Below are 62,570 nucleotides of genomic sequence, written 5' to 3' on the forward strand. Positions count from 1 at the left end.
GTGAGTCATCCGACAAATAAACAGCTGGATGAATTACAGGTTCCAGTTTGTTGTTGAGGTTTTGTCATCCATAGAGCAAGATCCTTACGACTTTATTTACATTTTTCATAACACAAATTAAATTCGTATTGTGGGGAAAAGCAGAAATCCCAGAGACTAATGTCTCAAAACCTGAACACAAACCAAAATGATGTGTGTGGAGCGACACGTACCACCAGTGCAAAGTGATGATTAGTCCTTTGGGTGAACCGACCCATTAAACGGTTCTGTAGAACTCTGTAGACTTTAGCAACCATTCTACGTGCCTGTGGAGACTGTCATTTGTCTATTGGGATTGTTGGCACATTATTGATACTGCCTGCTCAGACAATAATAACTATTGATGTCTGGAATGGGACTGTTGATGAACTCAGATCTCCTCAGACAGATGGGCGTGAAGCTGGATGAAAGTGCGTGTGCGTGACAGTGTGTTTTATTGACAGGTATGGGAACACAGTGGGCCGGTATGGGCCGCAGCCTCATGCAGCTGCCAGACTTCAGAGAGTCCATCCTGCGGTCAGACGCAGCCCTGAAGGAGACCGGCCTGGTTGTGTCTCGCCTACTCATGGACGCAGACGAAGCCACTTTTGAGGACACTGTTCTCGCCTTTGTCGGCCTCGCCGCCATACAGGTAGAGCACGGACACCGTGATTGATGTAGGAACCCTGGCTAATTGGTGTCTTTTTGACATGGACTGTAGGGTAGGACTCTTCACTCAAAGTGCTGATGTGACTATTTGACCTAAAGTTACAGATTTGGAATCTAAAAAGATCCACATGTACCTATGAGCTTACTGATATCCTGTTAAATCTCAGAGATGATTTATCTCAAGGGCTTTATCCTGATATAATATAATCAGAACGGCCGTTCAAACCATGTTTGAACCTGTTTTAAGGGCTGCCTCAACCACAGGAAAGGGTTTGCCACCTGTTATATTCTTATTTATATTATTTTTCCTTTGCTCCCTCTTATTAGCTAAAACTTAATTTCCTTACTGTGATCTTTAAAAGTGCTGTGTGTAACATGTATACATCCTTATCACATTCATTTTGATGCATTGTCATGTAAGCTGGAGCAGGAAAGCCTCATTGAGATTAAAAATCTCGCTTTCAAGAGGGTCCTGGCCCACATAGGCAACACTAACTTTGAGTTACACACAACCAACATTATGCAAACAGTGTGATTATATAATCATGAATAACATGTGTGTTGTGTGGCTCATTCCAGATAGCTGAGATCGACCTGCTCACTAAGCTGGGCCTGCAGCCCGACGGCATCGTGGGCCACTCGGTGGGAGAGCTGGCCTGTGGCTATGCTGACGGCTCCCTCAGCCACACCGAGGCCGTCCTGGCTGCTTACTGGAGAGGCCGCTGCATCAAGGAGGCCAACCTTCCTCCAGGAGGCATGGCTGCCATCGGTAAGAGATTCTTTACCGTATTTCAACAGCTGCTATCATGAAATCATGAATGAAAACCTCTTGAGTCCAAGTATGTCAACTGTCTGTCTGAAATGAAGTTCAGTTTTATTGGCCTGGAAGGAAGGGTTTCACAATTTTGACTTTTATGTTGACCTGTTCAAGCTTTCAGACAGCAGAAAGCTGTCTTCCATGTCTAGGATAAACTCGCCAATACCAGATGCAGCATTGTAGACTGTATCAGAGGAATTTCTCATACTGGTATCTGTATCAGAACAACTCCCGTTATATCGGCCTGGCTGACGTTGTCAGTCAAGCTATTATTTTTCTGTTGATAGGATTCATTATTTGGGGTTTTCATAAAATAAGTAAGATAATGTATCTGTGTGAAGCATATACAGCAGCTCATTTTTGTCTTCACTTGCCTCATTTATTGTAAACTGCTATGATACATGTCTTCTTGCTCCACAAAACACAATTGTTGCATAACTCTTCCCTTGGTGCTTGCTGTGTTTGTTCCAGGGTTGACCTGGGAGGAGTGTATGGCTCAGTGTCCCAAGGGAGTGGTCCCAGCCTGCCACAACTCTGAGGACACCGTCACCATCTCCGGTCCTCAGGTCAAACATTCTATCAGACTTTGTCTTTTATAGCCCCGTTAGCACACAGAGAAGCTGCGTTTCACACAGTCTGACCACTCCGAATGTTAAGCTTTTATTTCCATTCACTCACATGGTGTAGATTCTGTACTTCTGCTTGTTTTTCAGGATTTGTGTCTGTGTCCTAGAAATTGTAAAGTTAGGGAAACTTTGTAATGTACTTGATGCTTTCATGAGCAGACATTAATGTTCCCAGTTCTTTAACTGAACACTGCAGCTTTGGAAACAGTATTGTTGAAATGTGTGCACATAGCAAACCTAAAAGAGCTTCCCTGTCAGATTGAATGTCTAACTGTTTCTGAGGGAAGAAGAATGTAGTCGATGGTCAACAGCTAGTGAACTATCTTAGCAGTAACAGCACAAAAGATTGCAGGATGCTTCAGCAATGTAAAAAAGTGTCCGGTTGTACCAGCACAATAGCAACTCTATTATCTAATGTAAGCATGTAGTTTTCCCTGGTGCAGGGTGTTGTGTTTTGACGTGTGTGCGTTTGTTTCATCAGGAAGCAGTCAGTACATTTGTGTCCGAGCTGAAAGAGCAGGGAGTGTTTGCAAAGGAGGTACGCAGCGCTGGTGTGGCTTTCCACTCCCACTACATGGCCTCCATCGCTCCAACCCTGCTGGCTGCCCTGAAGAAGGTACCAAGCTCTGCTGTGTTTCTACAGCATATAGCAGTGCAGCTCCTGCTGTTACAGTGATGCCTACTGGGGAAACTGGGAAACACATTCTCACTCCCATCTGGTGTAGTTATATATGAAATGCACTATTTTTGTTATTTTTATTGGCTTATTTATTGAAAATTAATGAATCACTTCTTGACATATTTTTCAAAAGGTTCTTACTCTATTTTAGCTGCTTTATATCTTAAACCTTTATCTTTCTTGACTGTCAGATTCTCATCATTATCATAAAGTATTTGAATATTCATGGGATGATGTGTGTAGGTGATCAAGGAGCCACGTCCGCGTTCTCCCCGCTGGGTGAGCACCAGCATCCCTCAGTCTCAGTGGGACTCTCCTCTGGCTCAGTACAGCTCGGCCGACTACCACGTCAACAACCTGGTGAGCCCCGTGCTGTTCCACGAGGGCCTCAGTCTGGTGCCTGAAAACGCCGTGGTGGTGGAGATAGCTCCTCATGCTCTGCTGCAGGTACGCACTGCAAGTTGTTGATGCACCACGAAGCACATAAACACTTCCTGGCTACTGAACTGTACTTTGACAGCTTCGTCGATCTGTCCGATGTGAACTACGGACGTCAAATGACACAACAGAAAAGTTTGATATATTTATTTAGAATCATAGTATTATATTTAGATAAGTCATCAGTTAACATCTCTCCTCCCACAGTCTGCAGGTGACTAACAGGTTAGGACAGCTCTGCAGCTCTCCTGAGTATCAGCAGAGATGGGAGTCATTCCTGAAGTTAAGAAAGTTGATAGAATACGTTTATTCCTAGGCCTAAAAGTAGGACCCGCCTCAGTGAACCTCAATGACGGCTATTAAAGCTGAGCCTGCATCTTATGAACTTAACATCTTCCACACATGTTGTCTGCACAGGCCATCCTGAAGCGTAGCTTGAAGCACACGTGTTCCATCCTGCCCTTGATGAAGAGAGGCCACACCAACAACCTTGAGTTCTTCCTCTCAAACATTGGCAAAGTCTACATGAACGGGTCAGTAAATGCCTCACTCTCTGTGCGTTTGGTGACTATTGTTTTTTTGCTCCTGGAAGCACTTTCAGAGAGATAAGAATTCTGTTTTTAATGCTCCTCTTTAGCGTCAGTGTGGATGGTAACGGCCTCGGCCCAGTGGTGAAGTACCCCGTGCCGGTCGGTACCCCTCTGATCTCCCCCTTGGTGCAGTGGGACCATGCCCAGACCTGGGATGTCCCCAAGGTAGAGGATTTTTCCTCTGGCTCAGGAGGATCCAATTCAGCCACTGTCTATAATATCGGTGAGAAAAGCACATCGAGATAAAATGCCGTTTTGCATCTGCCCCCTTGTGTCATATTAAGACAACGTGAGACACGCTTTCTTTTTTCATTTGTCCAACAGACATAAACCCAGAGTCTACAGACTACTACCTGATTGGACACTGTATTGATGGGCGTGTCCTGTACCCGGCGACGGGTTACCTGGTGCTGGCCTGGCGTACCTTGGTGAGAAGTCTGGGGGTCGTTATGGACAGCACCCCTGTAATCTTTGAGGACGTCACCATCCACAGGGCCACCATCCTGCCAAAGAGCGGTGAGAGCCGAGCAGCAGGGCTGTGAGCGGGGGGGTGGTGGAGGGAATGGGGGGGGTTGAGTCTGTGATGGCCTCTCTGACTCTCTCTCTCTCTCTCTCTCTCTCCTCAGGCTCGGTCCAGTTGAAGGTGCACCTCATGCCTGCCACCAACAGGTTTGAGGTTTCAGAGAATGGAAACCTGGCTGTCAGTGGTATGTATAGTTTTTATACAGACAGAGATCCACACCTTGTTATTGTAATGTTTCATAACAATTATTAGAATGTCATAGTATTTTATTTTAGATTTACTTCTGGGATGTGTCATGTCATCAACATCCTGTAGTACCTTTCCAACAGGGAGAAGTATTGGACAGAACCTAGTGATACAAAACATATCATGATACACACGGTATGTTGGCAAGGCTATTTATTGCGATTTTCTTTCTTTTTAAAAGAAATCTAATTTTAGGAAAACTGTCGTAGTATAAACACACCACCATATGCATTACTTCTGAGTTACATCCAGTCTGAGCCTCTGTCTGTCACAAAGCTTTGCATATAAACTATTGATACAGTGAAAAATACAGTGTATCTAAATGAATACAGTATCACAAAACATAATATCGTGATACTCATGTGCATCGTTATTTTCATACATCTTACTTTACCAGCACTAGAGTCTTTGTGGTGATTTGTCCTGGTCTTGCTCATATGTGGGATATGATATGAAACATACGATGATTCCAATATTATCCAGGTTTCTGATAAATCAGACTTTCTGTCTTTTCTGTACTGAAGTGCAGGTATTATAAGTATCTTCGATTGAGGATGTCCTGACCACGTTTTATGATCCAGCCTTTATTTTATTCTAATTGTATTTTGGATTATTTGTTTCAATACTATACACAATGCATTCTTTGGGTCTACATTAGAATTGGTGAAGCACTTAGTATTTGTTTGCCGGTCACAGGTATGAGTTTTATCCTGGCGTGGATCACATTATGACGTTTCCATGGAACATAAGTAACCGGCTTTTATGCAGCACCATAAGCGTCAGCCAGCAGTTCCAATGAATGATATGATAATGTGCGTCAGAGTGTCCCACTAACTCTAGACTCCGTCTGCGTCAGGTGTAGTAGCTGCAGTGAGTGCTTGTTATTTACATTCCCACAATGGAAAAGTGTAAGGCAGCTAGTTAGACCAGGGCCCCACTTTTCATCAAGAAGGTCATCGAGTCTTCCCACCAATCTCTGCCTTCTGCTCTTGTTCCACATGTGATTTTCAGGCAAGGTGAGCATTCTGGAGGACGCAGCCCTCGATTCATTCCATAGTCAGATAAGTCAGCAAGCTGCCAACAACGACGATGACCCCAAAATGAAGCTTACAGCACATGATATCTACAAAGAGCTGCGACTGCGCGGCTATGACTATGGAAAGACCTTTCAAGGCATCTTGGAGTCCAACAATGCAGGTGTGTGTGTGTGTGTGTGTGTGTGTGTGTTACTTTGTACTGTTACCTTATTGTTTTGTTTTTTTAAATAATAGATTTTATTATAGTACAAAAGACAATAGTGTAACACTGCAATGTTCTCATGTATTTCACCACATCGCTCTGGTATTCTGCAGTGTTTTTGCTGATTGGCAGCTGTCATGTGATTGGCTGTTTCCAGGAGACAGCGGCAAACTGCAGTGGACAGGAAACTGGGTGACCTTTCTGGACACCATGCTGCAGATGATTGTGGTCGGGCTGTCAGGGCGTAGTCTGCGCCTGCCTACCAGGATCCGCTCAGTGTGTGTTGATCCAGCCGTCCATCTGGAGAAGGTCTGCCAGCACACTGATGGAAAGCAAGGTGTGTGTTATCATTCTAGTCCAAACTGATTCTCTGCACATTCATCTCCATATATATATATATATATATATATATATATATATATATATATTCACCATCACACTAATGTTAAAACAGTGACGGTTACTGCATCTAGTGGTGACGATGCATCCAATACTCCTCCATTCACCTGTTCCTTATCAAATGTGTTGGAGAACTTTGGTAACTTTTCTCTCTCATTCCCGTAGCTATGGATATCCGCATAAACCGCTGCCTCGACAACATTGTTGCCGGTGGAGTCCAGATCTGCGGTCTTCACGCCACTGTGGCCCCCCGTCGACAGCAGCAGCAGAGCCCCCCCACCCTGGAGGAGTTTGTGTTTGTTCCTTATGTGGACACAGAGTGCCTGACAGCCAATGGGAAACTTGCAGAGCAGCTGAGGCTCTGTAAAGGTACAGCAGACTCACTTTTCATCCCTTTAGTTGACAGATTTCATTTTTTAAATCATTTTTGAAGTTATTTAAAATAGGTATTTAATGCACACCTTTTCACGGTTTAATTAAAACAAAGAGTGTGTGTATATTTTTGAGATTCCATCTGCCTCCACATGTCCTTCTAAGTCTTTGTCCAACTCAACAGGTTTGACCCATAGACTGCAGAAAAAGTTGGCCCCTCACGGTGTCAAGCTCTCCATCCCCGGACTACAGGGGGAGTCAGACGGCCCACTTCCCAGCCCCGAGCCCCCAGAGCCCGGCCTGGTGCGGCTGCTGGCCCTGCTCTGCGGCCTGGAGCTGAACGGGAACCTCCGATCCGAGCTGGAACAGACTGTGGAGAAGGAGAGGGCGTGTCTGCTGCAAGACGGCCTGCTGCAGGGCCTGCTAGACAGCCCAGCCCTCAGACACTGCCTGGACACCACCATAGAAAACAGCACGCCTGGCAAGATCAAAGTCCTGGAGGCAAGACTGAAACTAGATAAAGACACAACAGAAGAAATTGGGCAAATGTAATCCAAATGCAATATTAAGTCTCAGAATATATACAGTCTTCAACCTCCTTCACCTCTTTCGCCCATTACCAGGCTCTCTCCAATGATGGCCAGCTCTTCTCTCGCATGGTAGCGCTCCTCAACATCCAGCCCATGCTGCGTGTGGACTACACCGCCACGGCGACCAACCTGGACCTTCTAACCCCCCACCAGGCCACACTGGAGGAGCTGGCGGTCTCATCAGCTCTGTGGGACCCCGTGACAGGCCCGGCTCCTGGAGGCATGGTAGGCGAGGCAGACCTTGTGGTGTGTAACCACGCCTGGGGCCCTCTTAGGACGGACCCTGCACTCCTGGTGGCCAATCTGGCTTCTGGAGCCAAACAAGGGGGCTTTGTTCTCCTCCACACGCTGCTGAAGGGAGAGACTCTAGGGGAAACGGTTGCCTTCCTCTCTAGCACCACTCAGAGCAGCAGCAAGCGAGGACTGCTCACACAGGTCAGTGGAGACAGCGTCCAAATCACCTCATGATAACTGTTTTACCCTTCTAAACACACGTAATCCTTGTGCATCTTATAGAAAGTCAGTTTGATGGAAGCATCATTATTTGAGTGCAAGGATATGATCTCCCTCTTCTCCCCAGGCTGAGTGGGAGAAGGTGTTCTCTGAGGCCTCCCTCAGCTTGGTGGCTGTCAGGAAGTCCTTTTATGGCTCGGCCCTTTTTCTGTGCCGCTGCCGGTCTCCAAGCAAACAGCCCGTTTTCCTACCTGTGGATGGAACCGACTACAAGTGGGTGGAAACACTCAAGGTGGGTTCCATGTCCTTCTTTGTTTCTCTGGCTTTTGTCCAACAGTGACCTGAATATAATTTTCCAAGTCAGAATGACTAACGGGGAGTAGAAAACAGTTGTATTGTAACAAATTGTGTATTGTGGTTTCAGTCATCATTTACAAATGGGACATTAGTCCTAACTGTGTGTTCCTGTGTGGTTCTGTGCTGCAGGCGACGATGGCAGAGTCAGACTGTCCAGTGTGGTTGACTGCCTCTAAACACCACTGTGGCATTGTGGGAATGGTCAATTGTCTACGTCAGGAGCCAGGTGGCAACCGAATACAGTAGGACACATTCTCTACCATAAAACACGCAGCCACAACTGGGCCACAATATATCTTTTAATATCTAGTAACTGAAATGTGAAGTCGTTTTTTTATTTACTGATTTTAAATGTTCTTTAACTTAAACTTTGCTTCATAATGAGCAGTTTAGTCAGTTAGTGGTGCCGCTCTCACATAGTGGATCATGCAAAAGTAAAAACGTGTCCGTACTTTGGTATTATAACATCACATCATTCATACCACCATTCACTGTGTGAGCCTCTTGTACGTCGCTGTTGTCTCACTTATTTATCCATGTATTGGGTCAATGTAATGGTTTTTGTACTGTCTCCTCTTTATGTTACCAGCTGTGCATTCGTGTCCAATCTAAACAAGTGTTCATCAGTGCCGAGCCTCCAGTCGGCCCACGAGTCCATGCAGTCAGTGCTGGATGGGGATCTGGTCATGAACGTGTTCAGAGATGGACACTGGGGCGTCTTCAGGCACCAGCTCATCACTCGAGGTACCAAAACATCAAACGGTCCCTTATTCTGATTCTAGTTAGTAGTTCTATCTGCTAGTTAGACTACAGACGTGTTGTAGAACAGTGGTGGCAAAAAAGACATGAACAAAGTTAGAACTAATAAGTCAACTTTGGAGCGGAAGCAGCATGTTTCACCCGTCAAACGTCAACAGTTTGGTGAACCAAGCTCTATTTTAGAAGTGTCAGTGGAGCGATAGCAGAATTCATTCCTATACATTAACATTGATTTCAGGGTTTTTTCTCAACATAACTGTTGCAGCAGTACTGGTCAGCTCTGGCTGCACATGTCCCACTGTGTGGCCTAATGCAGCGCAGCATACACAGTGAAAGTGTCAGGCCATGGACAATCTAAATGCTGAGATTAATGCAGTGTTTTTGATTGTGGACAACAATAAATGGATGTACTCTGTATTTCACCTGTTCAAAGTTGCAATCTTTGACATCATGTTAAATTAACATGATTGTGTAATATTAATTAATTCAAAAACACAACTGGTTTCCCCTGAGATGTGTTGGTATCCATGTCACTAAAACCATAGTTATTTGATTTGACTGAAGATATTTATCCCGAGGAGTTGAATTATAACTTCCCCTCAGAATGGTTGATGTGCTCATGGCTTATGGTTCCATTGAAGCATTTATCCGTGTCTTGTGCTCGTCAGATCTAAATGAAGAATTGACGGAGCAGGCCTACGTCAATGTGTTGACTCGAGGTGACCTCTCGTCTCTGCGCTGGATCGCCTCCCCGCTCCGCCACTTTGTGACCAGCAACCCCAACGTGCAACTGTGCCGCGTCTACTACAGCTCTCTCAACTTCAGAGATATAATGCTGGCCACCGGCAAACTGCCACCAGATGCTATTCCAGGTAGATTGTGTAGAAGACCCACAGCAAGAAATGTAGCACTTCAATCTCCGTTCTTATAACAAAAGTAACCCTCAACATCTTGTTGCACTAAACTACACAGAATGTGAAATAACAGCGGCCAAATTGCGACCCTGTTCCCCTTCCCTTACTTCTCCTGCTTATCACACACCATTTAGGTGACCTAGCTCTGCAGCAGTGCATGTTGGGTATGGAGTTTTCTGGTCGTGACCCCACGGGTCAGCGTGTGATGGGGCTGCTGCCTGCCAGAGGCTTGGCAACAAGTGTGGATGCTGACAAACGCTTCCTCTGGGATGTTCCCTCCAGCTGGTCAGTGTCACAATATGCTGTGTGTACTTTTACATCTATCTCTGTGAGGACAGTTTTTGAGTTTTAGACCTTCAGAGTGAGGACATTTCTGAAAAATGAGGACATTTAAGCTGGTCCTCACTGCTTCAAAGGCCTGTTTGAGGGTTCAGATTTTGTATTAAGGATCAGGTTAGAGTGAGGTTTAGTCAGGTATTTAGTTATGATGGTTAGGGCAAGGGTTAGGGAAAGCATCATGTCAATGAGTGTCCTCACAAAGATAGAAGAAGAGGGGGGGGTGTGTGTGTATGCTTTTACAGCTATTTTTATGAGGACTAATTAACTAAGTTTCTGCATGGCTGCTCTCACAACAGCATGAAGGATTGTTACTTCATACCATATAACGCAATAATCCTCCTGATGCGTGTGTGTGTGTGTGTGTGTGTGTGTGTGTGTGTGTGTAGGACACTGGAGCAGGCGGCCTCGGTGCCGGTGGTCTATGCCACGGCCTACTACTCTCTAGTGGAGCGCGGCAGGCTCCGCCCCAGAGAGACTGTTCTCATCCACTCAGGGTCAGGGGGTGTTGGCCAGGCTGCCATCGCCATAGCACTCAGCAAGAACTGTAAAGTCTTCACCACCGTCGGTTAGTTTTGACACTCACATTACACACTGTCATCGGGATTTCTTAGTAAAAATCCCTAAACGTTATTATTTTTTTAATCAAATATTAAATGATGTTCTTCTCTTGCAGTAATTATGACATGTCAAGTATCTAATAATTGTGAGACTTGGTGTATTATGAGTCATAGATATAACTAAGAGATAGAATGTGATAAAAGCTCCTTTAACCCTAACCTTTGTGGTGTATCACCAGGCTCGGTGGAGAAGCGGGCCTACCTGCAGGAGAGGTTCCCTCAGCTCTCAGCAGAGTCCTTCGCTAACTCCAGAGACTCCTCTTTTGAACAGCACATCCTGCTCCACACAAAGGGCAAAGGTCAGACAGCTCTCTCTGTAGCAACCAGTTGTGGTCGACAAACCATGCTTCACACTGTTTCAACATATTCTCTCTGTAGGATTTCTACAATAAGAGCCAGCTCTTAAAAAAACAACAGCTCCCATGTGTCTTTGTTTGTCGAACAAGCTATCACTCAATTACACTGTGTGTGTGTGTGTGTGTGTTTCAGGTGTGGATGTGGTGCTGAACTCTCTGGCTGAGGAGAAGCTACAGGCTAGTATTCGCTGCCTGGCCAGACATGGAAGATTCCTGGAGATTGGCAAATTCGACCTGTCCAACAACTCCCCACTGGGTCAGTAGCAGGCCTCACACACTCAGCCTTATTCTTAGTAACAGTGCAAGTGTCAGTTACTCCTTTCATTTCTGAAATAGACTTACAAATATATAAAAGGAAGTTATGACATATATATTACTCTATACATCAGGAGAAATAGCCCACTTGTTTCCCTTGATAATAGTGAGTCGAAGAGGAAAAAGCAGGAACAGCAGAACGGTTTCTGGGTGAAATATTGCTGCTATTTAAATTTCTGATCAAGTAAAAAAATGAATCAATTCATTAATTGATACACTTTAATATGAGTCTCTCTCCCCCTTTTCCGTCGATGTACAGCTGTACTAATAAAGGCAAGAAGCCCCTCCCTAATAAAAACATTTGAATCATCAACGCAGTCAAATCTGAATGGAAAGATTTGGTGAGGATATATTATCTTCAATGTCCATCTTGATGAGCGTCTATGAATCCACATAGTAAACAATTAGTCTATGATTTCTCTCAGGGTATAAGAAGGGTTGTTACTAATACTATAAAACGAAAAATCTTTTCCAATAAAAGACTTGTGTGTGCTAACAAAAGCTGAAGCTGTGCACACATTTATGTCCAAACACACTCACCGAGCGAGTGCGCCTGTGTCACTGTTCTGACAAACTAGAATAAACACCTCAGCATGTGGTCTGGCCGATCGGATCCCAATGCGAGATCTCAGAGCGTAGACGAGTAATGCGTCCTGGTATGATCGGATGACGAGTGTTACCATGGCAGCAGATTGTTCCGGCTGTGCTTCATCTGCAGCATCATGTTGTCATCATCTCCGCAGGCATGGCTCTGTTCCTGAAGAACGTGGCCTTCCACGGCATCCTGCTGGATGCTCTCTTTGAAGAGGGCAACCGGGAGTGGGAGGAAGTGTCCAAGCTGCTGAAGGAAGGCATTCTGGGAGGTGTAGTCCAGCCTCTAAAGACCACAGTGTTTGAAAGGGACCAAGTGGAGGAAGCATTCAGATACATGGCTCAGGGCAAACACATTGGCAAGGTCCTCCTGCAGGTCAGTATCTCATCTGACCTTCAGCTTGTGATGTTAGTGTGAGGATAACTGAAGTCCCTGTTAATAAATGAATAAAACACAAGGGATAATCCTAGATGTTCTCCGTTTCTGATTAAGTTCACATACTTGTTATGTGACTATGACTACAGCATGTACCTCTCTTCACACAGGTCTGTCATGAGGAGAGCGGTTCAGCAGTCCAAACTGCTCCCACTTTGTCTTTTCCAGCGATCTGCCGCACCTTCTGCCCCCCCTCCCACTCCTACATCATCACCGGTGGACTGGGGGGCTTCGGTCTGGAGCTTGCTCAGTGGCTGACAGAGAGAGGAGCCCGCAAACTGGTGCTGACCTCCAGATCCGGCATCAGGAACGGTAAGGCAACGTGACCTGAAAGTGCAGAAGGAGCTCAAGTATTTAAAGTAGTGCTGGGCAAGTTCACGCGTTAACGCATTCATTAATTAATGCCGACAATTATTTTATCGTATGTTAACGGTCTTTTTTTTCATTATTAAGCAGACATTTTTAACACAAGAACCGAGTGGTGAACAGCTGTTTTTGTGGCGTCTCTTCCTGTTTCCTTCACCTGCATTCCCCTGGGTCCTAAGTCCCTCCATGTACAGCTTCTTATCACCCTCTATATACCAACGTACATTTATAACAAATACCACACATATTACGGTAATCAGCGTTGCATATGCATCTGACCAAAATGCCAAAAAAGAAATGACTCATTTAAATAATTTTTTTTGAGTTTTTAAAGTGATTTTGTTTGTAATATGTATAATAAGCATATCGTTTAGTTATCGCTACTGAGAATTTAACAAACGTAAGAAAAAGAAGAAAAAAACGACGTAGATAGGTTCGTAGTTTTCAAGGTGTATATTTCAAATTGCATCTCTTACACACATGAAGATAAAGTTGTGAACACCGGCTGAATATCTTTTATCAGAATATCTGTATCTTATCTGTATTTTAACTGCTACTGTGTAAAGAGAATACTGCTGTTAAAAAGCACCTTATTTGTTTACAGTGTTTGCAAACCAAATGTTATTGCCCTTTTGTTCATATAGCAGTACTTTTAAAATAAAACTACACTACTTTTGAATTCATTATTAAATTTTGCGCATAACAATGCGATTAATCGCGATTCAAAATTGTAGTCGTTGCCCAGCACTAATTTAAAGCACAAACAACACTGGTATTGTCTGGAAACATAGCCTAGTAAAAAAGGAGAGGAGCAACCATTTCACAGTGTGATATAAAGCCAGGCTACATCATAGTTTGTAATGCTTCATACATTTCTGTTACAAAATTATTCTAATACAGTATTTAAAAGGATGCAAATGTTTAGGTGTTATTCCTACACTCCGCCTCTAGTGTCACGGTGGTTAACTGGCTTTCACAGCTGATAACGGTGTTCTTGTTCTCTAGTGCTGGTCCACACTGGGTGTGTTGATCCTGGTGTGAGTGTGTTATTAATATTCCACCTACTCATCATGTTGCGTTATCTGGAAAGGCTCGGGATAAGATGCACAGAATGACCAATGTTACTATGTTCTACTGATACTATGAGTTTTCATGACATCAGAAAATGAAAGGAAATCGCCACGTTAACGTGGTGGAGGGGTTTGAGTGGCTCAGTGATCCTGGGAGCTATGTTGTCCGGGGCAGTAGCCCCTGGTAGGGTCTCCCAAGGCAAACAGGTCTCAGGGGAGAGCCCAGACTAAGAGCGGTTCAAAAGAACCCTGATGATAAACAGCCCACGGTCTTCAGCCACCAAGCCCAGACCAGGGAAACCGGGGCACCCTCCCGGAGTCAGACCCAGGAGGGGAGCTCGCCGGCGAGCGTCTGGTGGCCGGGCCTTCGGGGCTCAGCCCGAAGAAACAACATGGAGCAGCCACCCTGTGGACCCACCAACCGCAGGGATAAGCATCGGGGTCAGGTGCAATGCAGACCGGGCGGCGGGTCAGGCCAGAGGCCTGGGCGAGCCAATCGCCGGCAGCATAGACTAGCTCTAGGGACGTGAAACGTCACCTCGCTAGCGGGGAAAGAGCCAGAGCTGGTGCAGGAGGTGGAGTGATACCAGCTAGATATAGTTGGACTCACCTCCACACACAGTACTGGCTCTGGAACCAAGCTCCTGGAGAAGGGTTGGACTTTTCCGGAGTTGCCCAAGGTGAGAGGCGCCGGGCAGGAGTGGGGATACTCACGAGCCCCCGGCTGAGCGCCGCTGTGTTGGAGTTCTCCCCGGAGAACGAGAGCGCCTACGGGTTGCGGGGAGCAAGGCTCTGACTGTGGTTTGTGCTTATGCACCAAACAGCAGTTCGGAGTATCCGGCCTTCTTGGAGTCGGTGGGAGGGGTCCTGGAAAGGGCGCCGCCTGCTGACTCCATAGTTCTCCTGGGGGACTTCAACGCTCACGTGGGCAATGACGGAGAAACCTGGCGGGGGGTGATTGGGAGGAACGGCTTGCCCGATTAGAACCTGAGTGGTGTCTCGCTATTGGACTTCTGTGCTAGCCATGGTTTGGCCATAACGAATACCATGTTCGAACATAAGGTGGCTCATAAGTGTACCTGGTACCAGAACACCTTAGGCCGGAGATCAATGATCGACTTTGTAATTGTATCATCTGATCTGCGGCCGTATGTCTTGGACACTCGGGTGAAGAGAGGAGCAGAGCTGTCAACTGATCACCACCTGGTGGTGAGTTGAATCAGATGGCAGGGGAACCGGTTGGAAAGACCCGGCAAGCCCAAACGTATAGTGAGGGTGAACTGGGAACGTCTGGCGGAGGACCCTGTCCGGGAGGTCTTTCACTCCCACCTCCGGAAGAACTTCTCACACATCCCGAGGGAGGTTGGGGACATGGAATCCGACTGGACGATGTTCAAAGCCTCTATTGTGGACGCGGCCGCTAGCAGCTGTGGCCAGAAGGTCATCGGTGCCTGTCCTGGCGGAAACCCGAGAACCCGGTGGTGGACACCGGAGGTGAGGGAAGCCATCAAGCTGAAGGAGACCTTCAGGGCCTGGCTGGCCCAGGGGTCTCCTGAAGCAGCTGAGAGGTACCGGCAGGCCAGAAGGGCTGCAGCTGCGGTGGTCGCGGATGCTAAAACACAGGCATGGTAGGAGTTCGGGGAGGCCATGGAGAAGGACTTTCGGTTGGCCCGGACGGGGGACATCGCCGGGCGGTGGAAAGAGCACTTTGAGGAACTCCTAAACCAGACCAACATGTCCTCTGCAGAGGAGGCAGTGCCTGAAGACCTTGGGGGGGGAGCTCACCCATATCCCTGGCAGAGGTCGCTAAGGTAGTCAAAAAGCTCCTTGGTGGCAAGGCGCCGGGGGTGGATGAGATCCGCCCTGAGATGCTGAAGGCGCTGGACACTGTTGGGCTGTCTTGGCTGACACGCCTCTTCAGTGTTGCATGGGGGTCGGGATCAGTGCCCATGGACTAGCACACCGGGGTGGTGGGTCCCATTTTCAAAAAGGGGGACCGGAGAGTGTGCTCGAATTATCGGGGTATCGCACTACTCAGCCTCCCGGGGAAAGCTTATGCCAGGGTGCTGGAAAGGAGGCTCCGACCGTTTGACGAACCTCGGATTCAAGAGGAGCAGTGCGGATTCCGTCCCGGCCGTGGAACAGTAGACCAGCTCTTTACCCTCGCAAGACTACTGTAGGGGTTCTGGGAGTTTGCCCAACCAGTCTACATGTGTTTTGTGAACTTGGAGAAGGCTTTCGACCGGGTCCCTCGGGGGTTCTTGTGGGGGGTGCTGCAGGAGTATGGGGTGCCGGACCCGTTACAACAGGCGATCCGGTCTCTGTACGACTGCAGTAGGAGCTGTGTCCGCATTCTCGGCAATAATTCAAACACGTTCCCGGTTGGTGTTGGCCTCCGCCAGGGCTGCCCTTTGTCACTGGTCCTATTCGTGACTTTCATGGACAGGATTTCTAGGCACAGATGGGGGGGTGGAGAACGTCAGGTTCGGGGGTCTCGGGATCACCTCGCAGAGTGTGAAGCGGCGGGGATGAGAGTTAGCACCTTCAAATCTGAGGCCATGGTGCTCTGCCGGAAACTGGTGGATTGCTCCCTCCAGGTGGGGACGGAGTGCCTACCTCAAGTGAAGGAGTTTAAGTATCTCGGGGTCTTGTTCACGAGTGAGAGTAAGATGAAGCGGGAGATCGACAGGCGGATCGGTGCGGCTGCAGCAGTAAAGCAGGCGCTGCACCGGACCGTCTTGGTGAAGAGAGAGCTGAGCCGGAAGGCCAAGCTCTCAATTTACTGGTCGGTCTACGTTCCTACCCTGGCCTATGGTCAAAATTGTCGTGACAAGGACAAGGTCGCGGGTACAAGCGGCCAAAATGAGTTTCCTCCGTAGGGTGGCCGGGCTCAGCCTTAGAGATAGGGTAAGGAGCTCTGACATCAGGAGGGAACTTGGAGTCGAGCCGCTACTCCTTCGCGTCGAAAGGAGTCAGCTGAGGTGGTTCGGGCATCTAATTAGGATGCCTCCTGGACGCCTCCCACTGGAGGTTTTCCGGGCACGTCCAACTAGGAGGAGACCCCGGGGAAGACCCAGAACACGCTGGAGGGATTATATCTCCCAGCTGGCCTGGGAACGCCTCGGGATCCCCCAGTATGAGCTGGAAAATGTTGCGGGCGAGATGGAAGTCTGGGTCAGCCTGCTTGGCCTGCTGCCACTGCGACCCGACCCCGGATAAGTGGAGGAAAATGGAGGTTGGATGGAGAATGTAAAATAAGTTTCACTACACCTACCAGATAACTTCCTGTAGGAATAGTATAGAGGACCTTAAAATGATACTAAGTGAACTAGTTCTGTTACCAGCAGTGCTTCTGCTTTAAGGCATCCCTGTTGAATAATATAACACTTAGAGACCTACAAGAATCACATTTCTAGTTGTATGGGAGAGGTTAAGTAAGCCACCTCTTGACAGCGTAGGAGTTGGTCCTTATTTCTTGAGTTGACAGAATGAGGAAAGTACGATAAGTTTGTGAAGATGCTCAGTGATCTGTGTAAAAGTTCATGATATCAACCCACGCAGCTCATTGGTTGTAATTAGCTCCACCTTTTCAGTCTGGTTACCATTGGCTTCACACACACCACCACTGGTTTGTCTGCCAGCACACCAGCGTACCACACCACCATCCAACTACAGAGGCCATGGTGTCTTTTCACCCGAGTTTGGATCACTGGGCTGTTTTAAACCAATGAAATTGTGTGTGGCCTGTCACTGAACCGCTAATAACTTCCTTTGATTGGGCAACTTCAGATTCAAAGATATCTTAAGATCTGTCTGTACTGCCCACGATACAAACCTGGAATCATGGACGATTCACACTGTACCATGTGAAAGTAATTTGGCTCTTGGTGCTGCTGTAACTAGTTTGCTTCTTTACAGTTTTCACTTTTGTAATTGTGTCTAGGTTACCAGGCGAAGCGAGTGCGTGAATGGCAGAGTCGAGATGTGGAGGTGCTGGTGTCGACCAATGATGTCAGCACGCTGGAGGGAACAGAGCAGCTCCTCGCAGAGGCCGGCTCTCTGGGCCCAGTGGGCGGTGTCTTCCACCTCGCCATGGTAACGCATCATCAGTCTACTTTCAGTGACATTTAAAATCTGAAGTCATAAACTTTTTGTTTTGTGCAAACGTAGAAAATACTGGCTATGATCATAATGTAGAACTCAGAAATGGAATAGTGAGACCATCTAACCGTGGTAAAGGTATTGTCCAGATCCAATATTCACACGGATGAAAATAAATACGACTACCCTTTTTCCATATCAACATCCCAAATAGTGACTCTCATTAGCTACGCTAGCATCGTGGCTTAATGGTGATGTCAGGCAGTCTGTCCACCACTTTGCTGACTGACTGAAAGATCTCAGTAACTATTGGATGGATTTCCATTATTTCTGCTTTCATTCATGGTCTATATAGAGGCCTCATGAAGCTTGCTGACTTGGCATATGTTGTCCTTCTTAGTGAAATGTCTTGACAACTACAACAATGTGGTTCAGACATTCATTGACACAAAGCACCAGTGTCTGTAGGAGCAGCCTCACAGAGCCACATGCATGTCTACATGAGGCAATGGGGGGAAACCAGCTTTCTCTTCAATAGTCTGACTGACTGGGATTGTTTCTACGGCAGCACTGCTGTCCCAGTTGAGACGGACTCCTTAATCTGCTTCTCCATTTACATTACATTCACAGTTATTCCACTTGATCTAAACTTCATCAGCATGGATCCTGTCATCCCCAGGACAATTTCCTCCCCTCCCTACTACTCCCCTGTATATCCCTTCATATTCTAATACACTTGTTACTTTTACATTACACTTACACTACACTTGTTTACAGTCTTATTATCTGTTGTTGTAAACTTTATTTTATATTCTATTGTAAATTTTAATATGTTTCTATTTCTTGCACTGTTGATTGTTGTTTGTTTAATACTATTGTTTAATGTTATTGTCTAATGTTATGCACCACCCGCCATGACAAATTCCTTGTATCTGAAGAATACACTGGCAATAAAATGTTCTGGTTCTGATTCTGATGTTTTCTATGTTATCAGGTGTTGAAAGACGGGATGCTGGAGAATCTGACTCCTCAGCTCTTCCTTGACGTAAACAAACCTAAATATGATGGCACCATAAACCTGGACAAGTAAGACACACTCAGACGTCTTCTGTGTTAATCAGGAAACTTAAATGAAGGACTTGTCTCTGGATCTTGATGCGCTCATGTCCTTTCCCTCTCCAGAGTGACCAGAGAGGCGTGTCCCGACCTCAGCCATTTCGTGGCCTTCTCCTCGGTCAGCTGTGGCCGCGGCAATGCTGGCCAAAGTAACTACGGTTACGCCAACTCAGCCATGGAGCGCGTGTGTGAGCAGCGCCGCCACGATGGCTTACCTGGACTGGCAGTGCAGTGGGGTGCCATTGGTGACGTGGGCGTGGTGCTGGAGACCATGGGCGGCAACGACGCAGTGATTGGCGGCACCCTGCCACAGCGCATCACTTCCTGTCTGGAGGTGCTCGACCTCTTCCTATGCCAGCAGCGGCCGGTGATGTCGAGCTTCGTACTGGCAGAGAGGGCGGCGGTAAAGAGCGAGGCGGGAAGCCGGAGAGACTTGGTGGGCGCTGTAGCTCACATTCTTGGTAAGTAGTAAATGCCATAAACGATGGTTCTAGATCATTCATTCATGTGGGAGAGAGGCTTTTTGATATTTCTTGAGTTGGATTTAATCAGCTAGCAGAGCGTTCACCGTGCCCTTCTCTCTCTCAGGCGTGCGGGATGTGAACAGCCTGAACGCTGATGCCTCCTTGGCTGACCTGGGCCTGGACTCCTTGATGGGTGTTGAGGTTCGCCAGACTCTAGAGCGCGACTACGACATCGTCATGGCCATGAGGGAGATCCGGCAGGTCACCATCAACAAGCTGCGAGAGCTGGCCAACAGCAAGCCAGGCGGATCAAAGGGTATGATTGAGAGCGCCTCTAGATTCCTTGAGGATTCTCTGCAGGCGTTTAAAAAGCCAGGTCCTACAGAGACACTCTCAACAGAAGGAATGACTTTTTTTTATCTCTGCTAATTCCAACTATTCAGAATCTGAAACCGCTGCAGCTAAGAGGGATGGCGTTCGCTCTTTGCTGGAGTCTGATCTCACCCAGCTGTTGGTCAACCCCAGCGGCCCCACGGTGACGCCACTCAACAAGGTCCAGAGCCAGGAGAGGCCGCTGTTCCTGGTCCATCCCATCGAGGGCTCCATTTCCGCCTTTAAGACGCTCGCTTTCAAGCTGAGCGTGCCTTGCTACGGCCTGCAGTGCACCCAAGGTATCGTGTTAACAAACACTCTCATAAATAACAACCAGCATATATACTGATCATGTAATGCTCTTCTTTCATTCAGAATCATGCTTATTTTTGGAGACTGTTTTGGGCCGTCTGGTTATGTTTCCTTTGTTGGTCACCACCACATTAACACAGATCCACCACTTTGAAGTAGATGGTGATAAATATATACATATACATACACACACACACACACAGGGCTGTGAGTGTTTTCATGGAAGTGATTATACAATGACCAAGCTGATCTCTCCCCCAGCTGCTCCTCTGGACAGCATCCAGTCCCTGGCAGCCTACTATGTGGACTGTATCAGACAGGTTCAGCCAGACGGGCCTTATCGGATCGCTGGCTACTCCTTTGGTGCCTGTGTGGCGTTTGAAATGTGCTCTCAGCTCCAGACCCAGAATCTGCCTGTGGAGTACCTCTTTCTGTTTGATGGATCACACTCCTATGTGGCAGCGTACACGCAGGTGAGAGCAAAGAGCTGACACACACACACACACACACACACACACTTTAATGATGGAGAGATTTAGATTCTCTTCTCTGTGGGGAAGTCTGGGAATATCAGGGACACATTAACTCCACATTAGGTAGTTTAAGACTGTGATTTGATGTTTCAGCAGACAGCAGAATTGAAAGGAGAACATGTGCATTTAATGTTGTAGTTTGGGGACAACTCGAGTGGGTCATGTCACGTTAACTCAGTGTTTGGTTTCCAGAGCTACAGGGCCAAGCTGACACCAGGCAAAGAGTCTGAGGCTGAAACCGAAGCCCTGTGTGTCTTCATCCAGCAGTTCACTGGCATCGCGTACAACAAGGTAGACAGCACACACACACGCACACACTACATTCCAGCCTTTCTCCGGGTGCTTGAAGAATGTTGAACATCCACACTGACTACTTGGCTGTGAATATTGTGGCGGTTTTAAAGTCACGAGTCCTGGTGATCATTTACATGATAACATTCCTCACATATGCTAGTTGCAGCCTCGTGTGCCACCTGATGACAGCACACATTTGTCAAGTGTAGCTCTAAACATTGATGACTTCCAAGGCAACATGAAACTACTTCTGCACCTGAAATGAAGAGAGATGGTTGAATCCGAGCTCTGGTTTAGATCCTCGACTAAACACAGGAAGTCTCTCAGTTTCTAGTTGGCATTGAAATTCTGATCAAACAATTGAATGTGACATCTTTACATTTGCTAAGGCCGAGGGTTTGAATGAGTTTTGGGTTTGCTTGTACAACAGCATAACTATGGCAAAATAAATTCAAATTAGGATATTGGGAGAAGGCTCCTACATCCCAGAATATAACAGAGGACTGAGGACGGTTAGGCAGACAGCAGTGATGTGGAACATCATGTGCTATCCTCCTATGTGCTTTGTCCTCGTTTACATCCTGGTCTGGTCATTTTCTTCTACCAGTACATTTCTATAGCGTTTTCATTCCAAGTGTCTTCTGTCTCTGCAGCTTCTGGAGACTCTTCTCCCGCTGCCAGACCTGGAGGCCCGTGTCAACACCGCGGTGGACCTGATCACCTCCAGCCACAAGAACATCAGCCGAGACTCGTTGCACTTTGCAGCCACCACCTTCTACTACAAGCTGAAGGCTGCTGACGGCTATGTGCCTGCCTCCAAACTTCACGGCAACGTGACGCTACTGCGTGCCAAAACCAGCAGCGACTACGAACAGAACCTGGGAGCTGACTACAACCTCAGCGAGGTAACGTCCATACGAATACATGATTTACATGCTTAGTACATGTTGTGTCCCAGATACGCTGTCTTGTCTCGCTTCATAACGTCCTCTGGAGGCGCTATGTGAATTTCACGAGCTATAGTCACTGTATCTAGGAAGTCACAGGTCAGCTGGTTTACTACAGCTGTATGACCCCAAAATAGACAGATTCTGCTGTAATTGAATTGCAATAAGCGGATAAACGGGGTGCCGAAATAACTACATAATGATGCTGATTTGTAGGCTCACCTACATTTCTGTATCAGAGATCATAAATGTCCAGGAAGGGGAAAAGTTCTGTGTAGCTTTTGTGTTGTTGCCTTTGACAAGTAACAGTCTGGCAGTTAGAGCTGAGCCATCCTTGAAAATGAAATAATCCCACTATAGGGTTTGTTCTCTCATCATTGCTGCATGTGTGTCGATTTTCTACACTGCTCCCAATAAACTAGGGATGGGTTAAATGCAGAGGTCAAATTTTGTATATGTGTATATGACAATAAAATCCTAACTTTATAACACACACACGCTACAGCACATGTGAGTTTATGGCAGTAGTGAGGAGCTATAACACTGATCAAAGATGTCCTCCATAGGGTGATTGTACAGCACAGAGAGATCATCAGGAAGATAAACTCTCGTCTGTCTCTGAGCATCTACAAGCCTTAAATCTCTGTCTACTTCAATGCTGAATGAGCTGTGTCTTTCTTCAGGTATGCGATGGAAAGGTTTCGGTCCACGTCATCGAGGGAGACCACCGCACCTTCCTGGAAGGAGAGGGGGTGGAGTCCATCAGCAGCATCATCCACAGCTCACTGGCTGAGCCTCGGGTCACAGCAAGGGAGGGCTAGACATGTCCACCCGACCTCACCCTCCTCTCACACTAATATCTCAACATTCCCAACTTTGTTTTATACTGTGAGAATAATACACAGCATGTTTGCGCTCGGTGCCATTTTGCCCTGATAGCCCAAATGCACCTTACTGCACCTTTTTTATTTTAAATCTTATTGGTAAATTCAAGCAATGGACTCTCTCCCTGACCTATCAGAGCGCTTAGCTGGTGTCTTCCTGTTTTTCTAAATGAAATGTGCAGTTATGTCACATTGTTACCATGTTACATTCAGCCTTGTTTTGGATTGTAGTCGGGACCCAATCTCTCTAATCAAGAGTCGGCTATAGCCCCCTGATTCATTTATAAAATGCAACATTTTTCAACAATATTCATTAGGAAAAAAGGATAAATATAAGTAAAACATCTGCATTATGAATTACACAACACAAGATAATCACTTAACATAGCTGCTTGCTCATGCTCCAGTTCCATCTGTCAGTGTTCATAAAATGACTAAACTGACAGCCTTCTATGAGGACACATTAGACTCATTTACTCTAACACAGCTAACCACCCGTTGTATCTGTAGTCTGTTAGCGAGCAGATTAGCTGATGGTATCTACCCCCTGTGTAGTCTGCTGCTCACTGTAGCTAGTCCAGCTGCTACATGGTCGGCTCAGGTAGAACCAGTGTCCCACAGATGTCTAAATCCTGTTGAGCCAACTGTGTCATTCCTGGAAAACCTTGATATTCCCCTCTGAGTAAATGGGTTTTACATCTAGAGAAGGAAGGACGGTTATTGTCTTCTGTTTCAGACAGCATGGAAGCATAAAGAGCTCGACTACAGGGAGTAGCGTTAGCATGCTCTCTGTTTGAGCCTCTGGACAGCCACTCTGTAGGTGACTTTGAGGTACCGTATGCCCCATGAGGATGACCTCATGTCGCTATTTAGTGAACTTCTTTCTCAATCATTTTATCCTCCACGGAGCCGATCACCAGGTAAACAGAACGAATACCCATTCCACGTTACACACTGGATGACCTTGTACTGTGCCAGGTTCATCTGTTGCTCTTCCACCCGGTGTGTTTTACTGAACCCTCCATTTTGGCATTATTTGAAATAAATGAGGGGGCTGCGTCAGTCAATGTTTTTGACCAATTCAGTGATTAACTATAATCAATTATTATCACGTCTAGACTGTAATAGAATGCCTTACACAGCATGTTGCGCCTGTACGTCTAACATCTAAACAACTAGAGAGTAATGTAGCTTAGCATAGCATGAAAGGCAGAGTCCTGCTGAGCAATGTACACACAGTCAGCTGTTTGTCACGTCTGTGCTACTCAGCCGTTAGACCGGGTTATTTCATAACGGTACACTAACGCATGGAGGACTTGTCTTCTCTTTTAAATGACCGGTCCGTGTCCTTTACCCAGTGAAAGCCCACAATGAAGCTCTGCTCCTCTCTCACTGTATATGTGGTTAACTGCCATGGGGACATTACTCCTGACCTAGCACTATTGCATAATAGCATTGGTAATATGACCATTTGGAGTTTGTTCAATATTAATTATGTATTTATTGTTTGTTTATTTTGTCAAAAAGGAGTTTGTTTACCTGTGTGCCAGGGGACGCAATCACATCGTGTTGCTTTATTTTTTGTTTGTTTGTCATCAGGAACTGTTGTTACTCTCCTGAGCCAAACCAAAACTCACAAATTATGGAAAGCTTCTAAAAAGCAATCATTGTGATTGATGTGGTGCAGTATGTCATAAATCACAATTTAGTATAATTAAGAGTAATATTACTGAACGATCCCTAGATCATACTGATCTATAAAATAGATGCTGTTTACAGGAAGAGAGGAAACTTTTTTTATTTTGAAATTTAAAGATTTCTGCCCTGATACTAATAAAGTCTAACTATGACTGTTTATAACCAACGGTTACTATTATTATCCTGCAGTAATTTAAGATTTGTAAGGAAGATGTTGCATCTGATAGAAAGAGGAGTTGTTACAGGGCTTACTCTGGTTCATAAGGAGCCGTTCTCACTGATGGGCAAACAGCAGTAGGTAGTCTGATAGCTGAAGAGTTCAGTCTCATGCCTCCCAGCTCACACACTTGCCAACAGACTTGTGAGGGCGAGAACTGGTGACAGTCGGTGTTTAGTTAGACCCATAGTGATGCACTGAAAAGGTTTGGTACGTAAATGTGTCAGTAAATGTTGCATCCTTTCCCAAATCAGCATTTAGGTTGTGAATGACTACTAAGTTGTATGTGGACATAACTGATGTGAACTTAACTGGGATCTTTGCTGAAAGAGCTGTCTCTGACTCCAATGACCCTCACTACAGCAGCAACATAGCCCACCTGATCCCTGAGACCTCCGACCTGGTCTATGAAGGGTCAGCTGACTCCAGGCAAATGTGCTGTTTGATTTCAGTGAAAAGGAGAAGGAAGGGACAGTATGCCGATCTCTTGTATTGTAATAGTATGTATTGTTATGACTAATAAAGGTCTCTTGCTTATCACTTCATTCTGACTATTTTGTATTTTGTCATAAATGTATCAGCAATAAATGATGTAATAATGTCTTGCATCACATAAGAATGTCACTCTGTATGTATGTGTGCCCAACACAACCTGCAGTTCTGAAAAGAGAAGCCACTGAAGTACCTTAAACCCCTCTAGTAACGAGGGGGACCCAATCTGGTCCCAGAGGGGGGGCGACAGAGTGTACACATGTAGTACAAAGTACTTCTGAGAACGCATACAAGTGTTTTTTATGACATATCCTATACCCACGTAACGAAGACATTCTGGCAAAATGGACCATATATATATACTGTGTGTGTGTGTATATATATATACATATACAAAGTACTCCAACTTGTACACAATTTCACCTATTTCTTCGCCACACTGCCAAAAATTGTAAAGGCTTCGCACCTTGAGATGATTTTCATGAAGAAAGTCGGCAACAATCCCAGATAAATCTTTTGTGCATGTATGAGGAAGGGGGAGTCTTTTCAGTTTGACGAATCATTTTCCGAGCCTTGAAGGTCCGCCTCACCAGATTGGATTTTTAGTGGCTTAAAACTCTGTCAATCACCGAATTAATCATTTCACTGCATCCTACACTCATTTCCGCATTCTTAGACGTAATGTTGCAAATCGCCCAATCATAGGCTGTGCAACATTCAAAGGAAGTCTGTAAAACTGGAACTCAGTTGAGGGCGACCCATGTTTTACAGGTTTATAGAGGGCCCAGGCTCTCAAAATGATGACAAACTGCTATATTAGATAGATTGAACTATTGTTTTAGTGATAAAACAAGTGAAATATATAGTTATATAGTATATAAAATTAGCATGGGAGACCTGGAGCAGCTGCGTCCAAAATGAGAATTTGGCCTGATCTTGGACGGACTTTCCGTACAAAAGCCTCTATTTTTCTATTGTCCTTTCAATTTATCAAAATAAAAACAGTATGTAGAGACGACTGACATGTTGTACTATGATTGTGGAGTTTTTTAGGCTTACTGCTCCATTATTTTAAATACTAAACAATAAAATTGTTGTTTTTTTCAGGCGAACCTGAACATTTTCAATTTTTGCTGTGTGTTATCTTCATTCAGCAGTTCATTAACCAGTAACATATACACTGATATGTACACATCTTAACAAAGCTCACATTTTGTTGTGTTATTATGCAATTTAAATTATTCAAATAGACCTTGTAGTTAGAGAGAAAAGCTCTTTTCAGTATGGGTATGACATTTTCGAGCAGAGGCCTCAAAATAGGCTTAGGGGTTAGATATTAAAGCTGCATTCTCTCTAGTGTCCACCAGGGGGCGACTCCTCTGGTTGTATAGAAGTCTATGAGAAAATGACTACTTCTCTCTTGATTTATTACCTCAGTAAACATTGTAAACATGAGTTTATGGTCTCAATCTCTAGTGTCAAGTCTTCAATACAGCATGATGTTCATTTAGTAAATGATGGTCCATTTAGAGTCAAACAGACCATAAAGCAGGGGATGCTTTAGGGCGGGGCAACACAGTGATTGACAGGTCTCTACCAGAGATGTTGTCCAATTGGAGTTGTCCATGTTTTTGTCTTCGAACTTTAACCCTTTAACAGTGTGTTTTCATTCATGAAAGGTTATTGTTACATTTTGGTGAACATCAGCGTTCAGTTGTACTTAGCTCCAGAGTTTCAGTCGGGGAGGCAGACAGACTTACCACATTTAAGAGTAGGCTCCATGTCGGAACCACGCATGCTGACTACGGGGGTTCCACAAGGTTCAGTCCTGGGCTCTTCTCGCTCTACACAACATCTCTGGGTTCTGTTATTCGCTCACATGACTTCTCTTACCATTGTTATGCCGATGACACCCAGCTGGTCTTGTCATTTCCTCCTGGTGACACTTAAGTGGAGGTACGCATAGCTGCGTGCTTGGCTGACATCTCGAAGTGGATGACGACACACCACCTCAAGCTCAACCTGGACAAAACCGAGCTACTGTTCCTCCCGGGGAAGGGTTGCCCACACTGACACCTGTCCATCACCATTGATGATACCGTGGTGATGCCAACTCGGACTGCGAGGAACCTGGGTGTGACCCTGGATGACCAACTGTCGTTCTCAGCAAACATCTCATCGGTTACACGCTCCTGCAGATTCCTGCTCTACAACATCAGGAGGATTCGCCCCTTCCTCACTGAGGAGACGGTGCAGGTCCTCATCCAGGCGCTGGTCATCTCCCGCCTGGACTACTGCAACTCTCTACTTGCCGGAGCCCCGGCGTCGGCCATCAGACCGCTGGAGCTTGCCCAGAAAGCTGCAGCTCGTCTGGTGTTCAAGCGCCCCAAGTTCACCCACACAACTTCCCTTCTCCGTGCTCTACACTGGCTCCCTGTAAGAGCTCGAATCCAGTTTAAGACTCTGGTGCTAGCCTACAGGGCAGTGAAAGGAACAGCTCCTTCCTATCTCCAGGCCATGGTCAAGCCCTACACCCCCGCCCGACCACTTCGCTCTGCTGCATCAGGGCGACTGGTTCCCCCGTCGCTCAGAGGTCCCTGCGGCCGATCTACCCGGTCACGGCTGTTTTCTGTCCTGGCCCCACAATGGTGGAGTGAACTTCCCACTGACGTTAGGACAGCGGAGTCGCTGCCCATCTTTCGGCGCAGGCTGAAAACTCACCTCTTCAAGAAGAACTACCCTGAGCCTTCCACTTAGCACTCATTGTATTAGTTTGTTGCACTTATTGTATTCATATTAGTTCGTTGCACTTATTGTATTTGTGTTAGCTCGTTGCACTTATTGTATTTGTTTGTTTCTGCACTGTACGTTTGCTCTGGTTTATGCTCTTAGATACTTGTTTAACAAAGGAGATGCACTTATGACTTCTGGTGACTAGTAGTTCTCTTGAATACCGATGTTGAATACACTTATTGTAAGTCGCTTTGGATAAAAGCGTCTGCTAAATGACTGTAATGTAATGTAATGCTTAAGACTTTCGTTTTTGATAACTCTTATAGTTAGGGCTGGCTCAGGAATATAGTTAGGGCTGGCTCAGGTCTATAGTTAGGGCCGGCTCAGGTTTGCCTTGGACCAGTCCCTAGATGTGCTGCTATAAGCCTAGACTGCCGGGGGACTTCCTAGGATACACTGAACTCCTCTCTCCTCTTCTCTCTCTCCTTCTGTATGAATTCATGTTCCATTAATGCACATTACTAACTTCTTCACCGGAGTCTTTGTGCTTTCTCTCCTCACAGGTTTCCATGGATCGTGGTTATATCTGGACCCTGGTCTTGCTTCCTGCCATGGTCCTGCTAAAACCCACTGCTACTATCATTATTATTATTAGTCACTTTACTATTACTATTACCGATACCATTACCGCTTTTGTTATCATTGTTATTCTACTATATCCACTTCTGCAGCATCCTGACTGCAAACATTACAAACTAGGATGGGATGTGTACGGCTCAGGACAGGAGAGCTCTACAGAGGGTGATTGAAAGCACCCAGAACATCACTGGTACCATCTACTGAGCATCAGGGATATTGGTGAGAAGAAGAGCCTGAGAAGAGCTAAAAGAATACCTGTTAAGCCCTACGCCCCCAGCATATACCATCGAAAGAATGCACTTATCTACACAACTAATATAATCAACTAGAAGATTTACCACAATATCACGTATTTTTCGCCATGAGTCCGCGAGCTACGCACTCCGGACAGAGCTACGAACACAAAGCTAAAAGCTAACACGGACAATCGAGATATCAGAAAGCAAGAGAATTCGACACAGATTCCAGAGATATCTTCCAAATTTCTCTCTGTGAAACCATAACAGAGATATCAGCCATCAAACACCAGAACAACAAACCGCTTAACTGCTAATAATCATAAAGCTCCTCACCTTTACGCTGTATCATGAAGACAAAGGGATCATTTTCCGGTTGTGGAGGTAAAAAAAGTGTTCTTTTAACTGTTTCCGTGATGACAGGGTGCTTTTATAAGGCAGGGTATGAGGGTGGGATTTGACTTTTGGCGAATCAGATTTTACACTTCGCAAGGGACGGCGTGGTTTTGATTCTGACTGGCTAACGATTCTGTCAATCAATATCACGTTATCCCAGCTTAATTATATAGACTCTGGCACGTCGAAGGAGGGCTCATTGACTGAAATCGACCAATGATAGGCTGAGCTAGGTCTCCATAGACACAGAGCAACTGGAATTTAGACGAGAAAGTCCCATCGATCAGAGACACAAACAGGGCTCAGAGAGGATTCTGGCTCTCAAAACGATGCCAAACTGCTGTATTTGGATAGATTGAATACTATTAGTGATAAAACAAGTGAAATATATAGTTATATAGTACATACAATTACAATTGAACAGCTGGTTCCAAAATTACAATTTGGCTGACCTCGCCTGACCTCTCTGTACTGAAACCTGTCTAATTTTGTTCTGCTTCACTTTATCAAAGTAAAAATGTGCAGAGAGACTGTTCACATATTATTGTGCTATGATTTAGGAGTGGGTTTAGACTTCCAGCTGCATCATTCCAAAGAAATAACAATAAAAGGGCTTTTTTTTCAGGCGAACCTGAAACCTTTCAATTTGAGTTGTGTGCCATCTTCATTTACTCTTAACCAGTAACATATACACTGATATTTACACATCTGAACCAATCTCACAAGTGTTACCTTTATTATAACATCAACATTATTCAAATAGATCTTGTAGTTGCAGGAAATACACTCTGTTTAGTATGGGTATGCAATTTTCAGGGAGAGGCCTAAAAATAGGGCTAGGGTTAAAGGTAGGGCTAGGGTTAGAAGACATATGTATATTTGTTTGGATCATTATTCCTGCTGCAGTCGTTTCAGGTGGAGCTCATGTTAACTCCTTTATCTCTGTTGTTCAGTTTGGGGAGTTAGGAAGGGTTTAAAAAAGTATAATGTGCAAAGTAACTAGTGACTAGTAACTAAAGCTGCCAGACAAATGTAGTGGAGTACAATATTTCCCTCTGAGATGTAGTGGAGTGGAAGTACAAAGTTGAATAAAATGGAAATACTCAAGTAAAGTGCATTGAATTTGTACTTAAGTACAGTACTTAAGCAAATATACTTAGTTATATTCCACCATTGATCATAACATTTACTCTCACCACTCACATCTTATCGAAACCGTACAATGTACTGCTTTTTATAAAGAGGTGGAATAATGACCGTACACGTACGGACCGAGTACACAGCTGAAGGGTGATTCTAGGTTCTGAACTGTGGGGGCAGTGAAGCTCCACGCAGCCTCGAGGCAGCCGGAAACAGGAAGGAGAAGATGCAGAAGAAGACGAATAACAACAACATCGACATGGCTGCCGACAGCGATGTGAGTTTCTTTATCCGAGTAACTTCAACTCGCTGCAGGAGTTCTACGTAGTTGTCTAAACGTTCAACGTGAACCTGTTTCTTTGTCTTGCAGCCCGAGTCCGAGGTGTTCGAGATCACCGACTTCACCACCGCGTCCGAGTGGGAACGGTAAGCGAGCGTCTCTCTGACGAGGACCACTGACGGTTTAGACTGCTATTACACATAAGTTCTACTTATTATTATGAGTAGTTAGTATTATGAGCTGCCACCATGACACACACACACACACACACACACACACACACACACACACACACACACACACACACACACACACACACACACACACACACACGGGTTTTCCATGGTCCCGATCGGTCCGCTTCAGCTAACCCATGATGACATATCGTTCGGCTTTCTGACTCACTGTGGGTTGGAGCACACCCTCAACACATCTTCTAGAACATGACCTCGCTGACCCACACAGACCCGGAACTGTGTCGGTCTGGCGTCTTCTCAAACAATCAACTGATTGTATCAAATCAGTTTCCGGAGTTTCATGCAGTTAAACTTGAAATCATAGTTGTAGTTGAACCTCATCACTGTACTAGTTTTGGACCAGGATGTCCTGTATTGGTGTGCCAGTGTAGGGTTGGTGACCTGCAGCCCTGAGGTGTATAGGTTGGTGAATGAAGAGCAGCAGCAGTGCAGACTCCACGAGCAGACAGGTTACAACAGAGAGATAGGAGACTAGAGATAAGCCCTGCTCTGTCTCTATAAAGTGTATGGACCAACCATTTGACTAATTATAATGGGTGTAAACATGCATGCATTGTGTGCAACACATTTAAAAGTGTTATAATTGGCTCATTCAATTAAATTAAAGTTTGTATAGCCAATACCACAAATTCACCTCAAATGTCTTTACAAGCTATGACGTCCTCTGTCCTTGGACCCTCATATCAGAAAAGGAAAGATTTCTCCCCTAAAACATTTAACAGGGACGAAAGGAAGAGACCTCAGGTAGAGCAACAGAGGAGGGATCCCTCTATCTGGATGGACAGAAGTGTGATAGATGTCATGTGTACAGAATGAACACATGACAGAGTTACAACACAGTCAATGCATATGATGAGAGTAGTAATAGCAGTAGTAGTAGCAGAAATATTAATAGAAAAATTATGACTACTAATAATAACAGCAGCAGTGGAAAGAATAGAATAAGAATGAGATAATAAAAGCAGTAATGTTAACTTGACTGGCAGTCTAGGCCTATAGCAGACTATCTAGGGGCTGGTCCAAGGCAAACCTGAGCCAGCCCTAACCGTAGAGCTGAGCCAGCCCTAACCGTGGACCTAAGCCAGCCCTAACCGTGGAGCTGAGCCAGCCCTAACCGTGGACCTGAGCCAGCCCTAACCGTGGACCTGAGCCAGCCCTAACCGTAGAGCTGAGCCAGCCCTAACCGTGGACCTAAGCCAGCCCTAACCGTGGACCTGAGCCAGCCCTAACCATGGACCTGAGCCAGCCCTAACCGTGGACCTGAGCCAGCCCTAACCGTAGAGCTGAGCCAGCCCTAACCGTGGACCTGAGCCAGCCCTAACCATGGACCTGAGCCAGCCCTAACCGTAGAGCTGAGCCAGCCCTAACCGTGGACCTAAGCCAGCCCTAACCGTGGACCTGAGCCAGCCCTAACCATGGACCTGAGCCAGCCCTAACCGTGGACCTGAGCCAGCCCTAACCGTAGAGCTGAGCCAGCCCTAACCGTGGACCTGAGCCAGCCCTAACCATGGACCTGAGCCAGCCCTAACCGTGGACCTGAGCCAGCCCTAACCGTAGAGCTGAGCCAGCCCTAACCGTGGACCTGAGCCAGCCCTAACCATGGACCTGAGCCAGCCCTAACCGTGGACCTGAGCCAGCCCTAACCGTGGACCTGAGCCAGCCCTTACTATCGGCATTATCAAAAAGGAAAGTCTTAAGCCTACTCTTAAATGTAACGTCGTTTATTACAGTTATTTCTGGGACAATATATCGTCCAACAAAAGCAGTTGCTGTGAGAGGCCATAGGCTCAGTCACTACTGTGTTACCTCCTTCTGCATTAGATATTGACTCAGTAGACATTTATTTAAATGAGAATCTTGGAGATTATTACTGAAACAAAAGTCTGTTATCAATGCGTGCCAGAATAGACTACTGTGTTTATCCAACCAGCTGCTGACGCTCATTTGATCTACCTCAAGGTTTGTGTCCAGAGTGGAGGAAGTGCTCAATGACTGGAAGCTGATTGGGAACTGTGCTGGAAACCCGACCCCAGAGAAGGTATTGTACTCTGATGAAGCCATACTTATTTAGCTGAACAACACCAGTGAGCAGCTGCCAGTAGCTTCTTCACCTTCACTCTGTTGTGATGCTTCATTATTTTATCACAGGGTGAATTCACCAGTGGCACCTGGGGGGAGAAGTCTCAGGATATTCAGTTTGCTGACTTTAAGTTCTACATAAGTCATTACTTCCTGAAACAAGAATGTGTGCAGGACAGTGGGAAGGACCAGCTCGAGGAAGGTATGCGTATGTTGAATGTGCCGTAACATGGAGGACACCGGATGAGTTAATAGCAATGTTTTAGCAGTTGCACTTTAAGTTAATGCTCACTGTTTTTTTTCTTCACAATTCATTATTTATATATTCCCTGTTTCCCATGTAACTATAATGGCCTTAGAATATTAGTTGAGAGGTGAGAGAGTCCCTCTAACAGTGAGTGTGTGGCGAACCTCTTCTTCTTGAGTCCAGATGCCTTCCCCGTGGCAATGCAGGACCTTCTGTGTATGAACAATGACTTTCCTCCTCGAGCCCACTGCCTGGTCAGATGGTGAGTTCCATCATTCATTATGTTTTTATGCAAAGAGAAATCAGGTACACAGAAAACGCGTTGACATTCAGTCCTGGTTGCTGTAAAATGTTTTACATGTAGCAGTTCAGCAATCAGATTTCAGCCAGACCCCAACCTTATTTTGGGACATGGCTTACTTATTCCAACTGTAGCAAGATTCTGCTTCCTGTAATTTAGTTTTTTTTTGTCAAGCATTGACTGTCAGGACGGTGGGAGCACAGTTCTTCCTTCCATCGGTATGTGTCTGAATTTTACAGTCAACTTAGTGTCCTCAGTCATTTTTAATTTTAAGTCGGCATTACTCATCGATGGCTGTTTCTCAACCAATCAGAGCTCTGATAGCAGGTTTAATAATGCGGACGTCATCTTCCTGTAATTAGTATATCAAATGTTTAATGAAATACTTTATAAGGCTTATGTTGACTAAGACTAAATATAGACAAATATCATGCTCCAGAGATACAAACTGGTTGCTAAAGAAAGACCAGGTGTGAAATGATAAACCTGAACCATCTAAGAAGTCCTCATTGGAAACTGTTTGGAAAAGGGCGGGCACTTTCAACAAAGATGTGACGGATGATTGGATGAACCATCAGTGAATCAAACTCTTACTGAGGTCAGTCATGAGAAGATCTAGAAAAGCCTTCAGTGTCGTTCTCTTCTTTCAATGTAGAAATACTCTCCAGTTCTGAGAGAACTGATGCTATAGCAGCAGCTACGCTAACCTCTTTAGGAGCCGCCATTGTTGTTTAGACAGTCTCCTCTTTGTGTCTTCACACACACATAAGCCCCGCCCCTAGCTGCCAGCAGCTCCTCACAGGATGCTGATTGGTCCGTGCTCGGTCTTACTGGACACTAACGCATTACTTGAAGCTAGATTTCAGTGTGATATGTGATCTCCTCACATCCCATGAATCCAGCTGCAGTGTGAGGTCATTGAAAGACAGCTAGGTGGGGAAAATGTGATGCTGATTATGTTCTGCTGTAACTGTGTCTCCGATGACAGGTATGGCATACGAGAGTTTGTGGTCATCTCCCCTGGAACCAACTGCGAGGCGATCATCAGCGAGTCCAAATGCAATCTGCTTCTCAGCTCCATCTCCATTTCTCTGGCCAACAGTGGCAGGTGAGTGTTCATCACTCAGGGCAGTGGGCTGCTTTGCTCTCAAATGTTTGTCAGTTTAGTCCAATGTGGGAAGAGTATTTCTAATTCTTACTGTGACACTACATACAACACACAGGTTCTTACAATCTATCTAGCTCAGGGTTTGAGACAGCAGACATACAAATCTGTTTCCTGTTCTTTCACATCATTACACAGTGAGCTGTAAGTACTTTGATTAACTGCCTTTTTAGCTGCCAAGTCACAACATAATCCCCACAATTAGAAGCCACATGATTGGTCGAGCCTCTGTGGGTTCCCAGCCTGACTGGTCTGGCTCTTCAGGCACTGTCCTTTGTATGCCTTCAGTGGCAGCCTCCGTCATAATGCCTCCTAACACCTCCAGCGCATTTCTTCAAAAACATCAGCTTGAAGTGGTCAAAGGTCAAGTGAGTTTATGGCCATAACTCCAGAATTGATATGCTAATTGTGTCAATTCAACACAAATGACACAGACGACATGGATGTGAACTCTTACTGGTCTGGTTGGCGGAGACACTCATCCCTGAGGCGGTATTTGTTGTTTGTTTTAGTTTTAGATCATTAACTTGTTCAAATCTTGTCAGAAACCCCAGAATGCACAGCTGAAAGACCAGATCTGAATTTCTGACAACAGTGTTGAATATCTGAAAGAAATGGTAATGAATGTTCAAAGGAAGTTTCAAATGGGACAGATTAGTAAAACTGAAAACATTACACTGCAAGAGTGAATTCATTATTCACTTCATTTAAGTCTTATGTTCAAATGTTTAATCGTACTTTCAAAATCATTAACGGTAATAATAACACTGTACTCACCAAGTTAACAGCTGAGATCTGGGAACACGGTGATGCTGAATGAGGGATCATTAGAGACATTTCACAATAAAAACCAAATCCGTTACATGTCAATATGGACATCTCGTATACTCTATTGTAAGCTTGGCTGGGTCACAGTTTTTTAGTTGAATATTTTATTTATGACAATAATTGGAAGTGGACGTTGTCATTTGTGTGTTCACATGGTCTGAGGTAGTTCTACATTTATTCAGGTAAAGAAATGTTGATGAATCCTGGGTTTGTGTGTAAAATGTGCACACGGTTTAAGGATTTGTGCGAACACACTGCTTAATGAAGTAATGTTGATGAGGTATCATAACTCATAGAACCAATGGTGGAAGAGACAAAAGTCAAATCCACTTTGTAAGGAATTGTACTTTTCTCTCTTTCTGTGTATCTTCAGAGGCAGCTGGATGTGGGCGGTGTCTCCATTGTAATGCCTGCTCCTCTTTGTCTTGTGCTCTCAGCCAGGTGCCCATGTTTGTGCAGATCCAGCAGAAGTGGAGGCGGGTGTATGCTGGAGAGTGCCAGGGTCCAGGTGTGCGCACTGACTTTGAGATGGTCCACCTCCGCAAGGTGCCAAGCCAGTACAACCACCTGTCTGGCCTGCTTGACATCTTCAAGTCTAAGATCGTAAGTTTCTTCCATCGATTCGCTTCTTGGTTTATAAAATATCTAAAGTCAGCCGCGTGCTTTCTTCAAGACAGTCACGCGGCTGAATGCATATTTCCATCATGGATCGTCATCACAAAAATAGAAATCACCCAATTTCACACCATCAGTTCATTTAATTATATAAAGTAAAACCAGAGTAACCATCTAAATACTTGACCACACACATATACACACACATTATTTGCTGAACATACGAAGAGTACATTATTAGTTTCATTTTTATTTGAGTAGTATGGCTGGCCTGACCCTTTTTATCTCACTATAGCTCATACAAATAAATAATAGTAAGTCTAATAATTAAAGGTCGAGTGTGTAAGTTCAAGCGAGATTTATTGGCAGGAATGAAATCTAATATAGTCAGCTGAAACTAACAATTGTTGTGTTAACGTTACCTCAGGATGAGCCCTTCACATCTACATAGGGAGCGGGTCCTCTTCAGAGTCGGCCATGTTTCTACAGGAGCCCTGAACGGACAAACCAAACACTTGCTCTAGAGAGACTTTCATGTGTTTATGTTACCTGAAGGCCACCGTAGTTCGCTACACACTTGGCAAGGGAGGGGTATTCAGTTGGTTGTAATCTGCAAACCCACCACTAGATGGCACAGAATCTTACACACCGCCCATTTAAGGCTTTAAATATTTATAGGCTTTAAATATTAGGACGCACACACACACATCAGCAGAAGTAGGGATTCATAAGATGACAATACAACATCTGAAATAGTTCTTTCTCTGTTGAGCAAAAACATCTGAACAGATCTGAAGCTCAACTCTGATTCTGTTCTATAGTTTTCTATAAATAGTAAACTTCTGATCAACCCATATCATTTTCAGCCTTAAAATAACAACTTCCAGTTAAGGGACACCCACTTCTGCTTTAAACTCCGCCCATTCCGAGTAAGGGTACGGATACAGATAATTCAGTTGCTTAAACAGACACAGATGCAGATGCTGGTGTACTCGTTCATCACTAATCTTTTCCTTCCCCTTTTGTCCTCAGGGTTGTACCCTGTCCCCTCTGCCTCCAATCAACATCGCCATCCGTTTCACCTACATTCTCCAGGACTGGCAGCAGTATTCGTGGCCACAGCAGCCTCCAGGTGGGCTCATACGCAACAGAGGAGGATGTGGTTACACGTTACCAAATAATCGTCATTTAATAATGTATTAACACCTTTGTATTCAATAGATGTTGGCGTGTTAAGTGAACTTTGTGTCTTCATGTCACACCTTTGTTTTTCACTTAAATGTTTTGATACGTTTGATGTGATTTTTTTTTCTCAACTCTAATTTCATTTTGGCCAACACAGTCACAAAGGTGTTGCAGGCATAGTGTCCTAAATAATTCCCTCGTTCACTCATTCACTGTTTCCTACACTTTACTCTATAATCTGTGTTGACGGTTGAGATGGTCATTAACAGGGCTGGTATACTGGCTCTATATAGCATGGTTAAAAGTCTACACAACCTTCATCAGGCACATTAACAAGCATGACAACAGCTTCTTATTTACAGCAGTAGATGCTGCATAAGTTATCCAGTCAGACAAATACACCTTCAACACATCACTCTGTCAATAGGTTAGAAAAAGACCACACCGTCAAATGAGTGCATTACAACATCCATGTAAGGACCTCAGAGCGTACAGAAAGCACAGTATTGAAAATCATGAGTTCAAGGAGAGACTATTCATAATGTTGACTTCAGAATGGAGCTAACCAGACAAAGACTGAATACACTGAATACCCAGATATGCTTTAGTAGTACTACGAGTAGTTATAAATAAACGATACCATCACATAAATGAGTTCATCGCCAGTATAAGCAAGAGTTTAGTAAATACTGACCAGGCTCCCTCTCAGCGCCGCCTCCTTCAGGAGCACTTTGGTTTCACTTGTGTACGGGTGGAAGTGGCCGAGCTGCCAAACCAATCTGAGCATTCATGTTGGGATGAATCGACGTGTAACATGTGAGAGACACAGACACTATGTAGCGTTGAGTAATTCTTAGTGAACTCTAAACTTGAAACAACCAGCCTACCTGTGTTTAGGGTGTTTTTAAGTCTATATTATGGAAGTGCTTTTTTTCAGAATCCAAGAATGATTGCAAAATAGAGTTTTCTGAAGTGACTACATAGTACATACATGTTGACACAGAAAGTCCCTTTATGAGCACTAGGTATCACACGGGATGATGTCAGACTGGTGGCAGGCTGGAGCTCCTTCCACTGTTTCATGCTGCGCGTCACTTTTGGATGACTACTGTTGTGTGTTTTGTTTGGCTCTCTGCAGACTTTGACACACTCCTTGGAGGTGAGGTGGGAGGGGTGGAGTTTGGGAAGCTTCCATTTGGAGCCTGCGAGGAGCCAATCAGGTAAAGGCATTGTAACTCAGATAACGGTACATTCCAGAAAACTCACAGTACAAACCACTGAAATGGATCTGAATAAACATAAGAATACATTGTTATACAATGAATCTCTAGATCTCTGTGCAAAACAAAATGAATTATTTTGTCTCTGTTTCTGGATCTTTTAGTGAGCTTCATCTTGCAACCACTTGGCCTCACCTGACGGAAGGCATAGTTGTGGATAATGATGTGTACAGGTAAGGACTGTCTCTGCCTCCACAGCAACGCCTTGTTTTCATAGATAAATAGATGGATACTATATTTGCTTGTCCTAGCAGCGGTACATGAAGAATATTTTCCTCGCCTATTTGCGGGCTAACAGTTGCTGCCTGCTGTTAAAAAAGGAGCTTCTCCCACCCAGGAGGCAACCTCCGGTTCTGCAGAGTGAAGCTGATGCGGAAGTGTGTTAAAGCTGCATTCTCTCTAATGTCCATCAGGGGGCGACTCCTCTGGTTGTATAGAAGTCTATGAGAAAATGACTCTACTTCTCTCTTGATTTATTACCTCAGTAAACATTGTAAACATGAGTTTATGGTCTCAATCTCCAGTATGAAGTCTTCTTCAATACAGCATGATGTTCATTTAGTAAATGATGGTCCATTTAGAGTCAAACAGACCATAAAACAGGGGATGCTTTAGGGCGGGGCTACACAGTGATTGACAGGTCTCTACCAGAGACGTATACGCCGTCTCTACGTCACTCCTCGTCAGTCCAGATATGGGAACTTCTGTTCATCGGTTGCAAAAAGTCAAGATAGCGACGGCCAAATCACTGAACTGGAGGCTCCATAACGTCCACAAACCAATGGGTGACGTCACCATGACGACGTCCACTTCTTATATACAGTCTATGGTCCCGCTAGGGCAGGAACTGACGTAGCTCCCAGACAAAAACAGTGTCTCAAACACCAGGAGCACAAGAACTAGCCAAGTGCATAATGGTTCTGTGCTGCTAGCTAAACGAAACAAACTGCCCTAGAAACATATTACTATAACAAACAAAGACGGGACACTTATTCATGCTGTTCTTTCAAAGATCTCATGTTGTTTACTCGGGAAATATTGTGACCTTGCTCTATTTAAACTCAAAGAAAAAAAGGAGAACTTTGTAAATTTAAAATGCTGTCCTATGGGAACATGTTGAGTGTCACTTTGCTTGATAAGTGAATGTTGTAACAGCCTCAGCATGTGATGACCTGTCAGCCATCCAGTCAGTAGGTCTGACAGTGTTTTCTCAAAACACTTTTTCATGGGCTTCAAACAAAATGAGTCAGCAACATACACAAAAACAAAAGTCTTTTTTAACCCAATATGCTCCCTCTCTTTGTGTGACCCGGCAGTGACCTTGACCCACTCCAAGCTCCTCACTGGTCCGTCCGAGTCAGGTCAGCTGAAAACCCTCAGTGTCTACTGGGTAAGATGAATCCCTTGATGTCCGATATTCTTTCCTATAAAAAGTGAAAATGAGATGACGCGGTTTCACGTCATCCTGTTTAAAGAATGTTTTAGGTTAGGAAGTGTTTTGGGATCTGCCTCACCCTGACTTCTTGGAAGACATTGAAGTACTCCAGCAACTAAGGAGGTTCAGTGGGAAGTGGAATGAGCTATCACCTGTTTTCCCCTTTTAGCTTGTTTTGATTCATATATAGTTTTTAGTTAGTATAACCTGACAAACATGGCATGCACTACTGAATTAACCCTTTAGTAGTAGCCCTAGTAGTCTGATGAGTTCCACTGGTGTCGGACATGGAGGCCTTAACTTATTCAACCTTTAGAATTAATTTAGTATCTCAGTTCCCAGCCCGACTGGAGTAGCTGGACTGCAAAAGTCATCCAGCTTTGGGCAACTGCTCTTTATGTTGTAATTTACAACAGCAGTGGCAGCAAAGTGATGTTCTTTTGATAGCAGCACACCTCTGTTGTTGGGCAGTGGAGGACGCCAGGCTCTGTTCTCTCCACTGGATGTCTCCTCCAAACTTGTCATTTGTGCTCCTTTTTATATCCACTTCACGTACCCAGTGGCCTTTTTCAGGTGGAAAAGAATATTGGGGCAACAGCTACTTTGGACAGATGCAAAATCAGAATTTTAGAATGTAAGCAGTATAATAGGTGCAAATAATGTTGGAAGGATTTGACCATTCTTATCTTCCCGTGCAGGCGACTTGCTGACAGAGTTCTTTAAGCTCTGCTGTAGGAAGGAGTCTACAGAAGAGATTCTGGGAAGAGGATTGGCTGAAGAGGAGGGCAAAGGTCAGGTCACTGGCTGCACTGATAGCTGCACGAACACTGAAATGTTTCCCTAGAGCCTCTTATTACTCATCTCTTCAAATCAAAATACTGATGTTCCATCAGAGATGCAATATACAAATACACAATGTATACAGTATCAAATATTAGACGGTATCTGTGTGATTGTAAATATCTGCTTTTTTTTCCTTGCAGAAAATAGTGACATCAGCTCTGCTCTATCGAAGCTGACGGAGCCAACAGCAACAGTGCCGATCTCCAAACTGTCTGTCTCCAATATGGTGCACAGCGCCCGCAAGCACATCCGACGCCACAGACGCACTGATGAGTCACCACTCAACACTGATATACTCAATTCTATCCTTCTGGTAAGGGTTTATTGCTGCATTTGGGCTAGTAATATTATTACATTACTAAAAAAGTATCCAATTCATTTTCATCTGCTTATCCGGGACGGGTCACAACGTTTTCCAGCTCTTCCTGAGGAACCCCGAGTTGTTCTGATTTTGGCCGCTTGTATCCACAGTCTCATTCTTTTGGTCACTAGCCAAAGCTCATGACCAGGTGAGGGTCAGAACATAGATGGATTGGTAAATAAAGAGCTTTGCCTTTAGGTTCCGCCTTCACCACAACAGTCTGGTGCAACGCCGGCATCACTGCTGATGCTGCACCAAGCGTTCTGTTCATCTCACGCTCATCTCACGCTCCAAGACCCATAGATGCTTGATCTCCTTTGGCTTGGGGCACTAACCCACTCCCAACCCAGAGGTACTAAGGAACCACGGCCTCAGACTCTAATCCCTACGCTTTACAGTCAGGCTCGTAGCAGTGACCCCATAAACATTCAATGAAATAATACCTCAACAATATTTATTATTACACATTACAAATTGAACTGGATGAATTATAAATAATACAAACTCTAATAATAAATAAACGCTCTCTCGTAAAATAATGGTTGGATTAAAAAAATAAATAAATACAATAACAGCTTATATAAGAGCTAATAATAGCTTTACATTCAATTCATTCAGGTGTAAAGTGATGTCAATCAAAAGAGCCATGATATTATATTATTCTCATCTTCTAAAAATAGAAATTTGTGTGCAGGGACTTTATCTGTGGTTACTTGTACCACTTGTTTCTCTTAGATTGTTTATTATCTGTGACTTCATTTCAGATGTGAGTGGGTACGTTTGCTCATAAGAGTTATGCTTTGTCTCTTTATTGGCGCTTCACAATAGCGCTTTTAATCATCAAGTCTCTGAACATATGAGACGTACTGCTTTTGAACTGGTTGTGGGAATAATAAACGTATAAGAGTCCGTCCATTCTTGTTTAAAGGCTCTGGTTAAGCTGTCCACATCGAGCACATCAATAACTTCTCTGACTCACATACTTTTTCCAACTGTTGAGTCTCTCTCTGTCTCTGCTGTGTGTGTGAATATCTCACTCGAGTCGAGGGCAACGCTTATCGGAATACACATATGTGATAGATAGATAGATGGACAACTAGTGACCCCTGGTATAGAGCCACAGCCAGGATAGAATCAGAATTGCTCTTCCTGGAACCACCCCGGCCTCCACTCGACACTGAGGAGGCGTGTCAGCCAAAACACCCCAACAATGTCCAGAGACTTCAGCATCTCAGGACAAATCTCCACCCTTGGTGCCTTGCCTTTGAGGAGCTTTTTGACTTCGTCAGCACCCTCTGCCAGGGATATGGTTCCGTCTGCCCCTGAGACTTCAAACTCTGCCTCCTCCGAAGACGACGTGTTGGTCGAGTTCAGGAGTTCCCCAGTCCGACACTGATGGATTGGCCTTTTGTAAATGTATTGTTGAATTGCACATTTATATTTCATGTTTATGTGTTTTTTTTCTTGTCTCAGTATCTTTTCCCAGATGCTGCTGTGGAGAAGTCATCAGAGAATAGCAAGAATAGAACTGCTCAGTCAAACTCCTGTGGGAAAGATGAGCAAAATAAACACTCTGACTATGTAAGTAAACCCCTTTACCACTAACACACTGACAATTTGACTGGGCCAGCCAGCCTGTTTGGAATAATACATTGTTCATGTAACATTTACTATCATAAAAATGACTACAATTACTGTTAAACCCATTATAACCTATCAAACATTGGAAAATACCACACTAGAATGGCAATAACACGATATTGTGCAAACCTTTGGGAAAAGTGTTTCCACAAATTCCCCAATTAATGTGCAATCGCCACAATGAATATTGCATACAGTACGATAGTCATGATTCTGCTGTATCAAAATAATCCCCAGTGGTGTTAGAAAAGTTGAAAAGGAGGCTCCAGGAGTTCTACACCACTAGTGATGTGGTGTCAGGATGCCACTGTCCATTCTCTTCATGAGTTAAATGTTTGCTTTACAATTGATTCCTATTCTGAATGAACCTTTTCATACATGCGTATCCATGGTTCCCCCTGTATCCAGAACCTTTTCCTCCAGCTGAAGTCCGCCCCCAGCGACAGTCTGACCTACCGGCTGGCTCTGTGTGCGTGTCTGGTCAACTACAACCATGGCGGGGTGCGTGCTGTTGCCCACCTCTGGCAGGAGTTTGTCCTAGAGCTGCGCTACCGCTGGGAAAACAACCACTTCATCTACGGGTGGGTTCCACTCTCTTGGGCTGCTCGTAGGCTTGTTTGGAAAGAGCTAAAGGCATCGCACCTCTCAGATGCTTTCACATTTGAGGATCCACATCTTAAAACACATAGCCACACCCACCTAGTAACCTGTCCAATACACAAGAAGAAGCTGTTACTGTGATGCTGATCCTCTTAACTCAAATGTAGATTGCATTTACAACACACACTGATAAAGTACAGAAATCCAAGTGAAAGGCTTCTAAGATACAAACCACATGCAAGGTCATTGTTATTTCAACGTTGTACTAGTTGAAGCTATTTAAGAAGTAGTTGATGTCATGTTCTCTCATATGGACCTCATCTTCTCCTTCTGCTCCCTGACCTGCAGACTGGCTGCTGGACCTCCTGATCTTCGCTGTTGTCTTTTGCACCAGAAGCTCCAGGTAGACCGTGATACAAAACCCACAGTGTGTTTGAGCCAGAAGGTCAGATGAAATCATTCAGAAATACACAAGACAAATGAAGCTGCAAAAGGTTATTGAGACCATTTTTTGGGCGCAATGGGAAATTATAAAAATAATATATTAAATATTAACTTTAATAAATACTGAAGTTCCTTGCGGCACCATCCTTTTTAACAGAGAAAAGTGATCTAGTCTCATTAATGGTTTTCCCTGAATGTTGGGTATTTCAATTAGAATCATCAAAATAAAGGACAAAATAGTTAAATCATGTATGTGTGTATATATATATATATATATATATATATATATATATATATATATATATCCAGCAGTAATCTGATTATAATAATGTTTATATCACCAATGAAGTAACCGTACGTTGAAGGTAATTTGGGGGAGTATTAAATATAAAATATTAAATATAAAATGAACATACAGACAATAATATGTCAGCCGAACAGATGAGCATGCAGTCTCAGCCACCATTTTAAATGGCTACCCAAATATATCAGAGGCTAGTCATTTATTTTACACAATAATTATCCATGTAAATGCAACAAGTGTCTAGATCAGTTGAATAGAAACGTTGCATTTAGTTTAGTTGCGCAATAACGCAACTTTAAGTACTGTGATATGAGGAGAAGTAGTAGTAGTAGTAGTAATAGTAGTAGTAGTAGTAGTAGTAGTAGTTCTGTGGGAAAAGCAATCGTGCTAACATAAACTGAGAAGTGTACCAGAAATCTCACCTCTCATTCAGGCCAACTGACTTAATGCACACATAAATCCATCTGTCCTGTCTGAATGAAGCTGTGAGTAACATTAATGTCTGAATGACAACAAGCCATCCCTTCTACAGAGAGATGAAGACAGCAATGTTATGTAAAAGGGATAATGTTCCTGTGTAGATGCTGAATTGCTGCATCGAGAGGAAGAGGGCGAGAGATGAAACTCGCAAGGTGCTGGAGGGGAGCAGAGAGAGAGAGCGCAGGGCGTCCCCTCCGGAGTCCGCAGCGGCAACAACGACTGCATCCGGCTCGACGAGGGAGGTGTCTCCGGGGAAATCCTGGGACTCGTGGAGCGACAGCGAGGAGGAGTTCTTTGAGTGCATGAGTGACCAGGGGGAGATCGAGGCAGAGAAGGATGGCAGTAAAAGTAAAGCAGAGGGAAGGCTTCATCCCTACAACAACCTGACTCTACTGAACTCTACGGAGCCTCTCTACGTTCCTGTCACACAGGTCAGGACCTCTGTCCCTCTCACACATGAAGGAAATCAATGTCAACACTTATTCATCAATACAGATGTAATACGCACAGTAGCACATATTATTAATGTTCTACTATGTTCCAAATATAACGCGATGAGAGGAAAAAAAGACACTTGCATAGAAGTTATGAAAAGAAGATGGCTGTTTTGGATATTTGTTACATTTGTTAATAAGTTATAGGGTTAGATAAGACTTGACTCTATGTTTTATGTATTATTTCACAATTGGTAATATCCTCTTTAAGTTGTGCTTTAGTTAGAGTAAACACACCTCTGATACATTTCTGAGAAAAATTCTGATAGTTTTTAGTTTTTCACTTCCTCTAAATGAATGTTGATTGCTCAAGATTTTAGCTACAATTTAAGAAAATAAAATGGGAAGAAGGGCAAATCACTGAAATCGCTTTGTTCATATGAAAAGCTGGGAGATACGTCACTGATCAGTTTTCCAGAGTTGCTGCTCTATGCTGGCCTCCACCCAGCAGAACCACATCAATCTGGATTAATACACATCAACAATCAGAAAATGTGTCCACGATGAGGTCCCAAAGACAAAAACTGGTTATTAGACTTCCTCACAAACAGACCCCGGCACCTCCTCCACTCTAGTGTTCAACATATGTAATGAAGTAAGTGTATTACAGCCGCATGGTATGGAAACTCTGTGTGTGTGTGTGTGTGTGTGTGTGTGTGTGTGTGTGTGTGTGTGTGTGTGTGTGTGTGTGTGTGTGTGTGTGTGTGTGTGTGTGTGTGTGTGTGTGTGTGTGTGTGTGTGTGTGTGTGTGTGTGTGTCAGGAACCTGCTCCTATGACAGAGGATCTGTTAGAGGAGCAGTCAGAAGTACTGGCCAAACTGGGCACGTCAGCTGAAGGAACCCACCTCCGTGCCCGGATGCAGAGTGCCTGTCTGCTCTCTGACATGGAGTCCTTTAAGGTGAACCAGGAAGACGTGCACACATTCACTGCTTATTTACTGTCAGCCTGTGTGTCCTGCCCAGCCAGTCAATTCAAGTTTAAACTACAATACAAGTTTTCCATTAATCATGAGGATATATATATATACATACATACAGCTAATTAGCTATCAGTGCCGTATCATGCATCGGAGACTTTTTTTTTTCAATGCTATAGCTTCCTTCAAAGGAAGTAACCAAATGGGGGTGCGTTTAGTAATCACTGAATGTTTAACTTAGAGGTAGTAAACCACAGGATATGTAGATTACGATCAGTCGTAAATCTGTAGTGTAGGGAGTATGTCAATGTCAATTGTGTCGATTAGGAACAAATCCAGATGTTTTAGTCAGAACCTTTCCCCTGTGGACTGACCCTTTAAAAGATGTACTCAGCCTGCATTCTTGGCCCATCAGTTTGTACAACGATGAAGCCTTCTCTGCAGAGAATAAATATCCCAAAGAACAACTTCTTTCCTCAATGTTTCTTGTTTCAGTATTATAGGACTCACTCAGTACTATTAAATAGTTTCTTCCACCACAGCATCATAACATAGATCCAACTAATCCATACTCACATTTGTTGCCAAGTGGTTTTACAATTGATTTAATTGATTAGTTGTTGCAGCCTTACAATGGAGTATGATGAAAATATTGGGAGTGGCAATATAGCTAAAGATTCCTAATCAGGTTAGGCTAATCTGTTGGGTCCCAGAATACGATGTTAGACCTGTCATATTGTAAATCGATATAGATTTGACATCATTAAAATACACATACTACTTCTTCACCTGAAGACAGCTATCACATACATTTACAAAACTTGAGGATTAAATTACACATTAAATCCTCTAATGGTGGGCAAATACAATATCCATTCAATCACATAGATTATGAGATATTTTCTTGTAAATGATCAAATAATAAGACTTTCTTTCTTGTGATTATGAGAGAAGAAAGATAAAGGATTCTTTGGTGGTAAATATATCTTCCAGCTGTTGGTTCATTACGTGGCTCTTGAGAAGATTGATGGTGACAGACATGGATGTGTCTCAGACCTGTTTCCCGTCTCTCCACAGGCAGCCAACCCAGGCTGTGTTCTGGACGACTTTGTGCGCTGGTACTCCCCTCGAGACTACGTGGAGGAGGAGGCTGTCGATGAGACGGGTAACAAAGTGGTGAAAGGAGAGCTCAGTGCCAGGATGAAGATCCCGGGCAACATGTGGGTGGAGGCTTGGGAGACGGCCAGGGTTACACCTGCACGCCGCCAGAGAAGACTGTTTGATGACACGAAGGAGGCCGAAAAGGTAGTTTACTGTGCAGCTGGACGACACGGGACATCAGAACTTATCTACGTTTATGGGATGTAAGTGAGAGAAGGCAGATGAATGGGGGAAACTAACGCTGGGGTCTCACTGTCTTTCCAGGTTCTGCACTATTTAGCAGTGCAGAAACCTGCTGACCTGACCCGCCATCTCCTGCCCTGCATCCTCCATGCTGCTATTCTCAAGTTGAAGGAGGAAGGTGAGTCATGGTAGTTTTGATTTGTAGTGACATCAAACAGTAAAAGTGTGTGGACAGAATATTGTACTAATGAAGTGGAAATCCAACGTGTGCATCGACAGTAAACTGTGCTGTGAGTAAGTATGGAGCCATTACGTCAGAAGTATAAGTAGAGCTCAGTATACTTTTCCAAAGTGTACCCAGTACATACATAGAGGGCACACTTAGGACCTGTGTCCACATAGTGTCTTTTCATGAGTGCCAACTTCTTTTTTTCAATTGTTCCTCCTGAGGAGAGAGCGTATGTGGTCTCTAGCGGCCGCCTAGAGACAAAGCGCTGCACCCAGCGTCTGTTTTTGTCTGAACTTTTCAGAAAAGCTCTGGTGACGTCACTGTAGTAAATTGAGGAGAAGCTTGTCTGTCTGAGTGTGTCTGTCTATCCTAAAACTTTATATTTTGGACACACACTACTATCATGACAAAGACCGAAACGCCCATTTGTAGGAGATCGGTCGGGCACTGAATGTGAGTGTTGGGCTTCTGTTAGCGTTCACCGTGTCTCTGCTCGCTCTAACGTTACGGCTGGCTGAGCGCTGACGAGCTCATCTATACAAAGTGTGAAGCAGACACTTCTAATGTGTTTAGTTTGAACGCAGTGCACTAACAGTAGATTTAGATGTAGCTGTTGTTTGTTTTGTCATGAAACAGAGTTTCTCTCATGATGCAAGATGCAGGTTAAAGTAAATCTAATGAAATGTGATGTGATGAAGACTGTCATCCCTTAACAACAGCTAAATGTAGAAAATTATCCAAGTTACTTGTGTGTGTGGGAGACCAGGAGTGTGGGATCTTTGTTATATAGTATATTCTGTTGAAACAGTAGTTAAGGGAGGAATGTCACATGTGGAGGAATCATTCCATATTCTCCATACTTGAATCAATCACCTGCTTACTATTCATCTTACAGCTTTCGTCATTGTTTTGTTTCCTTCTCTCCTCTGTCTCCCCTCGCTCACAGAGTCAGTAGAAGACATTCCATCAGTCAAAAAGAGCATTCAGCAAGCTACGGGTCAAGCCAGCAAGCTGCTGCACCCCCTCAACCATGACTACAAAAAGTTAGAGGTCAGTGAACTCCAAACTCTCAACTTCTTAGTGGAAAAACTAGCTTGCCAGTGAAAGTGTTACCAGATTTAAGTATCCACTTGACCTGAACGTTACTGAGACACAGCAGCACCAGAGAAGCAGACTGAAACTATTGAGGCGCTGCTAGTGTGTGGGTCCTTATGTTTAGTGATGCCCTTCACTCCCTGCATCAGGATTGTGCATATCATGGTCTTCCTCAAAGGTCAGCTGTGTCAGTAGTTGGTAGGAAAGCCGTAATGATTTCCTCAGACTTTCATCAGGCAAAATTCTTGAATTGGATATTTTAGTTCTCATGACTGTTAACACCCAAAAGGAATGGGAGCATGTATGAAAGCATGAATGTGTGCACTGTGTATAGACATAATTCATTTAGCTTTGTTTTAGCTCTAATCCATGATGATCATGATGATAACATGTAGAGCCCAAATAAAGATCAAAATGCCTAGTTTGGCATATTGATCAGAGTTCACGAGCTTCACCAGCAGGGACTGACCGCTGCATCAGAGTTTCAGTGGAATCTTAATGCCATTAGGAGCACTACAAGGTGGCAGAGGAACCTGATTTCTTCACAGATGATCGGTCTCATATGCTACTGTCAGGACATAGGGACAGTTTGAGCAAGTGTATTTTATGAATTGTCCATCCTGGGAGAGGGATCCCTCCTCTGTTGCTCTCGCTAAGGTTAAAGGATTGTTCCTGTTCTGATGTGAGGGTCCTGGGACAGACAGATTGTAAAGCCCTCTGAGACAGATTTGTGATTTTGGGCGAATTGTGTGACAATGTTATTGTTTTCATTAGTTACCAACTGCAGCTTTAATGACTTTTAGCCCCTTTGCGGACAGAGCCGATTGAATTAGGTGTCACTTTTGTTTACATATTCATGCTTGTTGAACAGATGTATTGACTTTTTACTCGCAAATGTTTTATTACAGTAATAGTAACGAGCAAATTTGTTGTCAACTTGAGTATTATTTACTTCACCTGGTTCACTTTACTGGTAGATTAGCATTGCAGCGTGATCATAAATGACACCAATTAAAAAGTACAAATAAAAAACACCGGTAATGTTGGCTTATCAATACTCCGTTTTATAATTTAGCACTGAGGCCCGTTTAACACTGAGTTTCGTCACCTATCCCTTACTGTTAGGTAATGGAAAAATGAAGAAGGCTCTCGATGGTGCCAGTGTAGAAACATGGTGGTGCAAGATGGCGGACTCTGTGAAAAAGAGCCACTACCTATGTAGAATGTTCCCCATACATGTCGCACACTGTTCCTTTAAGTAGAGCAAAACTATAATAATGTTTATACATATGGACTTCATTCTACTTGTCAATGCGATGGAGTAGAAGCCTATCTAATGTGAACTTCCTCCATCGGCTGTTCTGACGGTATGTGTGTGTGATCTTTCTCTACCTGTAGGATTTCATCAATCAGCTGATGGTCATGGAGACGGCCATCACCAGAGCTCGCTCCCTCAAGGCCAAGTTTGCCAGTTGTGAGGGCGGGAAGGGAGAGGACACAGAAGAGCTAGAGAAGTAAGTTATTCAGCGTTTTATTCTCAAGAATCTCAAGAGGAGGATGATGGGCTGGTGGAGGGAACTGGGTTTATAATGGGCCTCCATGTGAATATGATTGGAATGAAAGAGCGGATGTCAGATAATGTAGGCGTGACTTAACTAACGCTATCCTCCATGTGTACCAATCAGTTGCACTGATCTATTTATTCTACTGTGACCAACATTTGATGTCTTCCTCCAGGTTTGTGAGCTCCCTTTTGGAAGAGCCAGAGGTGGTGGTGATTGGAGCTGGCCAGGGCCCGGCCGGCAGCATCATCCACAGACTGTTTGTCAACGCTCAGAGGGTAAGAAGCCTCACTCTCCTGCTCCCTGTGACACAGTTCACCAGGGGGGGGGGTTCTCTCAGGATGTGGTCATGGTAGGAATCTTACCATGTGACGAGACCAGGTATTGTAGGTATAAGTTTCATTTCAAGTTTGTAAATGGAAGTAAAATCGCAACCTAATGACACAAACAGGTTGCTTCAACTGATCATCTGTTCTTCATGTCCGTCTATCAGCCAGCGGTTTAGTTTAGAGACATAGAAGCCGATTTGAATTGAAATTGCAAAAGGTACTTTAGTGATGGCTATTTTTCCTGCTATATGATTGTAGTATGTAACAGAGTTGTTTATTTATTGTTATCTTACTGAAAATGCCTAAAGAGCTTGTGGAATTAAAAACTAAAATTAGCATTAGCATCTAAAAACTGTAATGCCAGTGAGTGTTGGGACAAACGCTTCAACAACATTATAAAGATCTTTAAAATATCATACCCCCACTCGATATAATTTAAAATATATCGATGCAATACTCGAGCCTCACAATAGATTTCACCATCATTTGGCCTGGGTCATCAGCCGTGGTGTTTGGGTATCTAGTGAGGACCCTCGCTCTTGCACAGGAGACGCTGTAAATGAGAGCAGGTTTTATTTATTACTGCTGAAAGTGTTTTTGTATCTGATATTCTCACGTTCCTCACAAAGTCAATAACTAAACATATGTTAACAATTTTATGAAGCACATTGTCATTCTCTAAACTCCTCTCCTTCGACATTCTCTTCCTGAGCGCCATCGCCTGCATCAGCAAAATATCAATTCTCCCACGGTGTAGCGGGTTCTCCTACGGTGTAGCAGGGCAACATGGAACCCACATTCAGTCTTTGCTCCACCTGACAGTCCTGTAGATGAATGAATCTTGAATGCTACGTAGGGCGGGTCTGGAAGAAACGGAGCAAATCTTGAATGCTTTTGATTTGGGAACCAAATAGTCAATTTAAGTAAGTAAGTAAAATGTATTTATAAAGCGCTTTTTACAGACGTAAGTCAAAAAGTGCTTAACAGGGCAGAATTACAAACATAAAAAACACAATGTGACCAAAGGGCCAGTAATTTACATACACACAGAAAATAGAAAATAAAAGTAGGTCTAGGACGTGTTTTACCCAAACGGCAGTCTAAAGAGGTGAGTTTTGAGCTGATTTCTGAATGCATTCACAGAATCTGCGAGGCGTAGGGGTGCAGGCAGAGCATTCCACAGCCTTGGTGCTACTGCCTCAAAAGCTCAGTCACCACGGGTCTTAAGGCGAGTGCGTGGGACAGACAGAAGACCTAAAGCGTCAGACCTGAGAGTGAATAGGGGTGAAGTAGATCAGCTACATATGTAGGAGTCTGACCGTGTAGTGCTCTGTAAATGAGAGTGAGAATTTTAAAGTGTATCCTAAATGCTACAGGGAGCCAGTGAAGAGATCTGAGTACGAAGGTGATGTGAGACTGTCTATTTGTCCTGGTGAATAATCTGGTGGCAGCGTTTTGGATGACCTGCAAACGGTTAAGAGCAGATACACTAAGTGATGAGAAAAGTGTGTTACAGTAGTCAATGCAGGAGGAGATAAATGTGTGTATGATCATCTTTAGTTCAGCTGTTGATACAACAGATCTTAGTTTACTGATATTTCTTAGGTGGAAGAAACAGGATCTGGACAGCTGCTTAACATGGGGGTCAAACGACATGGATCGATCTAAGAAAATCCCTAGATTGCGCAGGTTGCAATTGGCAGCAGAGGAGAGTGGACCAATACTCTGCCTGATCATAGGGACAAACTCATCCGGTGCAAGAACTAGAACCTCCGTCTTGGTGTCGTTGAGTTGTAAGCAGTTTTCTGCCGTCCAGTCTCCGATAGCATTGACACAGTCCAGGAGCCTAGTTAATGTGAAGGCCTCGCTGGGTTTGAATGACAGATGGAGTTGGATATCATCTGCATATAAATGATAGGACACATTGTAACTTTTTATAATCGGTCCCAAAGGTAACAAATAAAGGGAAAATAACAGAGGCCCCAGAACCGAGCCCTGCGGTACACCACAAGACAATGGAGAGGTGACAGACACAAAATCACCCACAGAGACATTAAAAGTTCTGTCAGTGAGGTAAGATGTAAACCAGTCTAACGCTATGCCAGATATGCCCACCCAATCACGTAGCCTCTTAATCAGGATGTTATGGTCTACAGTGTCGAATGCAGAACTAAGGTCCAGAAGTTCTAACGCAGAGCAGTCACCCGCATCAGAACACATTAGAATGTCATTTGAAACCCTCAGGAGAGCGGTTTCAGTAGAGTGTTGCTTACGAAACCCAGACTGGAATTTGTCGTACATGTTGTGCCTCTCCAGTGCAGCAGTAAGTTGGTTGGCCACCACTTTCTCTAAGATTTTGGACAGGAAAGGCAGTTTTGATATGGGCCTGTAGTTCATAGGCAATACCGGATCTAAGTTGGGTTGCTTTAATATAGGCTGGATAGTGGCATGCTTAAAATAGGACGGGACAATTCCTGTAGACAATGAGGAATCAACCATAGATGTTCCAGTAGGGCCAATAATTAGCATATTTTACATTTATTCCAACATGAAAAAAAGCAGTAAATGACACTTTGATAAACACGTCAGGACATCTTATTTTATTCACCCTCACAGGCAATTCAGTATTATATATATATATATATATATATCATATAATAATATTCAGTATAATATAAAACACACACATACATATATAAATATAAGCTATGATGAGTTTTCAGTGTTAATTCACCATTTTTATTAAATGTTGATGCCTCCATGACCAAGTTCAGCAGATGAGACTGAGGACAACTATGTAGAAGAAAAGATGCTCACTTTGCCTGATATGTATCTTGACAGAGTTCTCATGTGTGCCCTGGTGTTCTCGTGTTTCCTTACCTCCTCATCCCTCACTCCCTACCCTGGTGTTCTCATGTTTCCTTACCTCCTCATCCCTCACTCCCTACCCTGGTGTTCTCATGTTTCCTTACCTCCTCATCCCTCACTCCCTAACTGTCCGTGCTGGATCTGTCCCCGTTGTTTTAAAAAGCTAAATAAGTTATTAGCATGACAGCATCCAGCTAGCCAAACCTGTCTGGTACAGCTAGTAGAGAAGCTTCATGTTCTGCTTCCCTTTCCCGCCAGTCTGCTGTCTGATTGTGAGGTCAGGCTGATCTGGGATCAGCTCTTTGGCCTGAAGTTTCTTCTCAAAGTTCTCAAACGGGTCTTGGAGGAGTAGTGCTCGCGCTGGCGCTTGCACTCGCCTGTAGAGACTAGTCCTGACGAGAACGCGCAGCTAATCTAATAGAGTCTGTGGCATCATTGATATGCAGATTAAAATCACCAACCAGAAGCACTTTATCTAGCTTGATAATAGAGGTCAGGAAGTCTGTGAACTCTGACCTGCTGGACCTGGAGGTCGGTAAATTAAAACACAGTAAAACGGCTTTAGCCGACCCACTTTAGTCAGCTGCAGTTCAAAAGTAGTATAATGTTCTGTGCTCCCCAATTGGCAGGAAAACTGATTCTTCAGACAATCCTCATACTCATTCCAGCTGTTATCGATTCCTTGTTCTGATTCTTGGCAAATTCTTTCAGCAAAAAATAGGTCAAGAATGCTGGGAGCAACTTGTTTGTTAACAACTTGTTTTCTCTGAGTTGAGCTGTGATTTTGTGATGCAGCTTAACATTCTAAACTATCTGTTGTGAAACTGTGCTGCTCCTTTGCATTACGATACATATGTATGTGTATGATTGTGAGGTAATTTTGCCAAGCAAAACATGCCAAACGTGCTTCTTCTTTTTTGTTCTACGTTTCCTCCATTCGACTGTATTTGTGTGTTGTTTCTTCCCCTGCTGCTTACGTCAAGCTGGCTGACTTCACCAGTGACGAGGTAACTACCAGTATAGCTCTACCTACCAGTATACCGCTATACCTACGAGTATACCTCTACCTACCAGTATACCGCTATACCTACGAGTATACCTCTACCTACCAGTATACCGCTATACCTACGAGTATACCTCTACCTACCAGTATACCTCTACCTACCAGTATAGCTCTAACTACTAGTATACCTCTACCTACCAGTATACCGCTATACCTACGAGTATACCTCTACCTACCAGTATACCTCTACCTACCAGTATACCGCTATACCTACGAGTATACCTCTACCTACCAGTATACCTCTACCTACCAGTATACCGCTATACCTACGAGTATACCTCTACCTACCAGTATACCTCTACCTACCAGTATAGCTCTAACTACTAGTATACCTCTACCTATCAGTATAGCTCTAATTACCAGTGTACCTCTAACTACCAGTATACTTCTAACTACCAGTATACCTCTACCTATCAGTATAGCTCTAATTACCAGTGTACCTCTAACTACCAGTATACTTCTAACTACCAGTATACCTCTACCTATCAGTATAGCTCTAATTACCAGTGTACCTCTAACTACCAGTATACTTCTAACTACCAGTATACCTCTACCTATCAGTATAGCTCTAATTACCAGTATACCTCTAACTACCAGTATACTTCTAACTACCAGTATACCTCTACCTATCAGTATAGCTCTAATTACCAGTGTACCTCTAACTACCAGTATACCTCTACCTAGCAGTATAGCTCTAATTACCAGTGTACCTCTAACTACCAGTATACCTCTACCTAGCAGTATAGCTCTAATTACCAGTATAGCTCTAATTACCAGTATAGCTCTACCTACCAGTATACCTCTACCTACCAGTATACCTCTACCTACCAGTATACTTCTAACTACCAGTGTAGTGACTTTAACCAATATCCATTTTTTCTATCTAAATGCCACTGGGGGGTGAACGGGAGAACTTGTTCGGACGCGTGTTCCACAAACATTTCATTGTCCAATGCGCTGTCTTTCTTTCGATCCGTTGATCCTTTTATTCCGGTTACATGACACCATAACAGAAACATATAGGATACTGGACTGGATAATATATCACCTGGGACTCCACATTGACACGACAAGTTGCCTTGATACGACTAGTTGCTTTGAGACGGTCAAAAACTGTTGGCTTCCCGTCCACACACACACCTGGCTCATTACCAGGCACTTACCTAAATGCACTTTCAGGGCAATGTGCCACCCACTGATCCATGCCAGAACTGCACACAAATTCACCCTGTGTTACCCTCAAAAACAAAAGAAAACAACAAAACCACATTATGACTCCAAAAACCAGTATAGCCCTACCTACCAGTATACTTCTAACTACCAGTATACCTCTACCTATCAGTATAGCTCTAATTACCAGTATACCTCTACCTACCAGTATACCTCTACCTACCAGTGCAGCTCTAGATACCTACCAGTGCAGCTCTAGATACCTACCAGTGCAGCTCTAGATACCTACCAGTGCAGCTCTAGATACCTACCAGTGTAGCTCTAGATACCTACCAGTGCAGCTCTAGATACCTACCAGTGTAGCTCTAGATACCTACCAGTGCAGCTCTAGATACCTACCAGTGTAGCTCTACCCCTCAGCTGCCCCTCACTAACATTCCAACACATATACACACACACAGAAATATGCAAATGAGCAGTTATGATTGGACTCTGGAAGTCTACAAGGAACCGGTTTCAGTCATATTACTAATTTATAGCTCCTATTGGAACATTTACAAATTGTAATAATGTTCTGGGGTTGCCTAGTGACCCATAAGCAGCTTAACAGCTTTCCATATTTACTTTGTGCAATATCTGTGTATATTTGGCTTTAGTCTGTCTCAGGTCGGTTTCAGCTTAAGTTGGTTGCCTTCACATTATTTAAACGGTAAGTCTCACTGAGAACTCTTAAACCTTCTGTTTATTGAAATTGATGCTAACACTGGAGCCGATCACCATCTGTAATTTAAACGGTGATGAGCTCACGGAAAATGTGCTCTACTCAGCTCTGCAGAGCATCGGAGTGTCTTCTACCTGATTATTTTGTTTTGGCTGCTGGTAAACTCTACCATCATCCACCTGTTTTCAGTGAAAAGGCTGTATTACCTAGCGCTTTAATATAGCACACATGACCAATCACAGTGAGGATTAAACCCTTACAGCCAAGTCCTCCATCACCTGCAGTTCAGTTGCAAACACACACACACACACACACACACACACACAATTTAAAAATAATGAAACTCCTAAAAACTTTTCTAAAGCCCACCAAATCCCAACAGAAATGTCTGTATTGTATCTCCATTTCCTCTCATATTTCTTTATAAGCATTTTTTGGTGACATGGTGGTTTGCACAGCAAAATATTCTATACTATTGTGGTAGTCTTAGTCTTGTTGCTCCTGCTGTTTGCATTCCTGTAGTTCCAGCTCAGCTACTTTGTGTACTCTTCCTGGTTAACACACTCCTACCACAATGAACAGATAGATTTTTAGTAAGAAGCACACAGAACAAAATCACCCAAAGCCACAACACATCGGGCCTCATGCAGCAACATACTCTCAAATTCATCTCCTATTTTCTGTCAAGTGAAAAAATTAGTCAAGTGCTAATGCACCAAATGTTCTCAACCATAAAAATGTGCTCTTACCAGGTGTGCTGAGAGATGAATCCCATTTGATCATAAATTGGAGGCGGGTGTCTGATTGTTTATTAATAGAATGGAAAATGCCCCCTAAACACCATATAAGGGCAGGTGTTGTGATGTGCAGATCCTCTCACACAGAACGTTTAGCTGCTGCAGTAGCTGCTCAGATGAGTTTTTCTCCCATTATAGTCAGTTAGATGGAAACACATGGGAAAATACCAAAGTTACACTTTAGGCCCAAAGATACACACTGGGCTATGCTGTCGGGTCCTGCAGTACATCCTATCTCCTTCATGGAGGTAGGATGTACTTTAAGTACATGTTAAGGCACTCAAAATATTAACACACAGCATTTCATTTGATTATTTATTTTCCATTTAGAATTGTCTCTGTCTGTCTGTCTGTCTGTCTGTCTGTCTGTCTGCCTGTCTGTCTGTCTGTCTGTCTGTCTGTCTGTCTGTCTGTCTGTCTGTCTGTCTGTCTGTCTGTCTGTCTGTCTGTCTGTCTGTCTGTCTGTCTGTCTGTGTCTGTCTGTCTGTCTGTCTGTCTGTCTGTCTGTGTCTGTCTGTCTGTCTGTCTGTCTGTCTGTCTGTCTGCCTGTCTGTCTGTCTGTCTGTCTGTCTGTCTGTCTGTCTGTCTGTCTGTCTGTCTGTCTGTCTGTCTGTCTGTCTGTGTCTGTCTGTCTGTCTGTCTGTCTGTGTTTCTCTGAGAATAACGTTAACATTGATTATTTGTAATAAGAGTTCCAAATAGGTCACTTGAATAGTTTTTAATTAAATTAATTATTTAAAGGGACAAAATCCAAAATCCGTATTGGTTGGGGGTAAATGATACTCGACAAAATAAAAGACATGCATATGAAACAGCACAGTCTATTTTCATAAATCATCTTTTTTGATTGACATCACTTCACACCTGAATGAACTGAATTTAAAGCTGCAGGGCAGTTCAGTGAAATTCTTCTTATTATTTATAATCCAGCCAGTTCAATTTGAAAACTGAGAATAATAATTGTTAAAATATAATTGATGTGTACTTTCTTTATTTGATTTGACAGTTGTTGACTACACAGAGACGTTGCTACTACTAGACTTCTTATATATATATATATAATATATATGGCACTAAATAGCGCAAGTTAGATATTATTGTAATGTTCCGGACCTTTGCACGAGGATTTTTTGTCAATCTGGACCTTTTGTAATTTGAATTGAATACCCTGCCCTGGTGTATGCTGTGTATGTATTTGTGAACTGTTTGGGGCTGAGGGTGACGTCACGATGTGCTGAGAGTCAAACTAACATATCATTGACTTTGCTCTTTTAGAAACCTTTAAATGCATTAGTTGTGAAAACAAAGTAGAAGTAAGTTTTAACCTTTTAAGAGGTGTGTTTACATGCACTTTAGCATCTTCTTCCAGTGAGTAACATTTCCCCTTCCCTCCACCCTCAGGCGGCCCTCCTGGCACCACTGGACGAAGACTTGGTCCGTGACAGGAAGCCGACTGGAGGAAGCAATAAAGTGCCAGACTTCCCTTCTGCGGCGGGCCGGGAGATCCTGCTGCGTACATGTGTCCCTCGGCCGGCACCGTACTCCAAAGCTCTGCCTCAGCGCCTTTTCTGTGTGCTGATGAGGGAGGAGTTCAGGCTGGCAGGGGCCTTCTCATCAGACACTTCCTTCTTCTAAGACCAGACGGCCATTACACAGTAGTTCATCTGAAACCATGTTCACCTGGAAGTCACTGCTGTGAGAGCAGAGACATGAAATGATTCACTCTCTTAGTTGATCGGTTTGTGTGTGGGTATAAATGCTTGTCCAGTGAATGTTTCTATTCAAGCATGACATGTGTTGTCTATATAAGGTATATAATAAGATCCCTTTATATTATTTATTGCATTGCATTGTGGTTACTTAGTAAAACAAAAACAGAAGTGGAAACGGGTAAAGTTTCTCAGCAGCACACTTAGACTCTATGTTCTACCGACTGCAATTTAGAATGACATGTCATCACATGGACTCTGTAGAAGAGTGGGCCTAAAGTTAGAAGTGAGGGGGGGTCTTACTCACACTGGTCAAACACTACACACTCATTCAGACGCTTCTCTTCTACTATACAACACTATACCACTGATTTCACGTAGGATTTCAAGGTTCCACTTTCCAACACAACAAAGTTTTGTTGTGTTGGAAAGCTCTGAGATGGTATCTGGATTATAATCCGTAATACGTCGAGACAAGTTGTGCATATTTGTCTTGTCCTCAAATAAAAACAACTTGCCAGAACATTTTTCAATGATTTTAAGGAGCCAGCCTTCTGTCTCCTGCAGCTCTCTGTGATAGCTGATCACACAATACATGAACCGTATACGTACCTTCAGAGCTTATTCTTTGTACATTTTGTGTATTGTTTTGGCCACATGGTTCTCTTGTTCTGGTCTCCTTCATATAGGTTTTACTGTAACCTTATTGCTGACCACATACCACATGATGGTATACCATAAATGACTCTTCAAACCATTTTTCTGTCCTTGTGTTGTGGTGCACAGCGAGGCTTTACTCATCCTACTTGATGTGTCTTTTCAGCTCTGGTTTAAAGGCTGAAGCAGTTGCTGATCCAGCTAACCAGTGTTTTGGACTGCAGTGCTCGATGACATAAGAGCAGTCACACATCTTATAGAGCCTGCTCTGAAGTACAAATACAAAAAATCTAACGCAACTTATCGCAGCTGAAGCCAGTGTGATCAGTCACAAGTTTGCATTCATTGAAATGAAAAATAGTGGTTTTGTCTCTTTAACCAACGGTTAATGCTTTGTATGTGTAACACTGATGTAACAAGTGATGTGAGACACCAGTGTATTTAGTGTGTACATGTACTGTATTGTGCTCTAATGTAAAAATAAACACGGTCCTGTCTGTCAGTAAATCTGGCTTGGCCATGTGCATCATCAAACATGGACAGTGTTGAGGTGAGGAACCATGTTAACATTGTTCTGACCACCTGTGGACTCTATGGCGTTATGGAGCTTCTTTATGAATGGGGCCCTGTTTTGTTCAAGTCGTACAGGCACACAAGTATACATGTGACACAATACACAGTATTTTCTCCAGCAAAATTTGTCCACACAAAGTACCAGAACTGTCGCAACGGTTAGACTTTGCAAAAAAGTTGATGTTGCAGCGTCAACAAGCTGTATGTGTTTTGATCCACTAAAAATGATGATAATGCCCTTTTTGAATGGCTATTCCAATTAAATGAAACTTTGTTCTGTTTTTTATGAACGGGCTTACTTACTTACTTACTTGCTTGCCTACTTGCTTACTCATCCGTCTTCCTACCAAACACCCTCCCATCCATTTACTCACACACCAGCCCCACCACCACCACACAGACTCAGACACACACACACACACACACACCAGCCCCACCACCACCACACAGACTCAGACACACACACACACACACACACCAGCCCCACCACCACCACACAGACTCAGACACACACACACACACACACCAGCCCCACCACCACCACACAGACTCAGACACACACACACACACACACCAGCCCCACCACCACCACACAGACTCAGACACACACACACACACACCAGCCCCACCACCACCACACAGACTCAGACACACACACACACACACACCAGCCCCACCACCACCACACACCAGCCCCACCACCACCACACAGACTCAGACACACACACACACACACACCAGCCCCACCACCACCACACAGACTCAGACACACACACACACACACACCAGCCCCACCACCACCACACAGACTCAGACACACACACACACACACCAGCCCCACCACCACCACACAGACTCAGACACACACACACACACACACCAGCCCCACCACCACCACACACCAGCCCCACCACCACCACACAGACTCAGACACACACACACACACACACCAGCCCCACCACCACCACACAGACTCAGACACACACACACACACACCAGCCCCACCACCACCACACAGACTCAGACACACACACACACACACACCAGCCCCTCCACCACCACACAGACTCAGACACACACACACACACACCAGCCCCTCCACCACCACACAGACTCAGACACACACACACACACACCAGCCCCACCACCACCACACAGACTCACACACACACACACACACACACACACACACACCCAGACACCCACCCTCTCCTCCGTGAATCGCCACCTTAACGTGGTGGAGGAGTTTGAGTGGCTCAGTGATCCTGGGAGCTATGTCTTCCGGGGACCCTGGTAGGGTCTCCCAAGGCAAACAGGTCTCAGGGGAGAGCCCAGAGCGAAAATGATGGCATAATAATAATAATAGCATAATAATAATAATAGCAGCCCACAGACTTCAGCCACCTCGCCCGGACCAGGGAAACCGGGGCACCCTCCCGGAGCCAGACCCAGGAGGGGAGCTCGTCAGCGAGTGTCTGGTGGCCGGGCCTTCGCCCCTTGGGTCCCGGTCGGGCTCAGCCCGAAGAAACATCATGGAGCTGCCCCCCTGTGGACCCACCAGCCACAGGGACAAGCATCGGGGTCGGATGCAATGCAGACCGGGCGGCGAGCCGGGCCGAGGCCCTGGGCGAGTTTAAACACTATTTCACTGAATAAACACTAAAGAGTCCTCAAGGGCACAAATTTATCAAGGCTGTGAAATACTCTTCTCATTTTAACAGCAGTTAAAACATTTATAAGTGAATGCATCTTATCAATGAATTTGGATTTTTATCAACAATAAAAATCACAGGTGATGAGTGACATCACCTGTCTCTAATAGCTAACGGTGGGGTGTTTAATTCTCTCAGATTGTTTCATTTAAAGAGCTTTTAGAGGCTTCTCAAAGAGGAAAATATGCAATATTTCATTAAAAAAAGGAAATAAAATCTTAGATAAAAGTCTGAAAAATATAAACAGTTTGGTCTAACAGACGTGTTTATTTCTACTGCTTTGAACATCAAAATGTTTTGTCAAGAATATAACTTACATGTGGACCACATGTTTGTAAAGAAATATCAGGGTTGGAAAGTAACTAAGTATGTTTACTCTCTTTACTCCACTACATTTAACTGACAGCTTTAAGTTACTTTTCAGTTACATAAAACCTATGAGTTGCTAAAATGATGTATTGTTAAGGGTTTAACTACCACCATAGTATACAAAGTAGGGTGATAACACTATCATACTAATATCAGGCAGCAGAATGGCATGTTAATGGTACCATGAGTACTTTTTCTTTTAATAATCTAAATTATATTTTGTCGACGACAACCGACAAATGTAGCCTACATTTTTTGGTCTA

General features: G+C 44.2%; 2 protein-coding genes across 2 annotated transcripts in view; both read left to right on the top strand.

Moving 5' to 3' along the window:
- The window catches only part of fasn (fatty acid synthase), a 38,631-nt gene extending 13,375 nt beyond the window's left edge, over nucleotides 1-25,256 (top strand). The window contains exons 10-42 of the mRNA XM_079182104.1: nucleotides 483-670; nucleotides 1,267-1,456; nucleotides 1,976-2,070; nucleotides 2,612-2,746; nucleotides 3,053-3,256; nucleotides 3,665-3,780; nucleotides 3,885-4,060; nucleotides 4,162-4,353; nucleotides 4,464-4,544; nucleotides 5,618-5,803; nucleotides 6,003-6,182; nucleotides 6,410-6,613; nucleotides 6,801-7,117; nucleotides 7,240-7,641; nucleotides 7,787-7,951; nucleotides 8,146-8,258; nucleotides 8,606-8,760; nucleotides 9,444-9,647; nucleotides 9,824-9,974; nucleotides 10,415-10,593; nucleotides 10,825-10,944; nucleotides 11,135-11,257; nucleotides 12,060-12,283; nucleotides 12,454-12,655; nucleotides 17,723-17,874; nucleotides 18,875-18,966; nucleotides 19,063-19,457; nucleotides 19,585-19,776; nucleotides 19,904-20,131; nucleotides 20,406-20,617; nucleotides 20,870-20,968; nucleotides 21,625-21,876; nucleotides 22,602-25,256. Coding sequence (XP_079038230.1) covers nucleotides 483-670; nucleotides 1,267-1,456; nucleotides 1,976-2,070; nucleotides 2,612-2,746; nucleotides 3,053-3,256; nucleotides 3,665-3,780; nucleotides 3,885-4,060; nucleotides 4,162-4,353; nucleotides 4,464-4,544; nucleotides 5,618-5,803; nucleotides 6,003-6,182; nucleotides 6,410-6,613; nucleotides 6,801-7,117; nucleotides 7,240-7,641; nucleotides 7,787-7,951; nucleotides 8,146-8,258; nucleotides 8,606-8,760; nucleotides 9,444-9,647; nucleotides 9,824-9,974; nucleotides 10,415-10,593; nucleotides 10,825-10,944; nucleotides 11,135-11,257; nucleotides 12,060-12,283; nucleotides 12,454-12,655; nucleotides 17,723-17,874; nucleotides 18,875-18,966; nucleotides 19,063-19,457; nucleotides 19,585-19,776; nucleotides 19,904-20,131; nucleotides 20,406-20,617; nucleotides 20,870-20,968; nucleotides 21,625-21,876; nucleotides 22,602-22,739 — 6,062 coding nt within the window. The 3' untranslated portion in view covers nucleotides 22,740-25,256. The remainder of the gene's footprint in view (nucleotides 1-482; nucleotides 671-1,266; nucleotides 1,457-1,975; nucleotides 2,071-2,611; nucleotides 2,747-3,052; nucleotides 3,257-3,664; nucleotides 3,781-3,884; nucleotides 4,061-4,161; nucleotides 4,354-4,463; nucleotides 4,545-5,617; nucleotides 5,804-6,002; nucleotides 6,183-6,409; nucleotides 6,614-6,800; nucleotides 7,118-7,239; nucleotides 7,642-7,786; nucleotides 7,952-8,145; nucleotides 8,259-8,605; nucleotides 8,761-9,443; nucleotides 9,648-9,823; nucleotides 9,975-10,414; nucleotides 10,594-10,824; nucleotides 10,945-11,134; nucleotides 11,258-12,059; nucleotides 12,284-12,453; nucleotides 12,656-17,722; nucleotides 17,875-18,874; nucleotides 18,967-19,062; nucleotides 19,458-19,584; nucleotides 19,777-19,903; nucleotides 20,132-20,405; nucleotides 20,618-20,869; nucleotides 20,969-21,624; nucleotides 21,877-22,601) is intronic.
- A 5,336-nt stretch (nucleotides 25,257-30,592) lies between these two features.
- On the top strand, nucleotides 30,593-60,469 carry rab3gap1 (RAB3 GTPase activating protein subunit 1). The gene is made up of 24 exons (XM_079183295.1): nucleotides 30,593-30,630; nucleotides 30,724-30,779; nucleotides 32,850-32,928; nucleotides 33,039-33,171; nucleotides 33,400-33,478; nucleotides 34,506-34,625; nucleotides 35,948-36,113; nucleotides 37,158-37,257; nucleotides 38,449-38,530; nucleotides 38,695-38,763; nucleotides 39,907-39,980; nucleotides 40,724-40,816; nucleotides 41,009-41,181; nucleotides 42,703-42,810; nucleotides 43,279-43,451; nucleotides 43,819-43,873; nucleotides 44,800-45,129; nucleotides 45,954-46,091; nucleotides 47,187-47,414; nucleotides 47,535-47,631; nucleotides 48,629-48,732; nucleotides 50,176-50,291; nucleotides 50,515-50,617; nucleotides 58,689-60,469. The coding sequence occupies exons 1-24, from the start codon at nucleotides 30,613-30,615 to the stop codon at nucleotides 58,920-58,922; spliced, it is 2,928 nt and encodes a 975-aa protein (XP_079039421.1). The 5' UTR covers nucleotides 30,593-30,612; the 3' UTR covers nucleotides 58,923-60,469.
- Nucleotides 60,470-62,570: the final 2,101 nt, after the last annotated feature.

The sequence above is a fragment of the Pholis gunnellus genome (genome assembly GCF_910591455.1).
Source record: "Pholis gunnellus genome assembly, chromosome: 21".
Taxonomy (NCBI): Eukaryota; Metazoa; Chordata; class Actinopteri; order Perciformes; family Pholidae; genus Pholis; species Pholis gunnellus.

What these genes read in the sequence shown, in the direction of transcription:
- rab3gap1 (XM_079183295.1), top strand. An exon ending in GAAACCCGACCCCAGAGAAG is followed by an intron (nt 32,929 to 33,038) that starts GTATTGTACTCT and finishes ATTTTATCACAG; the next exon opens with GGTGAATTCACCAGTGGCAC. An exon ending in CTGACATGGAGTCCTTTAAG is followed by an intron (nt 46,092 to 47,186) that starts GTGAACCAGGAA and finishes GTCTCTCCACAG; the next exon opens with GCAGCCAACCCAGGCTGTGT.